The sequence below is a fragment of the Desmodus rotundus genome, chromosome 2 (assembly GCF_022682495.2).
Source record: "Desmodus rotundus isolate HL8 chromosome 2, HLdesRot8A.1, whole genome shotgun sequence".
NCBI lineage: Eukaryota > Metazoa > Chordata > Mammalia > Chiroptera > Phyllostomidae > Desmodus > Desmodus rotundus.
The window spans coordinates 18,640,681-18,712,769 of NC_071388.1; the positions used below are offsets into that span (position 1 = coordinate 18,640,681).

At 35.9% G+C, this 72,089-nt stretch overlaps 1 long non-coding RNA gene across 2 annotated transcripts; it reads right to left on the reverse strand.

Annotated features, from left to right (window-relative positions):
• Positions 1-7,813: 7,813 nt before the first annotated feature.
• On the reverse strand, positions 7,814-28,576 carry LOC123479932 (uncharacterized). Of its 2 annotated transcripts, XR_006655760.2 has the most exons (4): positions 28,468-28,576; positions 10,247-10,484; positions 8,859-8,943; positions 7,814-8,752 (listed from the first exon to the last, which is right to left on the reverse strand). It is a non-coding gene; the product is annotated as an uncharacterized lncRNA (long non-coding RNA). The 2 variants fall into 2 exon arrangements; XR_006655761.2 differs by lacking the exon at positions 10,247-10,484.
• Between the last annotated feature and the right edge of the window lie 43,513 nt (positions 28,577-72,089).

Below are 72,089 nucleotides of genomic sequence, written 5' to 3' on the forward strand. Positions count from 1 at the left end.
ATTGTTTTTCATACTTGGGATCTTCTGTAATTCCATATGAATTTTAGTATTTTTTTATTTTTGTGAAAAATGCCATTGGAATTTTGATAGGGATTTTACTGACTCTGTACATTGCTTTGGGTAGTATGGACAGTTAGACAATATTATTTCTTTCCATGCAGGAAAATGAAATATTTTTTTCATTTATTTGTGTCTTCTTCAGTTTCTTTCATCAATGTTTTTATAGTTTTCAGTGTACAGATCTTTAACTCCCTTGGCTAAATTTATGCCTAAGTATTTTATTTATTTATTTATTTTTAATTTCAGCACTTCATATAATCTTTTTCCTGGACTATAAGGATTCTGCTGAGAAATCCACTGACAGTCTTATGGGGATTCTGTTTAAGTTACAAGATCTTTTCTCTTTATGTTTTTAAAAAAAACATTTTAAAAATTATTTTTTAAGTACAGTTGTCTCCATTTGTCCCCCACCACTCCTCCCCATCCTAGCCATCTCCACTTCCCACCATTGATCCTACTCCCCTTTAATTTTGTCCATGTGTCCTTTATAGATGTTCCTGAAAACCCTTTCCTCTTTCCCCCTCCACCCCCACCATTATCCTGTCCCACCTCCTTTCTGGTTACTGTCAGTTTGTTCTTAATTTCACTGTCTCTGGTTATGTTTTACTTGCTTGTTTGTTTTGTTGATTAGGTTCCATTTATAGGTGAGATCGTATGGTATTTGTCTAACTACCTGGCTTATTTCACTTAGCATAATGCTCTCCACTATTTCATTGTTTTTGGTGTATTGTAAATGAGATTGTTTTTATTTCTTTTTCAGGTAGTTCACTGTTAGTGCATTAAAATGCAATTGATTTTTACATGTTAAATTTGTATTCTGTAACTTTACTCAAGTTGTTTATTAGTTTTAACATCTTTCCTTTTTTCTTTTTTCTGGTGGAGTTTTTAGCATTTTTTATATATAAGATCATGCCATCTACTGACAGAGAGACTTTTACTTCTTCATTTTCGATTTCAGTACCTTTTGCTTTTTGGAAACACAGTATATGAAAATTTATGGGATGCAGCAAAAGCAGCTCTAAGAGGAAAGTTTATAGAGATAAATGCCTACATTAAGATAAAAGAAAGATCTCAAATAAACAACCTAACTTTATACCTCAATGAACTAGAAAAAGAACAAACTAATCCCCAAGTTAGCAGAGGAAGGAAATCATAAAGATTAGAAGAAAAATAAGTAGCAGAGAAACTAAAAACAATAGAAAAGATCAGCAAAACTAGGAGCTGGATTTTCTTTTAGAAAGATTTAAAAAATTGAAAAAAATTATCTAGTCTAAGAAGAAATAAGATTGAAATAAATAAAATTAGAAATGAAACATGATACCTTACAACTGATACCACATAAATACTAAGGACTCTATGAGATCACTGTGAACAATAACATGCCAATAAATGCAATAACTTAAATGAGAATAAATTCCTAAAAAATTGTAACCTACCCAGACTGAATCATGAAGAAGCTGAAAATCTGAATAGACCAATTTTGAGTAAGGAGATTAAATAAGTAATCAGACAGAAAAAAATCCTAAGACCAGATGGCATCATTGGTGAATTCTATAAGACATTTAAAGAAGAATAAATCTAATGTTTCTCAAACTCTTCCAAAAAATTAAAGGAAAGGAAGCACTTCCAAATGCATTTTACAAAGCTACCATTACCCTGATACCAAAGCCAGACAAGGACATTACAAAAAATTAAATTACATACTTTCTATAAAAATCACTTTGAATGATGATAACCAACATATTGCCCTTGATCACATTTGATGCTTTATAGACCTTACATATAACCTTTGAAAACAGCCTGTGAAAAAATCCAATCATTATCTATTGGACTGATACTGTGGTTGAATATAATTTTTGAAATATCCTAAATGATCAAGTAGCATGAAATAACTAGTTTATTAGAAACCTAGAAAATTATGAGTAAACAATTTGGAAAGAGAGACTCTAGTAGTCCCGAAAGTCCAGGATTAAAAATAAAGTGTATTGACCAGGAGGAACTAGACCGAGATTTACAGGACAAATCTGCTGTTTTCTGGGCATGCAATGTTAAGTGACTAATTTCCTTCACCATTTCACACCCAAGTTTCCTTATCTGTAAAATGTGGATATTCATACAAATCCCCTTAATGCAGAAGTACTAGGGAAAAAATCATGTTAACTGTGTAAAATATTTTGTAACCTAAAAATTACCTCACTTTTAAGGTCATTCTGTTAAAGAAACACAGGCAGGGAGTTTCATCAAATTACTGCACGGAAGCTATTCTACCTCTGAACAGTTGAAAAGATAATGAAAATTTTCTAGTAGCAGGACCCTTTAAGGACAGATAATGATGTGGTATTCCAAACAAAACACAAACTATGGTTTAACACAATAGAAATGTATATATTGTTCATGCTGTGTATCTATCAAAGGTCCGCAGAGGCCTATGCCATGCATGATCCTCACGGACTGGGTTAATGGCCAGTATGGAATCTCAGAAAGGATCTTCTGGAGTATCAGCAGGAAACAGAAACTGGAGAATCGTAGATGGGCTTTTTACTGTCTGAGCTGTTCACAGATCCACTGGCCTTTAATTGCATTGGGGCTAGGAAGTGCAGTGGAGCAAATGGACTTTGTTAAGCATTACTGTTTCTACTGTGGTATTTAATTAGCTTGAGCGAGAGAGAAAGTGAGAACAAAAGAGAGAAGAAAGAGGAAAAGGAGGAGGATGGGAAAGAGGAGAAACAAGGAGGGAAGTTTCTAATAACAGTCAAAATTACATTATAATTTGGTCATTCTTTGATTTCTCCAACATCAACTGAGTGTCCAATAATTCAATTCAATTCTGACACTTCCTGTCTGGAGTAAGCACAGTCTCCACTAATGAAGAGCTTAGTGCCCTGAGACTGCCCCCACTTTGGACACTATTTGCAAGTTCTGAGGCCACTTGGACTTCTCACCAACCAGCTATAAACTTGAGGGTTGCCACAACACCCTCCTTAAGTTTGATAATTTACTAGAAAAACTCACAGAACTCAGGGAAACACTTTACTTATATTTACTGATTTATTATAATAAATTCAATTCAGGAACAACCAAGGGGAAGAGGTGCATAAGTCAATGCCTAGAGGGGTAGATTGGTGCATGAAGCTTCCTTGTCCTCTCAAGACACATGACCTTTCAAAGCACATCAGTGTGTTATCAGCCTAGAAGTTCTCTGAACCCCATCACTCAGAGGTTTTTATGGAAGTTTCAAAACACAGGCATGATGGAATAAATTATTGACAATTCATGGTTGAACTTAATCTCCATCCCCTCCTCCCTTCCTGGAGGTGGGGCTGAAATTTCTAACTCTCTAAGCATACCTAGGTCTTCATCATGACCAGCCTCAACCCTGACTATTCAGTGGACCACAGTCATGGTCATATTATTAGCATACAAAAGACACTGCTATCCCTCAGAAGATGTCAAGACTTTTAGGAACTATGGGACTGGGGCAATGAAGCAGCATATGTATATATTTTTTATTATACCAAATATTTTAAAACAAATAGACTCACACCACATGTGAAAACTAACTGAAAATGGACCAAAGACCTAACTTTTGGAGTTAAAACTATAAAACTCTTAGAAAACAACTGGGGCGTAGCTCTGTGTAAACTTGGATTGGACAACGGTTTCTTGAACATGATGCCAAAAGCACAAGCAGCAACAAAAAATTGAATATCATTAAAAATAAAAACTTTGGGGTGTCAAAAGACACGATCAAGGAAGTGAGATGACATGAAATATCCACATAATTGGAGAAATTTTGCAAACCATGTACTTGATAAGGGACAGATACCTATAATACATAAAGAACTCTTATGCTTCAATAATGAAAAGAAAAATGTCAATTAGAAATGGGCAAAATGTCTGAGTAGGCCTTCTCTAAAGATGACACACAGCGGGCAGTCCACACATGAATAGATGCTTAACACTATTAGCCATCAAGGAAATACAAATCAAAACTAAGATGATATGTCACTTCACACCCACTCAGATGACTTGTAATCAAAAAGAAAGTGGCGGTGAATATCTTAAGAATTTGGACCCTTTATACATTGCTGGTGGGAAAAATGTAAAAAAAAAAAAAAGTAAAGTGATACCATCTAACAGTTCCTCCAAAGGGACTATTAACATAGTTCCTTTAGTTTTAACATAGTTTCCTGTAGTAAACATAGTTTGCTTTAGTTAACAAAGTTCCATAGTCTTAAAATAGTTACTATGTGACCCAGTAATTCTGCTTGTAGGTATATACTCAAGAGAAATAAAAATATGTCTGTACAAACACTTGTCCATGAATAATCATAGATACTTATAATAGCTAAAAGAGGCAAGGGACACAAATGTCCATCAGCTGATTCACTATGTGGTATATCCGCACAAGAGAATACTATTATAAGGCTATGAAAAAGAAAGAACACAGGCTCCAAACAATGGTTGAAAAAGCGGGGAAAGGGCAGGATGAGCTGAGGGGTTTACTTTGTACAAATCACGGAGGTATAGAAGAGGATATTTGGTGGATACTTTCAGATTAGCCAGAACTCACAGTATTTGATGGACTAGCTAGTGATTTTGGGATGTTCCATATATTCTGGGTGAGAAAATACTTTGTATTTATCATGCATGGAAAGCCACGACACAAATAATCTATCCCCATTTAGTGAACTGCCCTACTCTACCAATTCCTTATGAGTAAAACTGCTCTTTGGCCCAGGAACATTCCACTGCAAGTGCTTTACACTTTACGTTGCCTACCTTTTTGCTTCTGAGTTCAATAAAACATTTTGATTTTAGCTGGTTTCTTCTAAAGTATTTTTATTTGCAAGTTTGTAAGTATCAACTTGCATTCCAAATATTTCACAGTAATTTAATTTTACTGCTTGGCTTGTTCAGCCTTAGTAGGAGACAGCCAGCTCTCTGAAAATGTGTTTTTGTAAAGAACTATCTATTTCTTAGACATATAACCACAACCTGTTTGTCTGCAATCATTTCCCTACAGATAAAGGGTCATTTCAGACAATGCAATAATAGCTATTTAAAGTAAATATCATCAGTATTAGGGGTTAAACTATTTACAAACCTAAAAATAAATGGAATGTTTAGAGCAGTTAGCAGCAGCAAAAACAATATACATATACACACACGCAGTAGACTTTTAGTACTCTAAACATTTCCAAATAAATTATTTAATTTACTTAAAAATTTTTCTTTTTTAGACCAAATATCCTGAATATTTATAGCCTGAGGATGTCAAGTAGGTGTCACAAATCATCACGATTATGAGCATCAATATGTCTTGGAGCAGGAATTTGTACAGGCCTCTGGCACCAAAGCGGATTTTGTAAGAAATATGTTGTCTGGATGTCATGACTTCTTATTCAACTTTCAAATAATTGCAGTAGAATGTACGCATTATAGAACGAACTCTGCCAGAGGCTGAGAAAATCTCTGCCCTCAGCTCGGTGCCTGTGCTCCCAGCTGTCCTGCAGGTTCCATTTAGCTCAGGTCAGGTTCCTAGGAACATCTGAGACATGCGTTGCTTGGCATTGAGGAATCTGTCATGCCTGGACAACTGATTTCTCTTCCATGTCAGAATTTAACACTAAGAATACTTGCATACTCCACAAAAAGCAGAGCAGATATTTTAAATAAATATTTAATCACTGTGCCAATTTTTGTCTTATTTGCATGCATATTTAAGACTGAATATTTGGATAATTTTTAAAGTATGTTAGACTATGAGTGGCTTTGCTGCCTCAGATGAATAGGCCTAAACTGTACCAAACTTCTGGTTGAAAACTTCAGAGAATATATTAAAGACTGTATTCTATATTTCTGAATTTGACTTAGAATATGTTACAATAACTTCTAAGAAAAAGAGAGGGTTTGAATAACCAAATTTTATTTTGTAAGGACCAAGAAGAAATGGAGAGGGTTTTTTTTTTTTAAATTTTATTGTTATTCAATTACAGTTGTGTGCCTTTTCTCCCCATCCCTCCACCCCACCCCAGCTGAACCCACCTCCCTCCCCCACCTCTACCCTCCCCCTTGATTTTGTCCATGTGTCCTTTATAGTAGTTAAATGGAGAGGTTTTATTTTAGTTTTTATATACAGAAGATTAAAAATAAAAGGATCTTTACTGTATGGAAATACAAAATATCTAAATTCACAACATGGAAGATTCCTATGATGAAGTCAGAGTTGAAAATATAGTTGCTAGGGAAAAAAATAAACATTTAAATCACTTTGTGATTGAAGATGGGCTAACTGCCATAAGAGTACTCTCTTAAGATGATTATATAGCAGTCCTATCTTCCTCTTTGGCCCTCAGAGGGAAATCAAGAATGAAAGATTTTATAATCTTCCAATTTTTATTGAGTATAACATGCCAAAATTATAATTATAGTGGAAGAAACATAAAAACAACAGCTAAGTATCAAATCAACAGTGTCCCTTTGAAAAGTACTGACCAGAGTCTGTGACTTCAACAGGGAAAAGCAGAGATGGGATAGCATTTGAGGGAAAATGAGATCATTTTTATTACCTCTGCCTCCCCAGAAGCTCCTCGTTAGAATTTCATTCAGAAGAGAATATATAAAAACCAGTAAGACTGCAATCTTACAGAAATGTTTTTAACACTACCCAATAAAATTTCTATAAGTCTAAAAAGCAATTTGTCTTATACAAAAACATGATAATATGGAAATGTTTAATGAAATCTATAGCATCAATCAATGTACCTGAGTTAGTCAGGGAGGAGGAAGAGCAGCATTCCTCCTGGCAAAAGGAATTAACAAAGATGTCTTAAATCAAATCCTGCAATCTGAGGAGATGGCTAATGTTTAAACAGGACTTTTCTCAAGAACTAAAAGCAGTAGGGTGTACCATACTATATGGTGGAATATTTAGTCCTTGTTATCTATAATCATCTTCATAATTTGTATATATCAATAGATGGTTAAACATAATCTATTCAACCAGAATACTGATAGTTTAACTGGGCTACAGTGATTTCTTAGTTTTGTCAATTTAGTACCAACTATGTAGATGGAGTGAAGTGCTCAATTGCATGCATCCCTGAAGCAGTAGGAAAGGAACAGAATGTAAGAGTAGACCCGGGCAGAGTAGGAACTGTTCTGGAGCGCAGTGGAGTATGGTAGAGCACAATACAGGCATTTACTCCGACAGAGGCAAAATCAGCCCTAATATTGGTGGAGTCTAAGGCAAGAGTACAAATGGGGCCACATATTCATTACATCTAAATATTTAAGAGTTATATTTTTCATAACCGTCAAAATGTTTTATCATTTACAACTAAATAATAAACTAAAAAAATGCTTAAATCTATGGTTTTTGCATGGCTAAATCAGCCAAATATCAGAGATAGCTAAATTTAAATATTAATGTATACAGTTGGATATTCTGTTGATTGGCTGACACTCTCTGGGTAAATGTAAAATAAACACATGTGACTCATTAATTATTTTATATGTATTGTATAAATTCACTTGGGTCTTTGTTTTAGAAAAATTGTGAATTGTGTGATTATAAGCAAGATTTTCATACAGTTTGTGTTCTAATGACATCTAAAGATATAAAGAACTAACATAATAACATTAATTATTTTCAGAGTTCATGATAATTAAATTATTTTTATCAGGAAGTATACTATACATTTAAGCAAATGGAAAGATTAAATTAAAACAAATTGTCTTTTGTTTGTGCTTCAAAAAAGTTTTTTTCTCTAAAATACTCAATATTATCTACCAAAATAATGGGCAGAATACAAATTATACTGAATGAGTATTATAATTTTAAGTCTAGGTTTCATATGCAGCTGAATTATTAAATTTAATTTTTTAAAAATTCACTTGAGTCTTACTAAATTATTTTACAAAGTTAAAACTATTCATAACTATAACACTCAGTGCTGGTCCACACAGCCACATAGAGAATAACCTTATATGTCATATAAAACTACTGCAAATATGTTTCCACACGAATACTCCCGATACTATGAATTGGGACCTGAGAAATCTTTTTGGATAAGAATTTGTTGTCACGCCATCTGAGAGAAGAATTTGGTAAGTTCCTTTGTGTTTTTCTGTTGTTGAGGTGCTTCAGATGATCACATCCTCCCCAAACTTTGAGTCAGTCTGTCCAACAGCCCTGAGTCATGGCTTCAGATAAAGCATGCAGAGGAAAATGTGTAGAGAAGCGTTTTCCTGGGGCCTAAGCAGCATGCAGATTGGATGTTCAGCTTGTAGGTTGTGTTGTGCCAGAAACAGAGGAATCCATGTGTTCTTTAACAATTTTATGTTTGTGGCTCTGTGATATATGTCCTGACAAAGTACTGGGCAAGGCCCACTGTTGCCCAGGCTGAATTCAGGGCGACACTGAAGATAGGACCTGAAGTCAGACTGCCTGCATTTGGATTAGGGTTTTACCATTCACTAGAGGGACATACCACTTTTCTTACGTGCTTCTGCAGATCCTTCCAGCCATACATTCTCCAGGGCCCTTGGCTGCCACCCCAGCCATTCCATCCTGAGCCGTTGCTTCTGCAACAGTCCATGCATGGGCTCCAAATGGCTTCAGAGGGAAGCAAATCAACTCCACCCTGAGCCGTTCCCCTGCAGTGTCTTCGGTGCCTCTGCTGTGTGTCTGTTGATTAAAGACCATAAAATGCCAGGGGATCATTTTGACAACCGTGCTTGCCCAATCCAGAAGTAAATGTCAGAAAAACATTTAACCGATGGAACGCACAAACCTGTGGATTATCCTCCCTTCGTCTCTTCTTCAATGGATAGACAGTCCTGAGAGGCATTCATTGTAAGGTCTGCCAGAAGATGACCCTGAGAGAGTTAGAATACTTGAACTTGACATGAAGGTTTGATCAACTCAGTAATGCTACCTTACTCTCTCCTTCCTGGTCTCAGTCCCTTTTCCGTAACTCCTGCTTCCTTGCTTTTGCATTCCTTAATCAAATTTGACCACATGTCCCGTTGTTTCCAATTCTGCTTTCCAGAAACCCAGTCTAAGAAAATATATGATCTTATGTAAATAAACTTCTGTGTCTCATTTTCCTGATGTGGAAATAGGTGATGATAGTATTAATCTCTTGGAATAATTGCACTGACCAAATGCATTCATACGTGAAAAATACGTAGAACATTCCCTGACACACTTTTGAAGAAAGAGGAACCTGAGACAAAATTTTATGTGTCAATTATTTTTACCTTTCCTTTTCCCAGTTCTGAATTGTTCACATAGAAGGCAATGTTTTGGGTTCCATGACTACATTTTTGTTCATCTAGGTGTGTTGAGCATAAACCTTGGACCAGTCACTGTACTATACCCCAGAGATTTAGATAAAGAACATAATTCTTCTGTAAAACAAGCTCAGAGCCTTGTGGGGAAGGCATAAAAATTTAAAACAAACAATAAATACATAGTAATAAATACTGACAGGGATATTCACTACACTGTGAAACAGGAAGCAGTTACCTGAAACAAGCAGCTTGAAAGCTCATTTTAGATGAAACTATAGCTTAGCCAAATTCTGAAGGGCTCAGTGTAGTTAACTGGGATAAATTAAGCATTGAGATCATTTTAGAGAAAAAGAAAGGAATGCACAAGCATTGACATAGAAGAGTACATTTAGATATTGTAAGCAGTTCTACAGTTTTATATTTAAATCTCAAAGTGTGAAGAAGGAAGATACCACTGAAAAGTAGCAAGGGCAACATCGTGACCAGTTGTACATAATATCTTAAGATGTTAGTCTTTATCCTGAAGGCATTCAGGAGCCATAGAAAAAGCTTGGGCAGAAATGATAGACTTACAGAAAAAAACACTCTAGGATGGTAGAATAATGGAGGAGGCATCAGAGAAGGTTGAACTCAGTAACTCATACTAAAAACATGACCTGAACCCAAGGTGTGGTAAAGAGGGTGTGGATGAGGAAGAAGGAGGGAAACAGACATACAGGTAAACAAATAAATATATGACTGAAGATAAGAAGATTGATAATTAAATATTTACAATAGGTACTATAGATAAGTTTATATGTTTGTATAAATATATATACAAATACCATATGATATTACCATATATGTATATATTTATTTATTCATATAGACATGTTTAGCGACTTACAGAGTGGTGGATTGAGAGAGATTTCCACAACATTCTCAGATCTTGGCTCAGAAGTGATGGAAGCTGGTATCAAAAACATGAGGAGGAAGCTCCTCAGAGGAGGAGTTCTTAGTGATGGAGATGAAGTGTGTATGACAAGTTCAGTTTTGAACATTTCAAATGTGAAAGGTCCGTGTGGAAATCAAAAGCAGATACCCAGTGTTCTGGAGCAGGGAAGGTGAGCAGTTGCATTGAGTTTCTGGTGGGAGATGGCAGAAAAGAAGAGAGTTTAAAAATATCAAGTGCTTTGAAGAAAATGTGTTCTTTTGAAAATCTTCTTATAAACTTTAATATTGATATATAACTAAATAGAAATACATACTAAATATTTAGTTTCTTTGACTATACATACAGGTAAGAAATTCAAGTTTGCTTTGTTTTCATTAAATTTTTCTAACATTTACCAAAGTCAGAAAAGGGAAATAATTATAAAATATCAATAAACAATGATCTGAATTACACATAGCAAAAATATAACAGTTGACAATTTCCATATATTTGGGGCACTGTAGAAAACAATATGAAATTTCCTAAAAAAAAACTAAAGATGGAACTGGCTTTCGATCCAGCAATCCCATTGCTGGGACTATACCCTAAGAATCCTGAAACACCAATTCAAAAGAACCTATGCACCTCAGTGTTCATAACAGCATTATTTAAAATAGCCAAGAGTTGGAAACACCTTAAATGCCCATCGGTAAATAAGTGCATCAAAAAACTGTGGTGCATTTACACAATGGAATACTACACAGAAGAAAGAAAGCAAAACTCCTACCCTTCACTGCAGCATGGATGGAAATGGAGAGCATTATGCTCATCAGGGGTGTCAAACTCATTTTCATTGGGGGCCACATCAGCCTCATGGTTGCCTTCAAAGGGTTGAGTGTAATTTTAGGACTGTATGACTGTAACTACTCCTTAACAGTTAAGCGAGAGCTCGGTGCTGCTGCCAGGTAGAAGCAAGGTGCTGGGCCGGATAAAAGAAGGTAGAGGGCCAGATTCGGCCCATGGGCCTTGTGTTTGCCACCTGTGTGCCAAGTGAAATAAGCCAGGTGGTGAAAGACAAATATCATATGATCTCACCTATAAATGGAACCTAATCAACAAAACAAACAAGCAAGCAAAATAGAACCAGAGACTTGGAAATAAAGAACAAATGGACAGTGACCTGAGGGGAGGGACAAAGAGGATAATGGGGGAAAGAAAGGGAAGGGGCAAGTAAGGGAACACGAATGGAGGACTCATGGGTATGGACAATGGGGGGATTGACTGTAGGAGTAGGGGGGTGCAGTAGGAGTGAACAATGGGGAAAAAGGTGGGACAACTGTAACTGAACAATAAATAAAGAATATGTTAATGTTAGATATCATATATAATAAATATATTAAAATAATTGGAGATAAATAATGTTCTGGTAGATTCTACTACATAGATCCTCCAGGAAAGGCCTCTTAGGAAGTGATATTTAGGCTGAAATCTGGGAAAGGAACCAGTTGTGAAAGGGCAAGGGAATGTCGTATAGAGAGAATAGTGTTGTACAGACTATTGAACTGAAAAATCTCTAAAAACCATACTATTCTATAAAAATCATCCCCCCACAAGTAATTGCTTAGCTATCAAATTATTTTAGTAGCGTGGCTTCTAGAAACGGAAGCATGGTGCTTGAAAATAAAATTCAGCTTCTTAGTCCCATTAAAGTATTGGATACTTGGGCAAAGACCAGCTTAGAACTGAATCCCATACTTCGGTTAATTATAAAAATGTCAGAGCTCCATAGACTGTGGCATGGAAGTCACCCATGACCTCACAGACTAACTTGTGGTATCTCTGGCTACTGAGCTGTCTCAACAGTACAGGGAAATACAAATTTAATATATTTAGGACATACAATTTTATGTCTGAGGGGATATGCCACAGATTTCATTTAATCTCTATCAAAACCAGAGCATTATTATCAAATCATAATAAAACTCTATGCCCTGTATAAATTCTGACTCATACATATGCAGTATAAAAATTAAATCTATTATAGCCACAAGTTTATGGCAGCCAAATGAACTGGCTATTTGAAAATGTGAATTTTCAGCGCTGCCATTTTCTTTGGCAGGGATGGGATTGCTTCTAAAATAAACCCCAGTGAACAGTCTTCCCCATTAATCACATGTGTAACCACCAGTTGTTGGTCCAAATTAAGGTCTATTTTCTATCAGTTTTCCATGTCCCGATCCCATAATCACCAAAATAACCAGAAATAATTAGAGAAGGATAATAGTAGGAAGATTCTCATATACAAAGACTATGAACATAACTCCAAATAGTGGTACAGTATAAGCCACACTTTTCTAACACCCACTCAATTTGGCAGCTGAGACATTAAAATGCACATAATACAATATCCAGCACATTGTGGGTTTTGTTGAACGGGCTAGTAACGTGAAAAGCACACAACAGTTTTCTAGTTTTAAGTATATTTTATTTTAAGTATATAAACGAAGAGCTTTTATTTTAAGTATATTTTATTGGTTATGCTATTACAATTGTCCCATTTTTTTCCCAGTTACTTCCCTCCACCCCACACCCCTCCTCCCTCCAGCATTCCCCTCCCACCTTAAGTCATGTCCATGGGTCTTACATATAAGTTCTTTGGCTTCTCCATTTCCTATTTAACTTCCTCCTGTCTATGTTATACCTACCATCTATGGTTCTCATTCCCTGTACCTTTCCCCCCACCCTTCCTCCACCCCTCCCCTCTATCAAGTGATTTCTCAAAAGAAACTTTACAGGAAAGACGGGGCTGGAAAGAAGTATTCAAAGTTATGAAAGACAAGGATCTACATCCAAGATTACTCTATCCAGCCAAGCTATCATTTAGAATAGAAGGGCAGACAAAGTGCTTCCTAGATAAGGTCTAGTTAAAGGAGTTCATCATCACCAAGCCCTTATTATATGAAATGTCAAAGGGATTTATCTAAGAAAAAGAAGATGATCAAAACTATGAACAGTAAAATGACAGCAAACTCACAACTAGCAACAACTGAACCTAAAAAAACAAAAACAAAAACAAACACAAACTAATCAAACAACTAAAACAGGAACGGAATCACAGAAAAGAGCTTTTAATCTAATGAACTTCATTTGAAATTCTTGGGAGCAATTCCTATAAACTTAACCAAAGATGGTCTAGTCTTTTAATGACTCAATAACCACAGACATGTTTAGAAGCAAAGTCAGTATATTTACTTAGATATTCACCATTACAAAGTTAGAGATAATGAAAATCAATTAATCTGTGTCTTAGATTTATTTTAGTGTGAGAACTAGCTGCAATATATATTATTATGTGTACTATAAAAAAAAATCTTGATCCCCAAACATATATCCATCCCCACTCACAAAACTAGTTTTGAGTTTTTATATATTTTGTTACTATTTTCTTTTGCTTAAAAATGACTTGTATGTCCTATAATAATTTTAGATCAGATTCTCATTCTCACTAATTCCCAGTTTTTTTGGAGTCCTCCTGGGTTAAGCCTTTCTTTCCAAATTCTTCCCAGCAACCTTCTCTCCTTTTCTCAACCTCCGATTTTTTTCTGGTTTTAGCTAATACATAATATCTTGTACACACCAGACACTTTTCTTTATATACCTTGACTTACATGTATGTAACCCATATTAATTCATTTAACCCTCATTTAGATTATAAAAAGCAAGTGCATTATTACTATCCCTATTTTATAGATGAGAAAATGAAGAAGTAAGGGTTACAAATTGGAAGTGGATGATAAAAAAAAAAGGTTTGAAAACATGCAAATGGCTCCTGAGGTCTGCTCTTGCCTTCAACATTCTACTAGTCTACTGTCTCTTTTGACCCTTATATTTGCATATGGTACTGCAATATTGTCTTTTATATCATGATTTCCTCTTTTATATGAGGGGTTAATAACAAAAAAATACATGTTTTAAGTCTTTGTCTTCAGAGGCAATTATGATATCTAGTACTGTATAGGTATATGAAAATATATGTTGAATAAATGAATTCATAACTGATGAATAGACACTCCTGTCAAAGATACCTAGTTCTAAGCTTTCTTTTTTAAAAAAGATTTTATTTGTTTATTTTTAGAGGGAGGGGAAGGGAGGGAAAAGAGAGGGAGAGAAACATCAATGTGTGGTTGTCACTCATGTGTCCCTTTCTGGGGACCTGGCCCACAACCCAGGCATGTGCCCTGCCTGGGAATCCAACCAGTGACCCTTTGGTTCACAGGCCTGTGTTCAATCCGCTGAGCCACACCAGCCAGGGCTAGTTCTAAGCTTTCAATAAAGAAATGAAATTTACCTACCTGATCCTACTGTCAAGATCAAGTATTGATTCTTGAAACTTTTCAAAATTTCTATCATATAGTGACTTACTAATGGTCAACATTCTATGAAAGTAATAAAATGAAACAGGAAAAAGTCCATTTGCTACATAGGCACTATTTTCTATTCCTTCAAATGTTAGAAAATAATTTTTTGAGTTATATTTTCAATCTGTCACAAACTCTAACCCTTCCCCCCTCCCCCTAAGCTCACCATCAGTCTAAGCACTGCTGAGGAGAAGTCACCCTACTTCTAGACACTACAAGCCCAATTAGTTTGTTTCTGCCATCGTCCTTTTCTCAGCAGGCTACAGCCAGCACTTGGTAGCTTTCAGCTGTGATGTAAGTTGTCTGCTTCCCAAACCAGTTGTTCTCACTCTCTTAACCACGGCTGATTTCCTTGTTTTTTTTACCATCTTTGATGCCATAAGTATAACCTGTTCAGATAAACTGAGCATGTTTTCAGCCCTCAGTTCCTTACCCTATGAGTACTTTGGAAAAAAGCAGAAACTGAACTGGAGAGGATATAATACCCTCCAGGAGAGTGTGGCCATGTAACATCAGGTTTTAGGCCAAATTAACTGACAATGGAGTGTCAATAACCGCGAAGTTTCTCTTGCAGTTTTGTAGTACAGGGTACCTCTTATTTCTCAGGACATAAATAATTCTGAAAGTGTTTTTCATGTAAAAGGGATTGAATGACTGCTTAATTTTTTTCAATTCACTTAAAAAAATTCTGGCTCTTCTGTTTCTATGAACTGCATCAAGGAGAAATGAAGTAAATGAATATGCTCTTATGTACTTGAAACTTCTGATGGTCTTCAAGCACACAGCCTTGCTTTGTAGAGCCACTCAGTGAAAGATGGGGAGGCAGGAACTGAAGCTACACAACCGAGTCAAAGAGAGTCAAATTTGTCATGGGCTTTTTGGATACGTTAAATGTTTGGTTGAGAAAAAGATTTTACAGTGAGTCCACAGTTTCCAAAACCTAGAGAGTGGGAATACAGAATGACTTCTATATAATGAAGCTTTTCTGCATTGACTTTTAGTTACTGAAATGCTACATGCCCTTGGTAAAACATTTAGGAAATGTGGAAAAACACAGGAGAGAAAAGGAAGGTAACCTATAATCTTACTACCTATTAACAGTCACTATTAACATGTTTATATATATTTTAAAATTATTTTGCGCATATATACAAATGATTAATGCCTGCAAAAATTTTTATTATCTCTTTGTTTACTTAATATGTGAACAATGTCCAAAAGAAATAAATATTCTTCTAAAACATATTTAAGTGGTTGTAAAATATTTTAGCATATAGGTTATTTATTAAAAGTAACCAAACCCCATTTTGTGTATATTTGGTTTATTTGGTCATTTCCCAATTTTTAAACCTTATTTAAAAGTAACCACCCTACTTATTGTCTCTAATGCCTCTGACATCCTGCTCCTATGCTCCAGATCTGCTATTGATTCCAGCAACAACTGTAGTAGACCGTTTTGTTTTGGTTTTAATTCACTTTGGGCTGATAGCATTTGTCCCAAAGCAGTCCTTGTTCTCTTGCTATGAAACCAAGAATGGCCAAGAATTGGCACTGATCCATGAAGTCTGTAAGAGGATGGAAAGGAGAGAGAATGCCAGCAGAGTGGTCCCCACCAAAGGGACCCTCATGGATGAATTCTTCTCTTAGTTGATCCTTGAGAGAAAAATTCCGAGAAGCATTCCACAGTCTTTTGAGGAGATCCCTAGTAGATTAAAGCCCTAGTTTTTGACCTTGACAATAGACACTTATTATACCTTTTTCTCCACCCATTAGTCTCTCCCATCCCTGATTCCTCCATCCTGGAATTACCACACTAGCACAAGTGTGTCTCTGGCTCCGCCTGGGGACATGGGGAGAGCCAGGCAGTTCTATCAATGCCCTTTCCATAATTTCTTCTGCATATTTCTAATTCTTTTCATTGGACTGATTGCTAGAGGTAAATTTCTGAGATGAAAGTCAGCAAATAAAACAAAAATTTTTGATATATATTACATGTTGATAACTTTTAACTAAACAGAAAAAATAACCATTGCCTAATTACCACATTTCTCCTAAATTAACTTCTTTATATTTTAACTTCAGAAACCTTTTTTCTCTTTTTATTCAGCAAACAGTTATTGAATTATCTTTGGGATAATCTTGATCTTGGAAAAGCCATCCAGGGAAGAGATATGTGCAGTCCAAACTCCATGACAGTGCCTCTGAATTCTATGAAATCTTTTTTCTTAACCAAGAATTTCATTGACCTTTCAGATATGAACATAACTACTCTTCTCAGAAGGAATAAAATGTCACAAAAGCTGTCAGCATTCCATTTCCAATCTTTTGGAAAATCAGTAGAATTCACCTTTGTTTAGAGACACCTATTGTTACAATTTTCCATTTGCCTATTCTTGATCATTTACTATTTAGTTTATAATCTCCCTGTAAAATGTATTCAAAGCAAGATATTTATTTGAGTAACTATGTAAGTGCTGTGCTTCCCTTGCCTACAGAAGCCTAACCATCCCCTAGATGCAGGAGTGTCCAACATTTTAGTGTCTCTGGGCCACACTGGAAGACGACTTGTATTGGACCACACATTAAATACATTACAACACATAATCACACACAAAAAAATCTCAATGTTTTAAGTAAATTTACGATTTTGGGTTGGGCCAAATTCACAGCCATCCTGGGCTGCGGGATGGACACCCTTTGCAAGAGTCAAGCAAGGTTCAATGCCATAATTTTTAATCCTCTTGCTCCCGCTCATATCCAAGGGTTCTGTGATTACATCCAGGGCCATAGTGGTAATTTGTGCCATGTATTCATGTTAGGAATATTTTGTAGCAGCTGCTACTAGATCTCAAGGTTAATGAGAACCTTTCCCTAAGAAAATGGACTTTTTTACATGAACGAATTCAGTGGTGTGTGGTCTCTGAGGCTTTTTTGAACCTGAATTTTGTTACCCTCATTTTCTCTAGTTTCTTATTTTATAAGAAATATGCGCATCTTTCTGTATTCTGTGTATAAATGCAAATGTTCTTTATCTGACACTGCTGACAGTGTGTATCTTTTTAGATAACATACCTCGACATACAACTATATTTAACTAGGTTCATGGTTTTGGGTATTTTGTTTTTAATTATAGTTAATGTTTAATATTATATTTGTTTCAGGTATATAACATAACAATTCTACACTTATATACTTTACAATGTGATAACCATTGTAAGTCTATTAACTATCTGTCACTGTACAAAGTTATTTCATTATTGACTGTATTACACTGGCATTTTTTAATGATAAGATAGCCAATACTGTCGATTGCCTAATTAATATTTTATCTTAACTATATACATTCTCTTTCCCAGAAGGATTTAAGGTATATCACAAATAAGGCATAGATATAAATGGAAATAGAAAAAGGAAATTCGAACCATGGTAAAGAGAAAGATGTAAATCTGTCACCCACAATGATTGATATGGGTGCTATGATCGGCGTGGTGTCAGTAAAGCCAAGAAGAGGGAGAGTTTCAGGAAGGAAGAAATGGCTAACTCTGTCAAATGCTGCCAGGAGGGCCAGTAAGATGAGGGAACATAGATGGATTTAGCATCCTGGGGATTGTGAGCGGCCTTGGCCAGAGTAGGTGAGATGACAAGCTGTGGGCCATGCTTGGGAGTAGAGCCACACTGATGTGGGTGGAAGAGGGAATCGTTGCTGAGAAAGAAAGAGCAAATACAGAGAACTCTTCCGAGGTTTTCTTTGAACACAGTTAAAAAGGGTGGGAATTACTGAAACATGGAACAAAGTTTATAGACACCTAGAACTCAGTTTTAACTCGGGAGATACAAAGTGTGCTCCTATGCACAGGGCTGTCATAAGGTGATTTCTGTTCGTGAACTTCCATAAACTCAAACACATACTTTAAAAAAATATTGAAGAAAATAAAAGTTATTATCTGATTCTTCTTTTAAGGAATTTAATATACACAATTTTAAAAGTAAGGCATTCTATTGAAGTTAATTGGAAGATACCCAGTAGGACATTTAGGGCACACTGGGGTAAGTGAAGGCACCACTGAGGAAGTATCTTGACCAGCAGCATACACAGGGTGGGGCGACATCCCGAAAGAAAATAGCCCTGACTTTTTTCCAACCATTCACATACTGCTCACCCACCATAATCTGTAGTTCTTCAAGGTGGAAGAAGTCATCAACCCAGTGGCTTTCTAGCTCTCAAACGTCTTGCTTAAATCCATCTTTCACTCTCTTTTCATCCATTGACCAGATAAGAAGGTGCTAGCCATCTACCACACCTGTGTTGTGGTGATTTTTCTGGGCATTCCTATGTAAAGAACCAAAGGTTTCTGTGCTTTAGAGGCTGAATTTTGGATGAAAATATCCACACTCTAGCCTGCGGTTGTCTCTCTAATGCTCTCCTCTCACGGTCTGGGCTTGAGATGTGCACACAGCAATGGGACACTCCTGCCCTGGTGCAGTCAGCATGACCTTACTTCAGATGACATTCAAATATGTATAAATAGATATTTTTACCCCTGAGTAATTTCCTCATTTGTCTAAGGATATATGACTCCTCTACCAAACTTTGCATTCTCAGCATACTCATTATGATTTCTATCATGGACATGCAATAAAAGAGAGAAAAAAATCCTTATATAAACTATCTTTCATTCCAAGATTGTAATCTTCTTCTTGGCAAGTGCCACATGCTATTTATCTCTGTCTTTTCTGAACTCACACATAGTAACATGCAAAATATTTTAGTTGAAGAAATAAAAAGAATTAATAAAAAACTATTTGAAGCGCTTTTACGTTTTTATAAAATAATAATTTTCTTATCTTGGTTATGGGTCCAATATCATCATGTTGTTTAATTTGTTAAATAGATTTAGCCATTCATTTAATTCCTCCCTAGGTTCTCCCCAAATCTTTTACTCCTTATTTTGTCCTTTCCAATACAAATTACTTGAAAAATTTTTTTTGCCTTTTCTGTCACTGTTATCTGCTCACTTTGAATTTTTGAAAACCTATTTTTATAATTTTTATTGAACTTATTGGAGTGACATTGATTAATAATATTAGGTAGGTCTCAGGGGTACGATTCTACAATACACCATCTGTATATTGTATTGTGTGCTCACCACCCCAAGTGAAGTCTCCCCCCATCACCATTTGTCCTCCCTATGCCCCCTACTACCTCTCTCTGCCCCCTTTCTCTCTGCTTGTCAGTGTCTATGAATTGTTTTGTTTTGTTTCTTTTTTTAATTTTTTGCTTAATCCCTTCACCTTTTCACCCAGGCCTTCAACCCTTCTCTTCTCTGACAGCTCTCAGTCTATTCTCTATCTATGAATCTGTTTCTATTTTATTAGCTTATTTTGCTCATTAGATTCCACATGTAAGTGAAATTATATGGTACTTATCTTTCTCTGGCTGGTTTATTTCACTTAACATAATACTCCCCAGGTCCATCTTTGATAATTTTATTTTCATAAAATTGCTCACTGTGAAAAGTGACATTTATACACTTTAATGACTCTTCTATGATAGACTTACAATCTCTCTATTATATTGCTATATTCTTTGTAAGGAAATTTTTGTACAAATGTGCCAATATGATCTGACGTGCCTTTTGAATTAATCAGGACTATCTGAAGGTCCCATCTCAGGGCCAGAGTTAAGATGTTATTAAAATAACTGACAACTAGTAGAATGGCACTAGGAACTGGCATAAGTAAGAAAGAACATTCCATAATTATTTATAAAATCAATGCCTTTATACATCCAGAATAATGGTGTAGTAATAGGATTATTTAGGAAGAATAATTGGATTAAAGTTAACATGGTAAGAGCACCTGAAACAATAATATTTGAAATATAAATCATGTAATCACTGAAGTGAGGAAGGTTGATAAGCTTTTTCTTAGCCAATTTAAAGCAATTTTAAATAAAGATATGGGTTGAGAGGCACATACCAACATAAGAATACGGATGATGGAATAGTTTGGAAAGAATGAGATCTCCTACATGGTCTTCTGTGGTAAAGGCTATGATAACATTCCCCAGGGCAGACATCCGATCTGATACTTGGTCATAAGGAAAACTTAGATGGGCCTCTAATAGTAGAAGGAAACCTGGAAGAAATAATTACAAATTGATGAAATTGAATTCCTCTCCTTAAAGGAAGGAAATATAAATGTTGGAATGATTACAGAAATAAACTTGAGAAAGCTAATTGTATCAAGCTTGAAAACTAGAACAATAATAAATCCTTGGGCTTCTTTTAGAAACTGGAGTTCAAGGAAGTTAGCTATCAAAAAGAATGTAGCTCTGCCCACTCCAACAAATTATACCAAGATATTTGAAAGCCAAGAAAGGAAATAAGCCGATATGACTAAACCCAGAACTTTGGATGAAGTTGAAGGACAAATGAGAATATTGCAAAAAAGGAATAGTAGAATCAAAGCAAATTAATTACCTAATAATCAGATCTAAAATATTTAGAGGAAATTCTTTTTTTTTGGTCAGAGAGAGAGAAACGTTACAACTAATGTGACATAAAAAATTTCCTCATTCATTCATTCCATAGATATTTATTGAAAGTTTACCATGTGGAAGGTATTGTTTTAGGCACTGGATGATCACCAGTAAACAAAACAAATAACTTTTCCTTCTTGTAAACTTCCATTCTTAAAATATTATAAATATATCATAAAATTTCATTAAAACATCTTCTAATATATTTCCTGATGTTGTATTTAGTTCAATTCTCTACATATTTCACATGGGTATTTTTTTAATGATGATTTATGCTATTCCAAAACAATAACCCTGGAGACAAAAATCCTTTATACATTTTATTCACTCAAGAAGAACTAGTACATTTTAGAATAATAAGCAATTTTAAGGATTGAAATGCAACTTTTATCGCTGTTGTTATTATGTATTCACTTCCCCAGATACTCATGATATAATGGACACTACATTTTTTTCTTCGCAATGTCTGCTTCTCTTTTTTCCAAGAGAATCCTGATTATATTCGGGTAACTACTCCGCTCTTCCTCCAGGAAGGGTATTATGATCCAAGGGGTAGTCCCCTTCCTTTTGCCACTGATCTGTTCAGGAGTGGAATGGACGTGTGCCCCAATTTTGCTTTATGAGGTATTTATTCATAGAGGTGCCAAATTGTTCTTTTTTGATATTAAAATGAAACTATTGGCTATGATGTGGTTGTCATAATTTAAACAAATCAATACATAAAAGGGAAAATAGAACTTCTGAAAAATGTAACGGTATATTTTAAAAACCTTACTCTTATGAGTCTTCTGATGTTTCTTTTTTTCTCATCTATTATTTAGTTAACTTTTAAAAAAATTGCAGCTAGTATGAGAAGGTCATAATTGTTCAGTGGTACTGCATTCCTAGGTGATTTAAAATTGATTGATGTTCTATTTGACAGTCCTTTTTAACTTATTTTACTCACACTTCCCAAATAGTTCCCAGGAGACCTATGACTCAAACCCTGGTCCCTCTTAAGTTTCAGACTTACAGCCTCAACTGTTTCTCTGAGTATAAAAGGCATGTCTTGCACATACAGTAAACCTAAAATGCTTCTAACTGAGCCTGTTACCTCCTTTCCCTCAGTCTGGCCCACTGCCTTTGTTTCCCACCATGGTTTAAACAGTACCACTATCCTTTAGGTTAATCAGTCAGAAACTACTCCCTCAATTTCTTCTCTCTCATTTATTTGGGAAAACAAAATGGCTCTTATTACCTTCTATTTCTAAATGTAAATTATTTCTCCAATTAATCCACTCATTTCCCCTTGGTAGCCAATGCCTGATTCAGGAATTTATCTACTCTTCCCTGGAATTCACAGCAGTGATCTAACCTATTTCTTTCCATCCTCTCTCTTCCTCCTGCTATCATCAGTTATTTTGTTACCAGGGATGTGTGTGTGTGTTTGTGTGTGTGTTTATGTACCAAAAGCTTGGCAGAACATCAAGGTCTTTCATGATCTGACCCTTATAATTTTTTCCAGACATGACCAGCTTCATTCCTCTTTGTGAAACTTGTATTATAGTCAACCCAGGACACTCGTCAGTTCTAGAACATATTTTTCTTCTATTCCTCCATTCACAGTATTTTCTGAAATGCCATTGCCTTTGGTCTTTACCTGTGGAAACACTATTACCAAAATCCCAGCCCAAACTTCAACTCCACGTAGAAATATCTTTTTCCAAGGACAATAATTCTTTCCCTCCTTGACATTGCCATCAGGTTCTGTTTGGGCTTCGTCAGGCACTTACCTGCTTCTCTGCAACTCATACAACTATAACTCATATGAATATAACTCATCAATGGATTACTATCAGGCAAAAAATCAGCTTGTTTCTGGAGCCATCATGTTCAAGAGCCAGATAATAATACTTGATCCATAGGCCACATTACTGTAATAGTAACTTTAATCTCATCTTGCCAGTGCCTTTTATTAAGGTGACCAATAAATCAAAAAAGGCACAAAACTAAAGCTAAAGGCATGAAAACAGTAAAAGCATAGAGAACACAATGAGAAGACAATTTTGGAGAGCTAAGGATCTAATAGGGTTTAAACTGGACTTCTTTTAAATTTGTAAAGTGACTGGACTCCTGGGAAATATTCTCTACACAGTCTATGCCTTGGCATGGGCCTACATCTGAGAGTTTGATGGTCTTAGTTAGGCCGAGCTTTTTCTATTCACCTTTTTAATAGTTGTGACCCTCTAAATATTTGGCATGACTTAAAAGAAGACAAAAGAAAGGTCTGACTCAAGAAACTTAGATCTTCATTAGATCTAAGATTGGCGTGATCTCAGATAGGTCACACCATGAGACTTATTATATACTTCCTTGTTTGTGCATTTTTCTCCCACTTCTTTAACCCAACAAGAATGAAATCTCCATGAACTAAAGGACCTTATCCAGCTACTGAGTACATATTCCCAGCACCTAAGACAAAGCCAACTCCATGGTGAATCCCATGACTAAGAATTTGTTGACTTATTTAATGAATTACAACATCCAAGTCCAAGCATGCTTTGGGGAAAGTAATTTTTAAAAATATCTTATAAATCCTGTTTGCTTACTAATGACCAAAACCTATAATCCCCTCACATCATCTCCCTCCTAGTGAGATGCGGCTCTGTAATTGAATTCTGGCTGATGAAAAGTCACGTGGGTCATTTGGGGGACAAAATTTGTCAAGGAGAAAAACCTCTTTCATTTTCACTTTCCCTCCTGCTGGATTGGAGGGTAAAAGAGCAGAGGCTCTTAGCCCTTGGGGGCCTGTGGACAGAATTCAGGGGGTTTGTAAACTTGGATGAAAAGAAGATACACTTTTTAACTAGCCTCTAGCTGTGAGTTAGCATTTCTTTTGCTCATGATGGCAGTCAAAAAAATCCCACTAGTATTATTAAAATACTTGTGATTTGGTTGCCAGTTGAAATCAGATATTTCATATCATATTTCTGTTGCTATAGATATTTCAAAATATTGTTTACCCTCATCACTACTTCAAAATTTTGGTGGTTATTGAATCTAGGCTGCTAGATTTAGTCATTTAATGCTAATTAAAAAACACATATAGGGTGGGCAAAAGTAGGTTTACAGTTGTTAATATGAAATAATACAATAATTAATAAATAATAACACAAAATCAACCAATACAAAAATAAACGTAACTTTTGCCCACCCCTGTATTTACTCCTGATTTACAGTCATAAATTCATTTTATACACATTGTGATAAATTTATGTCAATATACATTAATCTATAATATACAGTAATTGCTTTCCTTTATAATCCTATGGGTTTTATGTATTTAAAAATGTTTTACTTAAAAAGGGCCTTTAGACATGTGGACAAAGCCAAGGTGGGTAGGATCGAGGGTGGGAGGTGGGGATGGCTGGGGTGGCTGGGAGTGGTCAGGGGAAAATGGAGACACCTGTACTTGAACAACAATAAAAAAGAAAGAAAGAAAGAAAAATGGCCTTCAGGCTTTACCAGAATGAAAGATGGGTCCATGGAACAAAAGTAAAGAAAAAGAAGAAGAGGAGGAGGAACCGTGAGTCTGCACTGGCAGAGTCGTGAGGTGAAAAGAGGAGAGGCGCGTGGGGGTCTGAATTACCACAGGAGCTGTAGCTGAAAAGTAACCCCTTCCTTAAACTATTAAGGATGTGAAAAGTAAATCTCTATTTTCTGTTCCTTTGTTTGTGTCGGCAGTGTAGTTGTGGACACAGACTATCCTACCCAAACTAATATTACAGTATTTTCTTTAGTTATCAATTCCTGTGCAATAAAACACCATACAACAAAAAGAATCAGGAAATAACAAAGATGTCTAAAGAGCTATAAGAAATAAAAAGAATAAAAAAGGGAAAACACTCATGTAAGTATTCTAGCTCTTCAGGGCTATTTGAGTTGGCCTTGATTTACTATGATTCCATTTGTATAATAAGCTTCCTCGTAATTAATGACAGTTTTCCTCAGATCAGGCCTCTGAAGACTTTGCTTGCTAATTCTCATTCATAGTTAACATGAGGGATTTTTTTTTGTTATAACAGAGAAAGAATGGTTCTCTTTACTTCATGATTGAAACCACTTCACTGCTTGGTGACACGCATCCCAATTTCAGTTTTAGTACTGTTTGCTGCTATCAGAACTGCAGAAATAATGGGGTACTGTCCATAGAGTCAAAATTGTACATCCTTTTCTTCTGCACCATTAAGCCCGCGAAAGCATTTTTAGCTCTCACTTTGTATTGAATGTTTTAAATTGGCCACAGTTTCCAAGAAAACAGATGTGATTCATTTTGGACAAGACTTAAACATATAAATTTCACATGAGTTTAGAGGCCACTAAAGTCATGGAAGAAGCATCTCATAATTTATAAACACAACCCATTCTGGGCAAGTGACCAGTTAAGGTGATAAGGGCAAGAGAAATATCTGAGAGCACTTAAGGTGAACTATTTTTGAACAAACTGTAAACGAAATTCACGATTATTTCACATTGTTATAAAATTGCTGTTTAAAATTTAAAACAGCAAAATCTGATTTGTTATTATATTCTCTCCCTCTGCAGCCTCCTCTGCAGGCGCCACCCTATGTGTTTGAACAAAGTCCAAAAATCAATCACATTCCAGGCATTTCTTTTGGCTTTGTGTGTTGTTCTTCTTTCTCCACCCATCTGCCAAGCCTGCTTTACCCTACAAGAGTCAAACTTGTACTGTTTACAAATTAGAAGGCTGTTTAAGAACTTAATAATTAGCAATCCTTAATAATTTTAATATCAAAACAGGCTTCATTATGTATGGGCATGTGAAACTATTTGAGACTAAATATATTGTGTGCATGTGTGTCCTTGCTTTTTTTTTTTTTTAAAAGAACAACTTTATAAGTAAGCAATGTATTTTTACAAATATTATTGTTATAAAATTCCCTAAGTTGTATATTCAAAAAAATAATTGGCTTTCTTCAAAAATAATGGAAATGTGTATTTTAGATTTTTGATGAGGAATTAATACTTTTATTTCTTAGCTGCATTGGGGTATGTTAGTGGGTTAATTAGAAAACTTTTGTTGTGAGAGAAATTACTTGTAAATGGATTATTTCCCCCAGATATTTAGATAGTAAAATCATATATAAGTGTTAGGGAGACATTAAGTCTGTCATTTTGTTAATATTTTTGAGTCCAACAGTGCACTTATGAGTGCCAGGGTGCGACCCATGATAGTAGGAATTCTGTCACAACAATCATCTATATTGTGGAAAGCTGTATCCTCAGGGTGAAAATGTTCCTGTCAGGTTAGTCTGACGATTTAGACACCATTTGTTTTTGTGGAAGTTTTTCTTGATTCTGAGTTTTTCCTGTCATGGGACAACATACACGTGGGACCTAGTTGAGGAGTTAACTACCATCATTGTACTGGGACTCCAGTGGTCCTGTGGCTTGGGCCCCAAGACTGAGTCTTCAGTGTAAGCAAGGTAATTGCCATTCCTTTGTGTTATTAAAGCAAAATAAAGATCGGATGGGGCAATAAAATGAGAAATAGGACATAGTAGGGTGTTTCCAAGATTAAAGTCTCAATTAACATGAAGAAAATTTAAAACTGAAACACTGAAGAATTTCTTAATATTTTTAGAGCTAGATTTGTCACTTAGAATTATTTGGCTATTGTAGCTGCTACATATTTCAAAAACCTTCTTTATCAAGAATGTGGTTAGTCCACAGATTCATATGAACGCTATGTACATGCTGAGAAAGAATGAAAAGTCATTCATTATGATTTGAAAACTTCTGAAGTAAGGTTTATCCTTCCCCATTCATGCCTTTGCTGTAGTTCATTGCCAGAAACAAAAGCAAACATTTCAACAAACTGAAAGTTCATTACTCCAGGATGGCACCAAATGGCATGGATTTAAATGTGAATGAAAGGACAATCTAAGGTAATGGATTTAGGTCCAGACTACCATGTTAAAAATATTGGTTCTATTTCTCTTGCAGTGTTGGTAGGAATGTAGATTGGTACAGCCACTATGAAAAGCAGTATGGAGATACCTCAAAAAATTAAAAATGGATCTGCCTTTTGACTCAGCAATCCCACTTCTGGGAATATATCCAAAGGCACCCAAAACACTAATTTGAAAGAACAAAAGCACCCCATGCTCCTTGCAGCATTATTTACAATCACCAAGATATGGAAGCAGCCCGTCAGTAGATGAGTGGATAAAACAACTATAGGACATTTATACAATGGCATGCTACTCAGCCATAAAAAAGAAAATTTTACCTTTTGTAGCAGTATAGATGGACCTGCAGAATATTAGGCTAAGTGAAATAAGCCAGTCATAGAAAGACAAATAGCATATGATTTCACTAATCTATGGCATGTAATGAACAAACCGAACTAACAGGCAAAATAGAGTCAGACTCATAGATAGAGACCAGGCTGACAGCAAAGGCAGAGAGGGTAGAAGGTGGAGGGATTGAACAAAAAAGAAAAAGGACTCATGGACATGGACAACGGTATGGTGATTGTTGGGGGGTGTGCAACATAAGGAACTAAATAGTAATGAAAATATATAATAAAATAATAAAAATGTTGGCTTTAAAATATTTAAATGGTCTACATAAATAAATATGTAAATAAAATTAGCTTCACATAAAGATCCTATTGTATGACATGAAAATGGCTGGAAAACTTGTTCTGTTGATTTGAGAAAAATCGTGTTAAAGTCTCTAATTAATGATTTTTGATTTATTACTTTCTCCTTCTATTTCGTCAGTGTAACTTGTTTTACTACAAAAAAAATCTCTTCCCTTAGAATCTTTGGACCTTACATATTATTGTATCTCAGGTTTGATAGTTTGCCTTGTCTGTTGATTCTCATCCTTTTATTTTCAGTATTTTTATTGTATTCATCTCCCTTGTTTCTTTGCTATCATCTGGGTAACTTGGAAATTATGTATCTTATTTCATTGTTCACATTTTCCCTTTGTTTATAGTACACTACAGTCTTATACCAAAATCTAAAGTTCATCACTAACCGTAACCTCTTCCAAAATAAGGCAAGAATTTTATCGTGCTTTCATCTGCCTCCTATTACGCCCCACCCTTGCCTACACCTATGTTCAGATACTTTGGCTTTTTAGTTCCAGTTTAGTTAGTTAGTCAGTGTTAGATATCAACATTTAGTTAGTACTAAATATGTTGTACTTGTTTCTTTGCTTACCATTTTTCTTCGTATTCCAAGTCACCTCCTTTCCTAAATAGTTTCATTGCTTATTTTGGTTTTCTCTAGAAGTGGTTTTCGAGCGGCCTCCCAGTACTTTTCCCTCTGACATTCCTTTATCCTCTGATTCTAAACGTGGCCTGTCCAGGAGCCATTCCTATGTCTAATAATAGCCAACATTCTTAGGACTAAAAATATTTTTTCTGATTAAACCCAATGTCAAAACACACGAGTGTGCCTTAAGATTAGCTGGACGGGTTCAAATGTATGTAGCGTTTACAGAAGAGTCTTCCTAAAAGCTTGTTGGCTGTGTGAGCTAGAAGCCAGGACCCTGGGCCAAAAGGACGAAAAACCTCATTCCAGCGCTTAACCTACTCGTTAGTTCTGTGATGTTGAGAAAATCTCTAGATTTTTTATCAGACTAACTTTTTTCACTTGAAAAATGAGCTATTTCCAACCTAATATTCTTTATAAATATAAATTAGAATGTGGCACAATGCTACAATCCATTAAAATACTATTTTACCTAGGTATCTATGACATGCTCTGTTGTAGTTTAATGTTTTGATGATTTAACAGCTTAAATTCTGAAGAACACAATAATAAAGGATAAAGAAGATATTGTGGTATTTACTATATTTATATAATATGGATGTGTGATAAGTAGTTCAAAAGTTTATGAATATTTGTTCTAAACAAATTTTATTATCTATAAATATATCATAAAAGTCAATTGAAGAATATAGTAAATGTTTATTATTTTACATATCTTAAAACAAAAGGCTTTAACTTAAAGTGGAGCAAAATAAATCCTAGGTATTTAACAAAGAGTGAGCAAAAAATTGTTGCATTGCAAGTCTTTCATCTTAACGCTGAATTTGCAATACTTACTTTTTTCCCTTCAAAATGGCAAAAGGCATTGTGCTCAATGAAAAAACAAGACAAAAAACAGACAGGAAGGAACTTTATTTAGAGAGAGTACTTGTTGATCTGCAGATAGCGCTCAAGTAAAATCACTCATCATCAGGATTAGTTCTAACAGCATCTGCAGAAACCAAAGGAAAGGATGATGTGACAGCTCTTTTGAAAACATCCGTCAGTGTCATCTGATTCCTCTTATTATGTCTTTCCTTTTCAAATATTTCCTTCAGCCTGTACATCTGGAGGATCTCCTGTTCTGTGGCAAATTATCTTTGTTTCGTGAAATCCATGCAATTTTTACAGCACTCTCAATTGTCATTAAAACAGACAACACACTGTCCTGGTCACACAAATTGGGCCACTGAGTGAAACTTACCGTCCATTTCTAGCCTTTGTGCTAATGACTAATGCCGCTTCCAGAAGCCAAATATCATATAACTTCACATAGTTAATACATCATATAGTTCACAAATCAAAACGACTTTGAAATGACTTTTGTTCCTATTCCTCTCCACATCCACTTTGTTTCTCACTCATTCTTCTGACTCCCTACAACAAGTGTGTCAGTTCTGCATTCCCATAATTAATTCTTTAACTATTATAATACATTGGCTATTTTTAATAGATGGCCATTTAAAAATATTTGTAAAACAATACTTGAATAATTCTAATCCTTAGAATCCTAGAAATGAACTTCTACTGTCATTTGTTTGTAGGCTGAAGTAAAACAAAATCACTGTCCTTGACTCTCAAATGTCATAGAGAAGTATCACACATAAGATTGGCTTTGCTTATAATCCACAGTTTAAGGGAAAATGTACCAATGGAAGCTAAATGTATATGAGCATAAAACCTTTGTCACAATTGCCCAGGCCTTTTTAAAAGAAAATGGCAAACATTTGGGTCCATTTACACTGATTTGCTTTCACTAGCTTCAGAAGAATAAAGATAAAAGAATATGCGTTGGTAAGAGTAAGTTGTAAGAAAATATAACTAGTTCAGAAGTATTTGTTATGTGAAAGGAAGGTCTCGGGGCAGAAAATACAGTGGCGACAAGTGTGTGAGCTTCTAGAAAGCTAGTATAAAGGAGAAGGCAAAGTATCACTAAATCAAAACATAGGGTCTGACCACCGTGCTGTACAGCTCGCCATAACTTAGAACTACAGGGACAAAATGGTCCAAGATGAGCAATCTATTCTCCTTAGACCCCTTGAAGCAATACGACACCAGAAATATTTCAAGGTGAAATCCTAATACAGATAGTCAAAGTTGCCTCATCTAAATTAAACAAAATCCATTACCACATGTGTCTTAAAATACACTTAGTTACTTAACTTGAGTCTTTGAAAGCAAGTAAATTGAGAGTGAACATTTAAGTTCTTCAACTTAATCTTTAGCCTTTCCCTTGTGTCTGTGTATTTAATAATACAAATCTTTTTTCTTGAACCAGAGCATAATTTTTTTCAAGGCCTGTAATACCAGATTGCCAAATAACAGCAACAGAATCAACTCTGCTATGTTGACAGCCTTAATTGAATATGCTTAACAAAATTTAAAAAATTAAAAGTATAATTCCCTTCACTTTGAAGGGATGTTTTAAATTTTATTATATAAACTGATGGAGGAAAAACAATCATCCTCATCATACCTTAGGAATTGTTTTCATCACTGCGCATCATTCATTAGGAATCATGCCATATGACTTGTTACTTAGAACTGAGGAAATTTCTTTTTTATCAAAGTCCATTACTAAATAGACTCCAATGGTAAGATGTGTCTCCTTGCCATGGAGTTCAGTTTGCTATACATTTAAATTAGAAAAACCTGAAGAGGTCTATTTTACACTACACTATTGTGCAAGGGAAAGAGTACACACAGAATGAGGGAGAAAATATCCCTTCCATTGGTTAATCAGGTGACTAAGGTCCCACACCTTACACAGTGCTTTGCACTGCCCCATGGGGCCAGGACTGTAATTGTAGTTTGGATGTTCTTCTTTTCAAGACAGGAGAGACAATTTTTCTTTGTCATTGTTTTAAATATTTAAAAAATTCTATTAAACTAATTAATGTATACTTTTAAAAATTGTTGTTCAAGTACAGTTGTCTCCATTTTCCTGCCACCACTTTCTCTTGTCCCACCCACTCCCACCTCCCACGTCCCACTTCCCACCCTCAGTCCTACCCTCTTTGACTTTGTCTGTGGGTCCTGTATACATGTTCCTTGACTTGAAACTCCCCCTTCTTTCCCCCATTATCTCCCTCCCCCCTCCTCTCTGGGAACTGCCAGTTTGTTCTTTATTTCAATGTATATATTTTTTAAAGATATCAAAATGCTTATAATGAAATCTAGCAATCAATCTTCTACCCTTCCTACCCTTACTTTCTAGCCTTAATCATGAAAGGATATTGCCTTCAACAATATATTTGGTGAATAAAGTTGATGAATTCATTTTAGAGTTTATTGAATTTTTCTAAGTAGAAGTATTCAGATAATTGTTCGATGTAGGGATCTGAACTTTAGGAGAAAAATGGTGGGTGTACTTACCGCTTTGGGAACTCTCCATTTATAGGTGGTATTTGAAGCTATGAAAATAAGATCTATCCTAGAGTGTGCATTTTTGAATATGTGTAGGAGAGCCCTTCGCCAAATATGATATAAATATAGAATATTCTTAAAGAATAAATAGGTTTAATGCAGCAATAGGAAGCCTGACAGTGTGAAAGTTATAAACAGGAACCCCATTTAAAATGGGACGGGGAGGCTAGAAGAGAGAATCTCAGGCACATGTCACTCACTGGTACACTACCTACCTCAAAAAGAAGAGATGAATCTTTCTCATCTCTTCCTGGAAGTGATATTACGTTACTACCTTGGCAGAGGAAGAAAAGATTCCTTCTTGCTCAGCAACAGCTCAGCCAGTGGGGGACTGCCATAACTTAGCCATTAAAAAGTCACCATATGTTGAACTTTCAGTTTCCTCCAATGAATTTTTTTATTTACAATAGCTCTACAAAGTCCATTAAAGAGTGTTCCTATCTTTCTTTCTCTGGGCTTGCGCATAGTTCATCATTAAACCTACATGTGCCTAACTGCAATTCTTTGTTGTTCCTGAATAAATCATTTTGCTGGAGACATCTGGCTCCCTATTTGTTTAAGGTCAAGAGCAGTAACAAGCCTGTGGCAGTCTATGGTACATTTTAAATGCAAGGAGCTAGAGACAAGAACTAAGAGATGAGGCACCAAACTGGGTGGAAAACATAGCCCCCTCACAAAAGGGTAGCAGGAAAGGGATGGAGGAAAAAACTGGAACCCAATCTTATGTTTTCTTAAGGCCAAACCTAAAATCTCTGTCCTGCAGCAGTTCAGAAGTTGGAAGTTAGAATTTTGGGATCACGATTCCTTGCAGAGCTTTGCTGAAAGCTCCATAGAATTTTCCATGGAGATGTATGTAAACTAAAACAGATCATCTTACATGAAAAAATTGAGAAGTGAAAAATGTCTTTGCTTCTTTCATCCATAAGCACCATTTATTGCTATCACATGGTTTCTCAGTATTCTCTGCTTCAATCCTCTTCTCAGTTTTACTCCCAGGACCATGTTTCTTCCTGTAGAAGTCTTTTCCTTCACTTCCATCAAAAGTCCCATGAAATTCTACTACTATCCATGAAAGCTTAACTGCTATAAGAACTGTCTTTCTGCCAAAAATATTATAAAGTTGAACAAAGTACAAAAGAACAAATTTTACGCATTGGAAAAGAGACAGTGCACAGCCCCGATTTCTGAGATTAGGAAAAGAAGTGAGGTGAACCTAACATTTGTCCAACTTACACTTGGGGACAGTTCGCAGATCACAGGGACTCAAGGGAAACTCAGACAGAGCCCAGGGGTCTAGCTGGGTTGAAGAGAGAAATTAGAGCTAAGGAGGGATGTTGGCTAAATTTTGTGAGGCAGAATATCCAAAAAGATAGGGTTATGTACATGCACAGGCAGAGTTTTGGAGGTGTGCGAAAGTGACTCCCTGAGTCTTTAATTGAATAGAAATCTAGAATGTTTGAAGTAAAATTTAGTGAAATACCAACTAGGAAAACAAATAAAGCATAATAGGTTGGAAAGCCTGTGGAGTGTACCTGGATGATAAACTTTATAGTACATGAAACATTGGTTTAAGTACTCAGAAGAGTACTCCATACCCACGCAGTAGCTCTAGAGAAAAGGTTGTTTTAAAACTAGTATGGGAAAGGGAGAATCCAAAGAACTTATATCTATGACCCATGGACGTGAACTAAGGTGGGGAAGTGAAGGTGCGAGGTGGGGGGGTAAAGGGTGGAAGGGAATAATGGGGAAAAAAATGGGACAACTGTAATAGTATAATCAATAAAATATATTTAAAAAATAAAAATAAAATTTGAGAAAAAACTTCCAAAAAAGTGAGAAAAGCATAGCTTTGAAAGCATCAAACTTATTCTAGATAACTTCATGCCAAAAAGTGTTCAAAACTATGTGAAGAAATTTATCACCATTCAAAACCACACAATTTAGAATTTCTTGCATGTAATAAAAAATGACCAGCATGACAAAGAGCAGGATTCTATGACTTACAGCCCATAAAATATCAATAGAAACAGACCCATATATGACAGAAGTGAAATGACCAGAAAAAAAATGCCATAACTATCTAGTATAAATCTTATAAATAGATTTTAGGATGTTAAGAATACCTGATGAGAAAAGGAATATATAAAATGAAACCCTTAGAACTTCTAGAGATTAAAAATATAATATCTGAATGAAAAATTATTTGATGTAGATAGTTGCAGATTAGAAATTGCAGAGGAAATATTAAAGGCATACAAACAGACACAATTCAAAATGATACACAAAGAGAGAAAAGAATAAAAACACAGTTTGGTTCATCAGGGATCTGTGACATAATTTCAAGTCTCCCTTCCTTCCTTCCTTCCTTCCTTCCTTCCTTCCTTCCTTCCTTCCTTCCTTCCTTCCTTCCTTGTATAAATAAAATTGGAGCTGGGGGTGGGGGGCGGATATCTCACATTCTAAAAAATCACCTAGCCTGAATCTATACAAACAAAACCACACCACGATACATTGTAATCAAATTACTGAAAGCCAGTGATTAAAAATAAAACGAAGCCATTGGAATGGCTCACACATAAAGAATCCCACACAGACATAATTTTTAAGGTGAGGGAACAGTTCTGTATCTTGACTGCAGTGATGACTACATGATTATGCATTTTCCAAATGTCACCAAACTATAAAGTGAATAATGTTGTATAATTTTTCCATAAAGTTGATTATTTAAAACTTTTTGTTTGATTTACATTTTATTCTTTATCCACTTGACAAATTATAATTGTATTATGTACTAATAAAAGGTAATAAAGCCTATCTTCTGGGGTACTTTTTTTCAGAACAAAATTTTGGAGTGAAGTTTTTAACCTCAAAAACAGAAGTTTTCATGATGGTGATGTTAAGTGCCGTGATGAAACTATTGGGGAGCAGGATAGATTTTCTGGCACTCACCGAATCCCACCATAGGACTACTCAAATAGATGCATTCCTGTGAAAACAAACTGGCCTTAATTTAAAATGTCAGTTTAGGCAATCACAGGGAGGGAAACCTCAAGCTATTAGTTATGGCAATTCAGCCACTTCTCAATAATTTACTCTGGTGAAGAAGTACAGTGGCACTCGCATTCCTCAGCAGCCTCGAGTCATGAGAAAATCTCTGCTGGGCTTCATAATACATCCTACGATTTTTAACAAAAAATTCCCCAAAATTCAATTTTATATAGTAATGTAGTTATATCAAGCATAGAGCAACTAAACCTCACAGAAGAAAAGAAGACAATGTAACACCAAACATTTTAAACATCCTCCAATGATACGGTTCTGTGAAGGACTTTGGAAGTAAAAAGAAACACCACCTTAATTTTGGTGACTAGCACAATAACCTGCTATGTGTCTGTTGCTCCGTATCATCTGTGGAGTAAATATAATACAAACAACATGTCTCATTTTTCACGGAATCATACAGGTGTATTGGCTTGGGAGTATTGCGATGACAAGACACTTCGTGGACAGCCCATGACAGTAGGCTGCCCATTTGTCATTACAGATACACATGTATAAAGGACCCATGGACAAAGTCAACAGAGAGGGGAGGATTGAATATGGGAGGAGGGGGCAGGTAGGGCAGGGGAGAGTAATGGCAGGAAACAGGGACACCTGGAATTGAACAATAAAAAATAAACAATAAAAAATACATATTCCTCTATGTGAAAAGTTCTGCTTCCTTTTTATTGTCATCCAAATCAACCTGATATGAAACATGTAGTTTACAAAATCTGCAAAGTGGAAAATTTTGCATATCAGTTCTTGAGAATTGCCCAAACAGCAAAATAAATTTTGATTAAGTAATCTCAGGGTACATACATCATCACAATTGATCTATACATCTATTGAAGAGAAAATTGATTCTAAGATTTTCTCACCTTCTACTTGCATTTTATAACTCTAGGATTAATTTGCAAATAGTACCAATCTAACTAGAAAGACATGGCTCACTAAATTGAAACATAAACTCATAACAACCTTCAGAGATGGTTGTTTTACAGATTTTATGTGAAGTAAACTTAAGGTAAAAAGTTAGTACCATAGTTTTCGGACTATAAGATGCACCAGACCATAAGACACACCTAGGTTTTAGAGGAAGAAAATAGGAAAAAAAACTCGTTCCACTGCCACCCCTCCCCCGACCCCACGAGCCAGTTAAGCTACATTTGGATTATAACATGCACCCCCCTTTTCCTCCCAAATTTGGGGTGTGTGTGTCTTATAGTCTGGGACAATATTGTGAAAAACACAATATGGTACTTGTGTTTTTCAACCAGCTATATCTTCAAAAAAAAAAACGTATGAAAAAGAGAGTACATTGATATTCTTGGGAAGCAATGTACAAGAATAATTTTTTACAATAGATTAAGCCCAAGTAATGCTACAGAGAAAAAAATTCAGGCAGATTACCAGAGTCACTTGGTTGTGTAACATGTTTCAACGCAGTCAGCAACCTAAGTGTAAGGGTGAGAGCCTGAATCTCAACAATACTTATTAATAATTCTAATCATAAAATGAGAATTCTTGTGACAAAAATTTTATCAGAAACTTAGTAATGGCCTTTGAAGAACATTCTGTGTCTGCTAATATACCTAGGGACTTAAACCAATGACTTCTGACCTGAGTAATTTTCTTCCAAGATGAAACTGATTAGATGATACAGACTAGATAGATATCACTAAGGAATTTCAATTACATTCTTTGGTTTAATAAGTATTATGAAGCTAGCTTTTTTTCTACTGAGGGCATAGACAGCGGATAAATTATTCAGATAGGTTTTCAGAATAAATATTTTTGGTATAATGAAAGGCCTGTTTTTTTTTTTTAACAGTGTCACCAATGGCTTTATTTTTTTTTTAATTAAAAAGATTTTTATTGTTATTCAGTTACAGTTGTCTGTATTTTCTCCCCGTCCCTCCACCTGACCCCAGCCAAATTCACCCCCTCCCCCTCCTCCACCCTCTCCCTTGATTTTGTCCATGTGCCCTTTATAGTGGCTCCGCTAAACCCTTCTCCCCACAGTCCCCTCCCCACTCCCCTCTGGCTATTGTTAGATTGTTCTTAACTTCAATGTCTCTGGTTACATTTTGTTTCTTTTTTCTTTTGTTGATTATGTTCCAGTTAAAGGTGAGTTCGTATGGTATTTGTCCCTCACCATCTGGCTTATTTCACTTAGCATAAAGACCTGTTGTTTCTTTTAAATCTCTTCTTATTTGCACATTCAAATGGCCTGGCCACACCTCTTGATAATTTTAGATTACATTTAATCTAAGAAATTAATTCTTTAAAAATAATTGAAAATTAGGCTAATAACTGCTGAGGAGTTTTATGATGTTTCTGTATTTAGTTTGGTTAAGGCATTTAAATGTAGTGATTTTTGACTTAAGAGACTGTAGCTGGAATAGTTGTATGCCAATCTTTTAGTCCTAATGATAAGAATGTGAAGTTTAATGATTATGTGTTTGCTCTAAAACCAGAGAGGGTGAGTTGAGTGCTATGATATTGAGGCACAAAAGAACTATGTGATTTAAATGTGAAATGGCTTAATGATGAATGACTAAAAACAGAGTATCCACTTCCAATAAATGTTTCTTTCTCCAAAAAAAAATAGCTGGATTTCATTTGGACAAAGTAAACAAATTATAATTTAATCCACCTGCCATAGACCTTACTGTATTGCATACTTTTATATATTCATGAACATAATATATTTTCATTATATGCTTGCTTTATATACTTATTGATAAACACATTCACTTGAATGAAACAAAACTATTGATCCAAAGGGTATATACGATATGTATTGGTTTTGTAAAATGTGTACTCAAGTTTAAAACCAGTCTCAAGCCAAATGGTGATCTAAGTTCCCCTGATACCCACTTTCCTAAACCTTTGGCATCAATTTTTCTCCTTGTCACAGTCAATCAGAAGTTTGAACAATAGAAAAAGGCAATGTTTGCATGAAGGAAACCCTTCATGCAAAGTTATCTTTCAATGGCTCACAAATTGGCTTTTTTTTTGTTCTTAAGTCTTTTTGACATCAGAATTTCACTACTTACTTAGCAAATATTATTTTATCATCCTTATCTACTAGGTGCCAGGCACTGTTCTCTGATCTCAGAAGTATGGTGAGGATATAAATCTGATTTCAGTGGGTAAAAGATAAAGAAGGTAGTGTGGAAGTACAGAAGGTAAGAATAAATACATTTCTTTAAATATTTTGGTATTAAAAAAGCAAACAATTTGAGTTTCTGGAAAGGCAGGTTATATCAAGAAAATTTTCCTTTTTGCTCTTATTTTTACTTTATATTTTATTTCAAAATTTAAATTATATTTTAAAATTATATTTCAAAATTTAAATGTAAAAATCTTTGCCAGTGTTAAAAATTATAGGATTTATGATTCATCGATTATTCGATTGTGAATTTTTTTTTGTTGTTGTTCAAATACAGTTGTCTCCATTTTCCTCCCACCCTCAACCCCACTCCCCTGTGGCTTTGTCCATGTGTTTATACATGTTCCTTGATGACCCTTTGTCTTTTTTCCCCAGTTATCCCCCCTCCCCTCTCCTCTCTGGTCACTGTCAGTTTGTTCTTTATTTCCATGTCTCTGGTTCTATTTTGCTCGCTTGTTTGTTTTGTTAATTAGCTTCCACTTATAGGTGAGATCATATGGTATTTTCCTTTCACCACCTGACTTATTTCACTTAGCATAATGCTCTCCAGTTCCATCCGTGCTGTCACGAAAGGTACGAGTTCTTTCTTTCTGCTGTGTAATATTCCATTGTGTAAATGTACCACAGGTTTTGATTCATTCATTTACTGATAAGCACTTAGGTTGATTTCAGCACTTGACTATTATACATTGTGCTGCTATGAACATTGAGGTACATAGGTTCTTCTGAATAGTTGTTTCAGGATTCTTGGTGTTTTAGGGTACAATCCCAGCAGTGGAATTGCCAGGTCAAAATGCAGTTCCATTTTTAGTTTTCTGAGGAAATTCCATACTGTTTTCCACAGTGGCTGCACCAGTCTGCATTCCCACCAACAGTGCACTAGGGTTCCCTTTTCTTCACAGCTTGGCCAGCACTTGTTTGTTGATTTGCTTACAATGACCATTCTGATAGGTGTTAAGTGGTATCTCATTGTGGTTTTAATTTGCATTTATCTCATGGCTAGTGATGCTGAATATTCTTTCAAAAACCCAATAAAAAATGGGCAAAAAACCTGAACAGATACTTCTCCAAGGAGGACATACAGAGGGACCTTTTTGCTTTTGTTTTTAGAGAGATACTGACATTTCTTGGCTGCTTACTATTGTATATGTCAGGCATTCCTGTAAGAGTTGCAGGAATCAAATAATCTTATTAGGAAGGTATGCAAAACTACTGTCTTTATTTAAAGACTAAGGAACTTAAGGGAGAAGAAATAATTTCACAGTTAATAAACAGCCCAGTTAGGAACATAACCCAACCTGTTCTATGTGGTTCTAATGCTCATCATCACTGCAGTGTGATACTATCTTTAATATATATATATATTAAATACATGTAAAATGCATACAATTTTTGAAATGATTGTAGCATACAGAGAAAAACATATTTAGGAAAGGTAAGTGATGATTAAGATCAAAGTCTCTACATAGAAGTGGGGTGGAGTCAGGGTCCCTGGGAGGGACTGACCTCAGATAGGAACAGGACAGGTCTACAGAGACAAGAGTGTGCACAAGTACAAGAGTTCACCAGGTTTGATGATAGAGAAGTAAAAATGTTTTCTCCTCATTGTTTCTGTATTCAAAGAAAAAAGAATTAAAGTTACCCACTGAAATAAAAGCAAGTGTTTGCAATTTAAAGAGGAAACAAAGAGTTTGAAAGAATCATTTAAGAGAGGGGAAAAGTAAGAATAACATGATTTTAGGCTTTAAAGGAAAACTGCCTAAGAGTAGTTGGATATACATTAAAAGAGAACTATCAGTGCAGTTGTGTGATTTTCTCTACTTTTGAGTGCAGGTATATTATAGGAGAAAGTTGAATATAACCTTGGTTTGGATTTTTTCAACAAGTATCGTGGAGAATAGTATGTGTAAGGGAGTTGAGGGTGGGAACTAGGGAGTGATTGTAAGTGCTTGACCATTGACTTAGCTTGGGTAGTAGTGACATGAGGTGATCGGTGCGCAATGAAAAAGTGATGGAATGTTGGATAGACTGGCAGTTCTAATGAGCTCAAAAATTGTTCGTATGGAATGCAAGAGTCAGAGATATGGAATGATGAAAATGCATGGTCAGAGAGTGGTGGCTGAAACTGCAAATATGCTTATAGTAAATGTCGAGCTTCAGGCTATGAGTGCAAAACTGTGTGGCTGAGATGGACTTGGGAAAAATATTATCGAAAGGGAGGTCAAGAAACTAAGCAGCCTAGATGTTAGATTAATTTTATATGTGGAATTTGATATTTCGGAGAATTATAACAGAAGTCGTTTTGGAAAGAAAGGCCATGAATTAGTTGATAAAATGTTCAAGAAGTAAGGGGGAGTAACTGGGAATCTGAAAAATGCCTACCCAAAGAGGGGTAGCAGCTGGTGGAGCACGATGGCATGTGCTTCAAAGCAGCTGGGTTGACAGAGGGACAAAGATAGATATTCTGGAATCAACAGCGGGAAGCAGGGAGGACGCTACTTCCAGGTGATCTCATCTGTGGGATGCTGGAAGCAAACCATTCTCTGCCTGAGAGATTTTCACGGAATGCGGTGACCTCAGGAAAACAAAATTTCAATTACAGCAAGAAAGTGAAGTGAATGCTTGGGAAGATGTTGTGTTAATGGGCAATTTTTCTGATGGTTAGAAACTTAATGGAAGTGTTTGCAACATTTGAGAGCAGTGAGATCAGTGAGATTGGGTCAGATTATTGAGGGAATATGGAGAGACGCTAGGTATATGTGTTCAGATGATGATGATGGATTGAGTTTTTTGGTGGTCAGTGGTAGATATAATCATAATGGGATTAATTCCAATGCCTTCTTATGGGAAGATGGATAATCAATATTGATCATAACCTGTTGCTTAGGCCTCATCCTCTAGGCAATTTTAGAGCAGTTGATGGAAAACAACATGATAGAATAATCCTTGCCTGATCCATCTTTCTCTAGATTATAGTTCCCATTGTTGAGTGCGCCCTCCCTACAGAATCCTTGCATTACAGTCAACTCCTGCTCTTCAAGGTTTATTAACTTAAGTGTATGTGAGTTGTAAAGATGGATAAAAGTGATATTTTTAATAAAGTACTTCACAAATCTAAAAACTGTGGTATAAAAATTAAGTCTAACCTAATGGGATTCATCATCATTTACTATGCATAATACCAGTCATAAAATCAGATCAGAAAAAGCAGAAACAGAAAAAATAAGATTTCTACCTCATGGGTTAAATATATTTTTCATTTATAATCATGTTTCTCTCAACTCTCTCTTCTAAAGACCAGGTTTCATTTAAATGCAAGATACTTTAAAGAGAAGATTATGTTTGGATATTTAGCTCATAGGAAGAAGACAGAATCAGTAAGCATGTGCTTCTTTTCTCTAGTTTATCTTTAGCAAGACTTGTGACTCCTACCCCTCCCTTTTAGGATTGAGCCAAACCGTCTTCTTGGGAATATTGTGCACACTTTTATTGTAATACTTATCACAAGGTAATCACATTTTTAATGTATACTTCTCTTTCCCCTGGACCATAAACTCCCCAAAGGCACGGAACAGTGTTCTTTATCTTTGATTCTATGATACTTGGCATAACTTGGCATCATGGTATATAAAGTATATGTTATAATTGAGGCTCTTAACTCACTTCCATTTAATCCATCTACCTGATTAATTAGTAGTCTCTAATCTCTCTGTAAAGTATGTTGAATAATGCCAACAACTTATTGAACTTGCTGCTCTACTCACACTTTCTGCTTCCTAAACTACCTAGTGGTAGTTGATCCATTCATTTATTTGTGTTTAGACAGTGTTCCAGTGGGGGTACAGCAGTGAACAAAAAAAGACAAAAATCCTTGCCTCAGAATATTCATCAGTTTTTATAAATATTGCATAAACCAATACCATATGATTGCAAAAAAGGGAGTTGTCTATATTAAAACATGAAAACTGTAAATAAATAAGTGGGGATATAAAAATAGAAGAATTCCACATTGCTCTTGTGATATGTGATTTGGGCAAGGAAGGTGACTTGGGACTCCATTTAGAATACCTGTACTCAAAGACACAGCCTTGGCCTTGCATCAAAACTTTGATGAATGAATATGTATTTACAAGCTTAAGTTAAAACAAACATTTAAGGTATGTGTATATGTGCAAGGTCTGTCCACAAGGTATTCAGCCATTTAATATGAAAAAAAGAGACATTTATTGAAGAAGATACGAGATACAAGAAACATTGTACATAGGACAATGACATCTCAGTCCCCTTCAAAGTAGGCACCTTGGGACCTCACACAGTTCTCTCAATCACCATCAGCTACCCTGCAGCATTTTTCTGGATCTCATCGATAGTCTGAAATCTCTTCCTTTTCAAAGGTGATTTTAGTTTTGGAAAAAGGCAGAAGTCACAAGACACCAAATCTAGGCTGTAGGGGGGCTGAGTCACCTGGGTGATTTGATGTTTCACCAGAATCTCTGCATGAGATATGATGCATAAGCAGGCACGTTGGCGTGATGAAGCTGCCAATTACCAGTTACCCATAGCTGCGGCCTTCTGAATCATCTGAATAGTTGCTGCAGAGGAATGTTCGAGCTTAACACAAAATTTGATGCAGATTTGTTGCTCTACTCTCTCAGTCATTTTGAATCAACAGCCACACAATATGCATGCTCATTCAACGACGTCTACCACCCCCACTGACTAGTACAGGGAAGTCATCATTGTTCTTGCACGCCCATTCCAGTCCACCCTCCTTGGCTGCCAGGTTACACTGATGTCACACAAACTGTTGTTATATTAATGGTTAAACTTTTTCTGCACAGACCTCATATATATGAAATTCATATGTGTATATGAAATTCTATAAGGTATTCTACTTTAAGTATTTTTTATAATGACTATGGATCTTGATTGTATCAGATTAGAGCATTTCTGCTTGGTTAATAATAGTTAATATTGACTTCATACCACAGTGTGCCATCTCCTGGGAATGGAATTTTATGTGCATATTTCTATACGGTCATGTAATCCTATTATTCTCTCCATTTTTTTATGTGAAGAATTTGCATCAAAAACTGTTGAGTAATTTGTTAAAAGTCATACAAGTATTACAGATGAAGCCAGGTGAACTTTAAAGCCACTACTATATAAGGTTACACCTCCGAGATAGAGGTCAAGCATTTTCTACCTGGGAATGGGAAGCTTTCCTGATTGTTTTCCGACTGAGTCTAAGTTAATTAATCATGTAATAGTTCAATGCCATTTTTACTGTAGACAAGCTTATGATTTGATCTGAGAGAGGGATAGCCCAAGATTGGGTAAAAAGCTAATGCAGTATCCTACGAGGGTAGGGACTGGGTCTCTAATTCCGTATAATTCCTCCACGGTCATAGAAGCTTGTGGACTAAATGTAGGCTGAAAAAGTAGTTGTCACAGCAGATATATCTGCCTTCATGTGGACCATACAGGTCTAGACAGCTGACCCTGGGAATAGCAGACATAATGGGATGATAATGGAAATAGTAAATACTTATCTTCACTTTCCTCGGTAAGTTCTCAGATGACCCCACAGTATTCAAGAAAGCCCTGAAGAATAATTAAGATTTGACTTTTCATTAGTCTTGGCAAGGAGATGCTAAGATTGATTAAACATTAAACAGAAAAACAATTAAAGAAATATGGTATCCTAATACCATAGAATAATTCGTACCTATAACTTGTATTCAATGTGGGCAAACATATATTTGAAAATGTACGTGTGAAATTTCATGTATGTTTTCAGCTGCAAGTAACAGAAATTGGATGTCAAATGACAAGATAAAAGAGGACTTGTTTTAAAATAGAGGCAGCTGAGAGGATTAAAAGGACATATGTGGGAAAATCAGCAATTTTTAGAACCTGCATCTGGAATGCTTTCACTTCTGCTTTTGTCTCTTCCCTCCATCTCTTCTCCTCTACAAGTAAGTATCTTTCTCTTAGTCTTCTTTGCAACAAGACACATGGTCGGCAGCCACCCCAGGAGTCTCCCCTTCCAAGTCCCAGGCAAAATGTGAAAAGAGCTTGACCTTCTGCTCCAACGCAGAATGTCCTAGGTGAGGACTCCAATTGGCCCCCTAGCTGCCACTTGAAATGGCTTTAGTGGCAGGGTACCCAGGACTAGGATTGGCTCAGAAGAGGCATACTGGGTGCAAGCAATGTAGAGGCTGAGAGGATGAGACTTCTTCATGAACAGATTAGTTTTAAAAAGGATGCCAACTGACCTGGGACATAAAGGGTGAGAAGCATTCAAATAGAAGATGTGAGTGAGGAGGGAACATGCTGGGAGCAAAATCATGAAAGTGCACATGCAAGAGATACGAGGGAGGTGCGGTCATTTACTGAGCACCTGGAATCTTCTGGATGATGACTCGTACTTCATGTGTACTTCTCGGGTACTTTTGGGTGATTTTGGCTACATTAGCAGAAATCCCAACTAAAATTTGGTTACATAGTAAATGACTTGGTTCAAATAAGAAGTACAAAGTTTGGACAGGAGTCAGGCTTGTTTCATCCCATATCTTAAAAATCTATCACTGTTTCAGAAGTGTAGTTAGTGTCTTTCACTTAACCATACTGTATTCTTGCGCTGAAATGGAATATCTGCTCAACTTTTACTTTGGCTTTTGTGTTCAGCTCTTGTGCTAACTCTGCACTGACTATTTTAAATAGAATAAAATAAAACATTCAGTTCTTCAATCACATAAACTACACTTCAAGTTCTTGACAGCCACATCTGGTTTGTGGCTACATATTATAGAGTGCACAGAATTACTTCCATCATCACAGAAAGTTCTGTTGGACATTGCTGCTATACCTCCCTGAAATACTTTTTGAGACTATGTGCTTTTTTTGGGTGCAATTTTATCTCTCAATGCTTAAAGGGTTTTTTTTGTTTATCTCTTAATTTTATTCTTAACTGTACATTGCATGTGGATTGTTCTTTTCAATATTTCATATACATATATAATTTGTACAAGATAGTTCATTTCAAGGTCAAGGATATTTCTCTGTGTTGAATGATGATTAATCACTTGTTGCTGTGAATGTGAAATATATTAAAATTTTTTAAATTGACATAAAATACCCAATATGATTTGCAGAAAGGAAGCATTTTTTAATTGAATTCTTATTTTAGAGTAGTTTTAGATTTACAGAAAAATTGCAATGGTAGTACAGAGTATTTTCATATACCCCCACATCCACTTTCCCCTGTTGGTAATATCTTAGCATGGTAGATTTGTTACAATCAATGAGATGATATTGATACATTATTACCAGCTAAAATCCATATTTATGTTGTTTTTTACATACTTTTTTTGCTCCAGGATCCCATACATAACACCATAGTCCATTAAGAAGCCATGCTGACTTGACTGTGCAATTTTTAGACTTTCTTGTTTCTGATGACTTTCATCATTTTGAAGAATACTAGTCAGGTATCTTATTGAATGTCTTTAATTGACCTTTCTGATGTTTTTCTTATATTTAGAATTAAGCATTTTCAAATGACCATTTAAAGGCTGATATTCAATATTTTTCAAAATAAAATTAAAGTGAATTAAAATAACAGATATGTAATGATTGAGACCACAATTAAAGCATTACAATCACTTTTGGTATATAGAACATAGTGTCACATAACTATTTGTACAGTTAGGTAGTACTAATTGAAATCCTTAAAGGCTTGGGAAAAAGAGTTCCCAGAAGTTTGTACAGGGAACATTGTAAACATGAAGCAGGGCCAAAAGGTGCCCAAATCTTCAATTTTAACAAACTTTCATTTAAAGTAGCCATTTTCAAGTTATTCTGAGCAAAAGTTTCCAGGAGAGTGAATGAGTTCATCCCAATATCTATAATAAAAGCAGAATAAATCTAATAACATTCTTGAGTCAAATTTTTCTAAGAGAAAAATGCATATTAGTTTCTATTAATCAAATAAATATAATAGTGGGTATATTAAAGTGTCCCTAATAGAGTTTCCTAATAAGGACACCAATACTCACTTAACATGTTCACTCCTTCTAGGCTGTCACGGCAGTCCCACGTTCACTTTGGAACAGTGTGGTGATGTATTTATGTCCACTCCTCAGAGATATGAATATACCTGCTTTTAGATAAGTCAATAATGTGAGGGTCCTTCCCAATTTTTTTGATTCATCACATTTTTATCATTACTACTGGGTGTAAAATATACTTTTCAAACTCTAAAATACCTACAAACAAGTTTGAGTATATTTTTACCTAAGCCTCATATATTTGCTTTAAAATATTTCCAGATATGATAGCCAAATGATTAGACTGAATAGGAGAGCATGCAGCCCTCCAGAGGAGTGAGAGGGATAAGAAGCAAGTGGGTCCAGGAAGGGAGGTAAAGCTATTACACAGGAGAGTTGAAAAACAGTTTGGTTTTATATAGTTTTTATTTTGCTACTTTCATGTTGTTATTTATTTCGTCATTCTTCGAGTCAGCCTATTGTCAGGACTCAGACTTCTTTTCTCTTGCACTTCTAAAGGAAGAGGGCTGGTATTACTTTGGTGCCTCGTATGTGCAACTTGCTGTGTTAGGCAGTTATAAGCTTTGTCCCATTTTAATTGCATCTACAGACTCTTGGGTAGTTGTATCATTTCCACTTTGTGAGGAAGAACCAATATTTTAAGAAATTACATAATTTGCCCAATTGTCAGACAGCTGGTAAGTGAAGAAACTCATTCTTTTGTCCGTGTAATCTTACATAAAACTCATGTTCTATCTACTGATAAAACATCTCCAGAATGATTGGATTGACTCAGGCTATATTCCTAAAGTATACCCTCACTGAATATATAAATAGTTTCGTCTCCGATAGTTATTCTCTTTTCCAAGATCAGGGAAGAGACAAGTTAAATTTAGGGCTGGTTGATCCAGTAGCTCAAAAATCTACTCAGTGTTCCACAAACACGGTGTTTCAAGGGTTTATATTTAGTATGCCTCACAGCTGAGACAACAGTTCAGCTGGGGCTCCTCAAGGAATGAAACAGAAGGTTTCAAGGTCATAGCAAAAGTTTCCATTGTCATGAAAGACTAGGTTTTTCTACCAGGGAGAACTCCTTTCAATTCATCGAGTCACATCTTAACAGGCCTTTAGGAACTGTTCTGGTGCAGACATTTATCTCCAGAACACGAATCCGACCTACACTGGGGAGTGTGTGAATGAATCACCTTAAGGAATCAATCACACGAGTTGTTTGGGGCTGATCATGTTGAATCCTGGTTAAATGCTTTGCCACAGTTATTTTATTCTCTTCGATTGTTTTCAAACTGAGTTCATACATTCGCCCTTGATGCAAATGATAGCCCCGACAGGGAAAATGATCATGATTAAAACATGGATATGTTTTAATCCTGTTTGTACAATGTTTGATCATTGAAATATGGTTAAAATCAGGAGGTAGGAATGTAAGAATATAATTGCCTCCATAATTTCAAAAGCCAGTGGAGAAATGATTGTTAAGAGATATTTATGTGGTGTGCACATGTGTGTGTGTGTGTGTACGGCAGAGCCCTGCAGAGGGTATCAGCACCTATGCACTTGTGACGCCCTTGAGGGCTAGATGGTGATTTTGATGACGCATGTATAAATTGGTGTTTAAGAACATAAAGGATCTATTTAGTAAAACTGTTACTTTGGTTCTAAATTTCAATATATAATTTTCATATAGCCCTTCTCACTAAGGAGTAAGAAAGTTTGTTCAAAATTTAATTTGTTCCCTATTTTCGAATTGCATCTTTTACAGGGCACTGAACTGGCAGTTTACTTGCTACAGAAAGAATAATACAAAGAAAATAGTGGGCATGTCTACCTATATTATTATGGTTGATTGTTAACTACATCAAATATTATTTGGATATTTACAGGAACAAGGATAATGATTATGGGGGAAAGTTCATGATTACTAAAGCATTTTGTTCTAGCGCATTTTAAGAAATTGACCTGACTGTAACTTTTCTTTGGAATGTTAAGGTTTAAAACTTGGATTGAAATTTAATCTATCTGGCAATAGAATATGAAAGAATCCAAACTCAATTCAGACTAAAATGTCAGAACAGTTTTAATAGTATACTTTATATAACCTACGGATATAAATAAATAAACCATCTATTGCTTAACAGTTTTTCAACAAAGGGCACAATGTGTGAAGAAACAAAATTAACATGTTTGTCTTTTTATGGTATATTTCACCTGTGAAAACTAAAATTTGGATTACATAATGGTTCATAGTCTTCTTTATGATTCTGAGGGAAAACCTCCCAGATCTTCAGTAAACACTTTTACTTTATTTTATGCAAAGGTCTCTGTTACACCTATTTCACCTTTAATACAAGTTGTAATTAAATTGATCTTAAATACATACAATCTGCAAAATAGCATTTGCTATAATCGCAATGGCATTCTATCTTCCCCGCCTCCTCCCTAACGCAAAATCAAAGCAACATGTTAACAAAGAGTGCCAATATATCGAACCTGATTTTCAATCTAAAGTACTGGCTCTGGAAAACAGCTACACATTGGAATTGTCTATAACATTAAAAAATGCTAATGTTTGGTCCTAGTCTACATGATTTGATTCATACAGAATGTGGTTTTGGATTTTTTATGAGAAGTTTTAAAAGCTCCATCAATAACTCTAATGTGTGACAAAGTGAGAACCATTCTCAGTCTTGTTTGCACAATGGAAACTTCTCAAAATTCTTTAAAACACTGATGCCAAGTTCTCACACTTTAATTTGAAGTAATTGGTCCAAAGTACAGCCAGACATGAGAAGTATCACCCCACTCTGAGGTGTTGCTAGTAAATTGCCAAGGCTAACCACTACCCAATAGCATTTCGCTTTTTGTTGGATCAGAAGATCAATACAATTTTCACATTTATAAAGTTTCTCGTGTTGAATTTTTAAATACATAATGTGGAAATATTGAGTTTTAAAATAGATGTATTTGAATGTAGTTGGATAAATTAAGGTGAAGAATAACTGATAATAACATGAAGATCTCCCAGGAGAAAAATCTTGTCCTCAGTGTGAAAGTGTAAGATTTCAGGGCAAAGTTATTACTATTTGAAGAAAGAAAATTATAAAAATATAATCCAAAGGAGTTATTTTTAATGCAAGTACAATTAAGTTCATCCTTGGAAGAAATTTCTTACTTGTAAGAAAAAACGAGATGGGGAAAAGACACTTTTTGTCAGATTCACCACTTTTAAAAGGAGCGTGATCAATTCTCAAATAAATATTTTCAGATGTGTAAAAGTCACCTACAAATGTTTATTCTACTTAGAATTTTCTTAAGAAAACAAGTTCTTGACAGCAAATGTAAACTGTCAATTGCTTAAAAGTGGAAAAGAAATACCTATTTAAAGACTACTAGCATGCTTCTGAATGAAAGGCACAGTGTTGTTTTTTTCTTTTAATTAAAGACTTGATAACACATTCAGAGAGAAGTCAGGTGTAAGTAGTTAAAGATTTTTCTACCAGTGTGGAATAGTTTTATTTGATTCTGTTTCTGTAGTTTGCTAAAGTGTTGTGTAAATACTGGATGAGTTATTTCTTATAACTTAATTTATACATGCTAATGCTTAAAATATTTTCCCCTCCAAAAACATATCCAACCTCTTACACTCAAAATGATACCATGTGAAGGGTCTTGTTCTCATTCTTCAGTGTCAGCAGGAAAATTCTCTGTAAATTTATTTTTATTTTTTTAACATTTGGGTGATTATGTGTGTATGTTTTGAATGATGATGGAAACTTAATTTCTTAAGTAGATTATTTTCCTTAATAGTTATTTCTATAATTCTGCCATTTGTACTGTAGAATAGATATTTTGCTAGCAAAAATAATGCTAAGGCCTTGGTGTCTACTGATGCTTGATAAAATGGCAATAAAATGATATAATCAGTATATAATGTACAGGGAAATTTAGAATTTCTTTATTCGCCCTTAACTAAAATGAAAGAAAAGTTAAAGTTGAGAATAGATAAGCAGAGGTGTCCAACCTTTTGGCATCTCTGGGCCACACTGGAAGAAGAGTTGTCTTGGGCCACACATTAAATACACAAACACTAATGAAAACTGATGAGCAAAAAAAAAGGGTTTTAAGTAAATTTATGATTTTGTGTGGGGCCTCATTTATAGCCATCCTGGTATGCAAGCAGCCCTGGGCCATGGGGTTGGATGGAAGGTCATTGGCAGTAAAGTGGCCATTTAATCAATGTTAATAAAATAAACTATAGAAATGATTATGTATGCCTGGGGGACCTAGGAGAATCTATTCTTAAAGGAATTATCTAAACCTGGAAATTTTCTTAAAGTAATGGATTAAAATTAAAAACTACCAATTAGTTAGTATATAAACTGCAGCCAATATAACCCCAATATTTTAAAGCAAAAATAACATACCTATTGCACTTTTTATATTTATTAAAAGTCTGTCTTTTTACCTCATTAATTGTCTCATTTATGAGGTCGTCTGGTTGATCTGCCTTTTGATCCGTGTTCCAGCATCATGCATTCTGCTAACGGGGCAAAATAAAAGTACAGTTAATACCCTGTTTCTTATTTTACATACATAATAAACATTTACCTAGCTAACTATTGAATTAGTTGTGCGGAAGTCAAATTTTTACCTAAATATAAAAGTCAATATACTGTTGTTCTTGTCTAATCCATAAAGTAACTGAAATAACCTGAATAAAGTTTAGACTACTTATTTGTATCCTATAAAGATGGTTTAAATAATTGGAAAATGTCAAAATTTCATGACCTCAATAACAGTTTTGGTCACAGGCACTGTGTTTCAGACCAGGAGTACAACAAATGAGATATGGTATGAAGTTCAGCCAGGTTCTTCCTCAATGGTGTCACAATCCCGGCCAGTGGAAAAAGCAATAGGCAACTAAGATGCAGAATGACAGGAGGAGACTGACTTACCCCAGTCACGTGGGATCACAGAGAAGAGGCATCTGTCCCAGACTGAAGGTGATGGGGTTGGGCCAAAGTATAGGAAAGGTTCTCGAGGAGCATGAGGCCAAGTTGGAATTGTAATAAACATAAAAAATACACTCATATAGGGAGGAGGTAGCCAGTAGATTTGGAGAAATACTCAAAGTATGAGGGAAACAGGAAGTAAAAAAGGTCAAAAAATATATACTGAAATTAGGTAAATGCAACTGGAGAACTGGCGATGAAGATTTGAAAGGCAGAAAATATTTGCAGAAACAATAGCCAAGTGTGCTATCATAGGATAAACAAATGAAATCTAATAAAATATTTTGAGCATTTATGGGAGAGACAAAGTTGGTGATGGTGTCGATCAACTTGATCACATTTGCGTTTAGAAAAAAAAAAAAAAAAAAAACCCAACCATCTGGCAGCAGACGAGAGCCTGGCAGAAGTGTCGAGCTCAGTCAGGACGGCTGTGGTAGGCAGCATTCCTAAAGGATTCCCAGTGACCCTCACCCTGGTGTAATATCCAGCCTTATTTGGGGGTGGAACTTGTGAATTTGGTGAAATATTTGTGATGATGTTTTATACAGGAGGAATTTTTCAGATTTAATTAGGTTTCCAAAGATTTGGCCTTAATATAGGGATATTATCCTGAGTGGGCTGAACCTAATCAAGGGAATCCTTAAAAGGACAGAGTTCTTGGCAAAAGTGATTCAAAGAGATTTAATGAGAAAGAAATTCTTTGCTGCTGGCTTTGAAGACGGAGAGAGCCACGGGGCAAGGAATGTGGGTGGGGTCTAGTGGCCTCTAGAGGACTGCCAGCAAAGAAACAGAGACCTTAGCACCACAACAGCAAGGAGCTGAACCCTGACCAAACCATGTGTGTTTAGAAGACGATTCCAACCTCCATGGGAGAATGGAGCCAAGATGGCACTCTGAATTAGTGTTGTAAAATTTTCAGCCTCAAACCCAGTGATGCCATATCCGTATTTCTGACATACAGAATTGTAAACTGGTAAGAGGATGTTGTTTTACATCACTAAATGTGTGTGATTTGTGACACAGCAGCAGAGAACTAATATAAGGGAGATACATCATTCAAAGAAGAAAATCAATTTATGTTATAACTTAAAGTACTTTACAGAGCCATTTAGAATTATACTCAGCTGCAGTTTGTCATAAAAAATTAGTTACATTAAAAACAAAATAAAACAAGACAAAAATTTACTCAGGTGGCTCAATAATGTTCCATATTTTGGGCTATTTCTATAAGTGAATTACCTTCAATATAGAGGATTATCAAAGTTTTTAATAATCATTTTATGTGCATCTGCCATTTTTTCCCCCAAAACTCCTCTCCCTCCAAAAATATTTCTCACTGTATCAGAACTTGGATGATCTTTTTTGCCCATGGACTTGAGGACTTGAATTACTTATCATCATTCTAATTTTGATTGTTAAAAGATTATTTTTCCCTTGCATAAAAAGATTTTTCCAGAAAATCATCCTCTCATTACAAAATACTTTGAAAGGTAACACTCATTTAAAATTTTACTGTGTAATGATGAAAACTGAGTCTTTATTTAAATGGGTGGACATTTTTCACTTTCACAGTGTTACCAAATAAGCTAATTTTCACTGCAATATGGGCAAAACAAGATCAAAAAGAGAAAAGCACAGAATTTGACCCTTAGAGAAAGGTTATCTTTACTAATCTCTGCTTACTTTTTTTACTATTTATACATGTTAATATTTATTATTATTATACAAACATTATGTATGGGATACTCACCATAACAATTTATATAGATTGAAAAGTAATATCAAGTATTTCTGTCTTAACAAGTCAAGCTATTTACTGAAAATTTATAAAACATCCATTAAATAATAGCCTCTAAAATATATTCTAATATTTATATTATAGTGATTAATGTTAAACTATTTACTGCCACATACTTTTCCTGAGTATCTCTAATTTTTTTATTATCATACTATTCTAAGATAGCAGGAGATGTAAAAATAAACTAATGTTTGTTACCCTTCATAAGAAAACCTTTTTTCCCCATTTTTGTTGTTGTTATTCTTGAATGGTTTCTATTCTGTGCCAAATACTTTCTTCCATTTGGTCATTACCAGAAATGAAAATTTTAAAACGTGTAGTATACACTTTAGTTTCATGCCAAATAAGTTTTCTTCTCTGAGAATATCAGGCAGATATATTCATGCATGGAAAGTAATATCATTGTTAGAGTTTATTGTCTAAAGGGGATATATTAGGGAAGAGATCTGGAATTAAGTAATAAAAATATTTTAAAAAAAACTTGAAGGGTGATATCTTAAATATGTGATTAAGTATCAAATTTATTATTCCTCTTTTGAAAAGAATGTGCTTTTAGTTTGTTATTTTGGTCATATAATTCATTTTATCAATGAGCTGTCACTGTATTTAAACATCTGGAACCCATCACACTGAACAGTTGCCAACGTTCATAACCAATCAGTGAGCGTTTACTGTAAAGGATAAACATTAAGAATATGATCCTAGTTTTGTTATAGTAATTATGTGATGGAAAATCTTTCGTCTCAGATCCTCATATCTTGCTGCCTGAAGAATTGTTATTGCCACTCTCTCGAAACTTTAAACATCATCAATCATTTTATTCAAAAACTCCATTTGTGTAGGTTTTTAAAAATTCTAAGTGATTGTCTCAATGACGCCCTCCCATCCTGCAAAATAAGAATATTATGGTAAGAATATTATGACTTTAACCAGAAGTCTTCAGTTAGAGACTCTATGTAATTAACTTCTGAAATTTTGGCCTCAATACTTCAAGAAACCACTTAAAAGAACAGAGTCTTTTAACTGCTCTCAACGGAATTCCATTCTACTTTTATCTCTGGAGAGGATTTCCCTGTAATTCCAGCACTTCAGCCAGATTGTTTGCACACGGCTGAGCAGAAATAACATATATTTTTACATCAGCATATTTAATATCACAGGTTCTTCAATGTACTGACACAATGTTGGCAGTATTAACAATACAGACATCATTAGCTTTCCAAAAGATCCATAATTGAAAACTCAGACTGCTGAAAAACGTCACCTTGTATGTGCTATGCTAAGGGAGTAAAGCTTTGCCTAAGTGTCTGAAAGGGCAAATAAAAACTCACTTATGGTCTATGTTGAATCCATAGGCACTAAGTTTCATTAGCCTTAGCGTGCTGTTTGGAATTTTCATCTCTGATGAATCATTTCTCTTAAATTTACAAGAACAGTTCGATCTCTGTCCCACCTCCTCTTTATGTTCTTGTCAAGTTAGAAAACTACAAAGACTTCCACAGCAGGTTTGAAAATAGTGTGTTTCAACATATTCAGGAACCAAGCATAACATATTTGTGAGTCAGGGAAGAAAAGTAACATTTTATAGATGTCTTTGTTTTCTAGAAGTAGAATTGTTGGCAGAATTTATCTAATTATTTTGCCAACTCAAGTTACAGATGATGTTTAAAATTTAATTTAATTTTACATTTAATTAACATGGTAAATTTTAAAAATATTCTAAAGGTGCAAATTGCTTTCAAATAAAAAATTTCCAGTCCTACTTCTTTTTTTTCAGTCTTTCTCCCTCTACATTTCCCTTTGCTCCCCTTCTTTCACCTATGCTCCCCACTCTCGAAGATGGGGGTGGAATGGGAGTGGGGTGGGAACAGGAACACAAATCTTTGAAGTTTAGAAATATAGACTGAAACACAAAAGATTCATGTAAGTTCTTCTTACATAAAATGTGTAGGTGCTCCAATTTTGCGAGCTTTAAGCCTAAACCTGAGTTGTTACTTTTTGGTTCTACCAGGCAGTCGTGGTCTTAAACATGAAGTAGGTCTGTACTGGGATGGGACTGAGTCCACTCATAGTTTGCATCTATAATGCATGTAGAGCAGATGGTTGAAATTATCTGTGTGCTATTAATTTCACTTTAGAATATATCAATGTTGACTTAAAGGTCATATCTCCATATCTTTTTCCCACCAAGGCTTTTTAAAAATGTATTTATGTCCAGGAATAATGCAGCTTAGGTATTGTGAATCATTTCATGGCACTGAATACCTAAGGGAATTTCTGCAAATGAACCATCAAAATATATTGGTAGAATGTATACTTTTTTGTATTGTACATATATGAACCCAGCAAACCATTTTGTATACATCTGATTAATGTGAGCCAAAATTCTGGAGTCAAGCTGCCTAAGTTTGAAAGCCAGCTCTTGGCTTTTTGTTTGGTGGACTACAAAATATTGGTGCTTTCTTTTCCTCATCTGTAAAAAGACAGTGATGATAATTTCTACCTCATGGGTTTGTTCATGAGTAATTCGTCGATAGCAATGGTTCTCAGCCAGGGGTGATTCCCCTGCCTGCTACCCAGGTAACATTGAGTATGTCTAGGGACACTTACACTCCACAAATAGGGGCAGGAGTACAACCAACACTAGTGGGCTGAGTCCAAGGATGCTGCTACACATCCTACAAGTCTCAGTACAGCTGCTCACAACAAAGGAGCGTCCCACCCAACATGTCCACAGAGCAAAGATGAAGTAACATTGATCTGAGTCACCAGAAACAATGCCTGATGCAGAATGAACACTAAACATAATGTTAAATTCTGACTTGAAAAATATTAAAGTTTATTTACTCCTGATTGTATACAACTTCTTTCTTCATTTTCCCCTTGTTTCTGTCCTTCATCTTTTCCTTTGGGAGTTAAATCTGACAGAGCCTACAATTTCTTTTCCTTTTTAAAAGATTTATTTACGTATTCACTTTTAGACAGAGTGGAAGGGAAGGAGAAAGAGAGGGAGAGAAACGTGTGTGGTTGTCTCTCACGTACCCCTACTGGGGACCTGGACCACAACTCAGACACATGCCCTGACTGGGAATCAAACCAGTGTCCCTTTGTTTTGCAGGCTGGTGCTCAATCTACTGAGCCACACCAGCCAGGGCCAGAGCCTGCAATTTCTTAAGCACCTGACTTCAGAGTGAAATAATTCAAATATTTTTTTAATTTTGTGCCTGAGAAATGCATTCACAAGATAGTTGTAATGGATTTAAGCCTAATAATGAGGATTCTGTCCTGATCCCTTCCTTGTATTACACATGTTTTGACACAATGAAAAAGAGAAGCTAAGTATATGTTAGAAAAATTTAATTTTCATTCTCTGTATTGATATACTAGTTCTGAAATAAGAAAACTTGTAGAAATGAGGATAGAGGGAAACAATACCTACATACATTAAATTTATCTGAATTACATGGAAAAAATGGCTGAAAACATACACATCCTTCCTAACTGATAGTTTACATTTTACATGTGCTATTATATCAGTTAGGTCTCTTGCCTGCAGGTGATGGAAATGGATTCCAGTCTGAGCAGGAAGAAACACATTGAAGGCTGTCCGATGACTTGCACTATAGATGTGGGGGCCGGATAAAGGCAGAAGGAAGGAGAGGCAGCGGGAAGACTGTATTTCATGCAGTGTTTATTGACTCCTTACCATAAACAATGATGTAATTACACATTGATTTGTTCTCTTCTCTTCCCTTTGCTACCACTTTGGTTGATTTATTATATTTACCTTTGATTCTGTAAGTTTATTATTTAATCAAAAAGGAGATGATCTCTTTGAATTCTCAACCTTAAAATGAGAAAATTTGTATAATTTATACTATATTTTTCTCAGTCCTTTTTTTTACTAAATACTATTATTCATATCATTTTAGCTTTGCCAGGCTTATAATATTGATATTCTTTTCTGTAAGCATAATTGCTTAATTTATTTGTGTTTAATACTGTGCATAATCCATGTATTATTGTTTCTTAATGCACATCTTGGCTGACCAAAATTAATTCTCAAGTACTTTCTACAGGAAAGCTTCATATTCCCTGAGTTCCTGTATATTCCCAGTGTTCTTCTTTGCTTTTATATGTGCACATACTTTGGCTTTGCATACGTATTCCCCCATAAGGTACCTAAGGCATCATTCCATTTTCTAGTCTTGAGTATTGAAGAAACGTGAGGTCAACCTGATTTTTTCCTCTTGTATTAGCTTGACTACAAGTAACTTTCTTCGTGAATTCTCTATTTATTTATTTTGGATCAATAGGTACATCTATTCTTTTTATCCAAAAAGAATAATTTGGATAATTCAGAAGGCCACAGCTATGGGCAACTGGTGACTGGCAGCTTCATTAGGACAATGCACCCACTCATGCATCACGCCTCCTGCAGAGTTTTTGGTGAAGCATCAAATCAACCAGGTGATTCAGCCCCCCTACAGCTCAGATTTGGCACCTTGAGACTTCTGGCTTTTCCCCAAACTAAAATCACCTTTGAAAGGGAGGGGATTTCAAACCATCAATGAGATTCAGTAAAATACAATGGGGCAGCTAATGGCAATTGGGAGAACTGTGTGAGGTCCCAAGCTGCCTGCTTTGAAGGGGACTGAGGCTGCATTGTCCCATGTACAATGTTTCTTGTATCTTGTATCTTCATCAATAAACATCTCTATTTTTCATAGTAAATGGCTGGATACCTTCTGGACAGACCTCATATGTTTCACACAATGTAAGTACAAATGTAAATTTTTCAGGAAAAGAAAGGCCATACTTCTTATCTATTAATATATCTTTGCATTCACAAAACAATGAAAACATAAACTCTACATGTAATTTTCATGTAGAAAGCAAACTACAAGACATTGTTACTATGACTAAAGAAATCTATTGGCTAATTTCTCGGTTTGTCATGAGACTCGAGAGACAATGCATGTGAAAATGCCATAAGAAGTGCAGGATACTGTTACTAAAAATGTCATCATCAGCAGGAGGCATAGTGTGTTCTTGTTCCACCTTCAAAAAGAGATGTGTTCTTCAATATTATCTAATAGATAAAGTCAGTCAAAAATTGTTACAAATAAGGCTTAACTTAGTTTAGCCTACGTTAAGATTGGGTGTTACTCAGTAGTAAATAGTAATGGTTTCCAATAAAGAAATGTTTGAATGAATACTTTTCAAGAAAACATAATGCTTTTTTAAAAAAAGCAAATAAATTTTTACTTGAACATTCTCTCAAATCATGTTGTATAAAATGTCACTTAGTACATACAATTTTAATACACAAACAAAACTCAGCTTAAATTTGAATTGTGCCTGCTGCCTAAACTTGGTGATCAAGGTTAATGTCAAGAGTGATATGTCATGTTGGTAGCATCTGATCATGATATGATTTGCTAAGAATATTAACACATTATCTTTGTGGTCTTCCTCTCCAACTCACAACCCCAGTCTAATGATGAGAAAAATATCAGAAAAATCCCAGTTGAAGAACATTCTACAAAATATCTGACCAGTCCTTCTCAAAACCATCAAAACAAGGACTATCTGAGGAATGTACCTGCCTAAGAAGCTATGATAACTAAAAGGAATATAGAATCCTAGAATGGAAGAAAGACACTAGGAAAAAACTAAGGAAATCTGAATAAAGTATAGACTTTGGTTAATGATAATATATTAACATTGGTTCATAAATTGTGATAATATGCTATATTAGCATAAGGTATTAATAATGTAATGTATGATATTAATAATAGGAGAAGCTGCCTGTGGCAGATATTGGAACTCTGTACTATCTCTCCAATTTTTCTGTAAACCTAAAGCCATTCAAAAGTAAAATGTTTTTAAAATTTACTTATTTAGTGGTAGGATTTTTTTAATGCTGCAAAAAACCAGTTTGGTTGATTAATTTTTGTTCAGAAGAGAAGGTCACTGCTTCCTTACTCTGTAGTCATTGAATAATTTAGATGTGCACATGTCCAAATTTGGGTAAGTTTCAATAGCTCCTGAATATTTGATAAGTTTCAGTAACTCCTGACTATTTGGGGTAACTTGGAATAACATACCTAAGTAAATTTAGCTACTGGAGGAGAATCCATGTGTATGCTGGAGTGTTTTCCTTTCCCCAGACTCAGAGTTATATAGGTTTAGCTCCAACCGCGGAGCTCCATATTAAGACACATCAAAATGAAGCAGAACACTTTGACCTGATTCTGTCATCCCAGTCTCAACTGCCTCTTAGCTCCTGCATTCCTGGCGGAGAAACATACAGTTCCCTGGCAGTTCCAAGTCCCCACTAATCTCTTTCCAATGCTACAAAAGCATTACTACCATCTAATCATGTACTTTAAACCCTCTCTCTTCCCAAGTTCCAATCCTCAACCTCAACCAGGTAATTTATTGTTCAAGCTCGATATAATTCCAGACTATATCTTGCACATCCTAGAAAACCTTAAAATATCTGTATTTTATAGCCAGCCTCTGGACTAGTAAATTAAAGACACTGAATTGAAAGCAAGATGGTTTCAAATCATATTCTGAAAGACACTGTATTCATATCCAAAAATATGAATTTTTTTTACTTCTTGCATTAATTTGAAAGAGCACAATATTTTCAGAGTTTCCTCTGTAAACTACAGAAAGCCTTTTGCTCTGAGAACTGTTTTATGTTCTGTTGGCTCTCAATAGGTTTCCGGAAAATGTATTTTGTGTTGTAATTATGTTCAATAAAGGAAAAACTTATTAAAGCATTGGCACAGGGTTTTGCCACCTTGACACAGTGAATATTTTGAGCCAGATAATTCTTTGTTGTGGGAAGCCCTCTTGTGCCGTATAGAATATTTAGGAGAATCCCTGGCCTGTAGCCACAAGATGCTGGTAGCCACCACTTTCCAGTTATGACAACCAAAAGTGTCTCCAGACATTGTCAAATCATACCGCAGATGAAAGCCACTTATCTAGTGTAACCATCAGAATTCAATTTTATTTAAACTAATGAAATAGTGAATTAAGTTGACTGGGGGAAACAATATATTGCATTCCCAATATGCAGGTAGGACACCTAACTCATCCCCTGTTCTAGGTGAACACTCTGTTACCTTCCTGTGTCATGCAGGTTGCAACATTGCTATGGAGTGGAGCTAAGGGCAGCAGTCTGGTTGGAAGGAGGCCTATGACATTTCAGTTGATGCTTCCTTTGCATTGCCAGCACGATTCTTTTCCTTAAAGAGATGTTTATTAGCAGAATCTATGGGAGTTGGAGGTCAACCTTCACCTTTGACAGTAAAACTCAGCATCAACCACTTTATTTCCACTTCCCAAGAGCCATCCTTTGGCTCCATTCTGGTAACTGATGTTAATACTTTAGAACAGGACTTGGCAACCTGTGGCCTTTCGGAACACAGCCACGCCCATGGCATTACACACGGTCTATTGGTGCCTTCCTTCTCCAACAACAGATTTCGGTAGTTGTGATAGAGTGTGGCTTGGACTCACAAAGCCAACAATATTTACTATGTCTCCCTTTAAAAAACAAATTAAAACTCCAAGTTTAAATCCTAAAATAAGCAAAGCTTTCAAGCTGCCTAACCTCAACCCTTTGTCTCATACTTTGCATCAGTTAAATCAAAACAGCAACAGCCACATTTGCAAAAGTCTCTGAATCTCTACAATTCATGCCAGAGGCGGGATTGACTTAAACACATTTCTCACCCTCATGGGAAAAAGCAGTTTTCCACTTCACATTCAAAGACCATTTTTACACCTTAGCTTGCTGCCTTCCGTAGGCTCAGCAAATCCAATACCTTTTACCTTCTGTTGTAGGCTTTTTTTCCCTCAGGCCTATGGTATCTTGCCTGTCATTTGTGGGAGTGGAATGGAAAATTGAGGCCACGTAGGGGCCTGTTTACAGCCACTGGATGTACTGGTATTCATTTTCTGTCTAGTTAGCATTGGGTAATGAGGAGAAACAGATGACCTTTGGTGTAGGAAAGCGTAGATAAAACGTTCTTCTTTCTTCTTCAGAATTAGTGGTCACTCTGCAACTTGTCTGCACTGTTTTGCTTTTGTTTTGGAAAAGAAGAGGAGATACTGCTGAAAGAGTTTATCCAGCAAGTCTACATAATTTTTATTTTGCTAAAAAATTCGACAGAATAAGTTTGAAGATCTCATTGGCTTTATTAAATGATTCATGAACTGGTCAGCCTCTCATGTGGCAAAGAAAGGAGCACTCCAAGGGATTGTACAAAATGGAAGATTTTTTATAGGAAAAAGGGTGGACCAACAGAAAAGAAAGGATTATTTTTATATCAGGATGTGATGTTGTGTGGTGGGGGGAGGGAAACTCACGAAGAGGCAGATTGCTTCTTCTATCTATGGGGATGGAGAGGACTAACTTGACATATTACCTTATTGGTGTTGAGCAGAAAATTCTGGACTGGTTGAGTAATATAATGTTTCTCTGAGAATTTGAAACCACAGTTACATCAGGGATTATATCCAGCTTTGTATCATGGGCTTTATTTAGCACAGGTGGTATCATTTTGGGCCTGTTTTCTCTTTAACGGTTTCTTTTCTCCAATAATCATGGCTGGAATGGTTTTGACCAGTTAGTACTGTGCTATTTTGCCTGACTGAGGCTTATGCTATGCTTTTACAATGTGGGACTTCTTAAAATGGATAAGGCTTGGGAAACAAAGTATGTATACGCTATTTGATAACTTGAGGTCACATGATGTGTGGAGGAAGAAACTCAGGAAGGAAAAGGGAGATATACAACCTACCTCAGTTTACTCCATGGATTATGCCATCAAGCTCTTTTCATTGTATTATTAAAATATCATTGTAAAGATATTGTGACAAGATTTTAATCTTTATTTTTCTTCATTTCCAGAAAATACTAAATTAAAGATATCTTTATATGCAATGCTCATTTGTACATGTATTATATTTGTATTTTTCTTGTGAAAAATAATAAAAAAATAATAATCTGCTTAGAATAATATTCTGGTGCTGGAGTGTAGAGAACATTCATAGGGCAAAGCAGTGTGTTTAAACTGTGCCCCTTCATCGGCTGTCCCCTTCATCGCTTGTTTGTCCCTGTCCCACTTAGCATGCTAGAGGGGACCACAGCATTGCTAGTGAATGCAGAGAAGTCCTCACTCACACTGACAGGCCTTCATTCACTATTTGAACAGATCCCTGCTAAATATAGACTTAAATCTGCTCTGTATTTTGTTACAGTAGAGTTGAATCTGTATAAAACACAGAAACTTTACTTATTAATCAAAGGAATCCTGAAGTACAATCAACATATTAATAGGTTCTAGGTTTGCCATGAAGGAAAATGCCTAGTAGGTGGTACTACTTCTGTGTATGACCCACTTGCAAACATGCACGTCTAAGTGATAGTAGAAACCCTAGGATAGTTTTAGAAAATGATTGAGAAGAAGGAGAAGAGAGATTGTAAATTTGGCAGAGGTGCTAAAGAAATGCAAACGATTGGTATACCCTAAGAAAACAAGCAGAATCAGACAACCATTCGACCTTTGCTTCACTCCCACCTTCTAAATGTTATTCAGGGACACCTGATTGTAGCTTCACCCAGAAACCAAACTGCAAAGGAGTCTAGCCAATGTAACTTTAGCTTTAGGTTCCATCTTTGCAGTAAAAGATTGGACAATAGAAAATAGATGGTACAGGTGTTGATCTAAGCCAGGTTGTTCACTTCGAGGTATTTCTCCTTATTCTTGCAGGATACTTAGTAGGTCAGAACTAATGAATATGTTCACTTGCATATACACATATATGCACACATTTCCCATGAACAAGCTCAGCAATTCCTACAGAGAAATAATGTAGGTAATGATAGCTACCCATTATGAATAGTTTTTGAAGTGGATATATAGAGTTTTAATCCTCTATTGTCCCACAAGTTAAGAGTAGCAAGCCTGATTTCTTGTCCTGAACTTCAATAACAAGAAATATTATATTACCCCATGGATAAATAAATGCTACTACAAAAGGTTATCACTTTTTATTTTAAAACTCTGTTCTAGTTTTGATACTTTGGAATGGAACCTATTCTATGATCATATGATTAATGGGAGAAAAAACTGAGTTATACACAGACCCTGCAGAAATCTTTCAAATAAAGTAATTCCACTTTTCTTTTATAGATGAGCTAAATGTACAGGGCAGGGTTTGCCTCAATAATATCTGTTTGTAATAGGGGTGGAGTGGACAGTGCATGAATCAGTTATTCTCAAAGTCAAATAATCCCTTGGATTTAATAGAAGGGTGTTTTCTCTTCCAGTCATAAGCATATGTACTTACTTATCAAGAATAAAATATAAAAATTAGTGAAATATTTTCAGCATAACTCAGAAGGATTTTCAGAGGATGAGCTACGGGAACATGCCACTTGAGAATCACTGACACAATATTTATATAAATAGGACAAAGAGCAACATTTATGAAAATTATCAATGTCATCGATTATGCTTCTGCAATATATATCACACCCAGAGGGAAACAAAACTTAATTCAAACAATATTGTGGGGAAAATGTTACTGATTTGATTTTTGCCAAATCTAAGCACACATACAGTTTGTTCAATTTATCAATTGATGTCCACAGAAATTATATTTTTACCTCTAAGACAACTTTCATGAGTTCTTTAAACTTAGGCTTTAGGAAAACTAACAAAAAACAAATAAAATGATCAGACATCATATGTCATTCAGGACAATTCCCTTGTACCCTGGGCAGAGATGGAATTGTTTCAGTAGAGTAGTTTTGGCTACATATAAGTCTCACTAGACTTTGAAAGTCATGTCTTTCCCTTTTGCTTGGAAGAGCATATATATCATACTGTGTTTGGTTTCAAGAAAACTCAATAGTGCGTTAAATAAAGGGTTTATTTGTCTCATGCAGGAAGCCCGTGGGTAGGAAGATGGGATGAGTAGTGTGGATCAATGTCATCAAGGATCCAGATTTCTTCTGCACTTCTCTGAAACCAACCATAAAATGTGAATTTAATTCTCATAATTAAAAGACGATTGCTCTCCAGGCATCCATTTGGGAGGAAGGCAAAGGGAATAAAGGACCATCCATTCAGATTATGTCCTTATAGAACTTTCCTGGAAGCATCAACCAGAGACTTCCACTCATTTTGTCTCTGGCGAGAATTGGCTCAACACTATCTGCACCAGAAGCTGCCAAAACAAGGCTTTTTTAGTGGGACACACTTCTGCTTATGTTGAATGGCTGGTAGGTAAGAAAGGACAAGTGTATCATGAGTAGGCATTGGGCAGTGGCAGTCACTAGTAGTGACTATCCCACACAAGATTCACTATCTTTACACAACCTTTCCCCACCTAACCTTTACATTACACACCCACACACACCCATACATACCCGCACACTAACACTTGCAGTATTTTTCTAGAGTTAACCAAAGATTAATACTCATTTCAATTGTATTGAGTCAAGAAACATTTCTTGAGCATAGACAGTGTGCTGGGTCTTATGCTAAAGTTACCAAGAAGAAAAAGAAAAAAAATGTTTCTCATCAGTTTGATACAAAAGAATAGGCATTTGAACACATTAACTACAATAGAGAAGATAAGAGCACAAACTAGAGGGCAGTACAGTTCAAGAATGCTTAACTCTGTTGAGAGAGGGGTGCAGGGAAGCGTTCTCCAACACATGGTATCGTACTAGGTGAGTCAATGTCAGGACCAGTTCTCATGTTTGCTGATTTTCAGTCTAATGCGTTTTCCACAATCTAAAAATGGAAATCATAAAGTGGCTATAAAAAACGCACCTTCAGTAATAGTGGGTCCGGCAGAAGTGCGGCTTGTTTGCATGTAGTTGGGAGGGCGTGTGAGTGTCTTGCACAAGATGGACAGCAGTTTGAACATTTCGCCTAAAACGTCATATGGTGTGCTTGGGTGTGATATCGTTATGTAACAGAACTACATGCTTATGATTTTGTAATAAAAATGGGGTTATTTCTGCCTGACCCTGCATTTTAAAATCTATCTATGAATGTACAAGCCAGAATATTGGTTTGAATTTTAATAAAATATTTGGACTATTGTTTTAGCTCACCCAAGATGCATCATGTTATCTCCACTGCTAGTTATAAGTTTCATAAATGTAGAACATCTGACAATGTGCTTGCACCTTCTGAAAAACAAATAACAAAGCAACTAATAATCCAAGAAATGGTTGACCACAAATATGCTAGACATTTTCATGAGCTTGAGAAATCCTTAAATTCTCATTTGCTTCCTGTCCTAAATATTTGAGAATAAGAGGGATTAAGTATTTTTCAGCTGACTCTACCATACAATGGTAGTCTAAACTCTAAGTGTGCTCTGGTTAAATCTCTTGATGATCAACTTACATATTCTTAAAGGTGTATATACCCATTTTGGGCTTCTGAGGGGTGGAATTTCATGGCAGTTCTTAAGAACTGGGAACTCATAAATGTTTCCCCTTCTCCCAATGACTGCCCATTTTATCTCTCTCTTTCCACTCAAGACACCTTCCCCCAAATCCAATCCTGTCTGCCTAGAAAAATAATTCATATTTATAAAATGTATCACAGTGTTTTCAAATATTCTATACCTTTCATTCTTACAACATTCCTGAAAGGTTGAACGGGTCATTTTTTTGTAGGTTTTGTGAATTTGGGAGTCTGGTCTAAAGTGACAAAGCCAGCCCAGGATTTCTCACCAGATCTAAGTGTGCTTGCCAGTACTTCCCAAAAGTCCCCACTTAAAAACTAAGCATTTGCACAAGGTATCCTAAGTAACTTCCTACTCTGAAGTCCTCCTTCAACCAAGCTCCTCAGAGTTCCTAATACTTTAAATATGATATTTATTTTAATTATTCAGGAGTTTTTATTGAGTATCTATTTATGTTCCCAACACTCAACTAAGAATAAGACAGATATAATAAGCTTCAGCTTCTGTCTTCTATAAAATTACAGTTTGTCTCCCTAAGTTAATATAAGCATTACAATGGCCATAACACTAATAATCACTGTATCCTAATGCTTAAGAACAGTGTCTAGCATTGAATATATTTCAATAAGTATATACATTCAGGAAATGAATTTTTAAGAGAAGAAAGCATCTGATGGGGGCAACTGCGAAGGAACAAATGTAGCCAATATGCATAGAGTGTAAAATAGAAAAAACAGTAAAATGCTAAGAAGCCCAGACACCCGAAGAGCATACATACAGAGGTCAGGAACATTCTGAAGTAATTAATAATTGCTGGCAGGCTTTTGTAGTCAAAGTGGAGAGAAGCAAAACCACTTTGGGGCATGTTTATATCAAGAATCTTATCTTAACATAAACTATGACCTATTTACAAATTTTAGAACATTTTCCACAAACAATCGTATGTGCTTACAGGAAAGAAAGCAACAACACAGCAACCCAATCCATTTATAAACACAAATGTAACATGCTCTAAAGAGGGGGATGCTAGAAGAGAATGAAACACCGAAAAAATGAATAATACGCAATCGGCTGAAGAGGGAGCAGTTTAGAGATAACCGAACTATTATTTGAGTTAAAATTGGTGCACGTTTCTGGGCTTGGGTAAATTGGAAACTACCCTAAATTGTATTGTGTACCAGGTAAAATGACATTTGGTTTGAGTACATACTGCAGGTTTTATAAGAACCAGCCATTGCTTTCCTCTCTCAATATGTTTTTTAAATTTAACCTTCACTGTATTTTATTCACATTCTCAACCAATTCTCTGTCACCAAACATTAGTCTCTCTGTGATTTCCAGAGATTGGTGCTTAGTTTGTACAGCCCTTACCTGACTATTTGAATGAGTCAGCATCCTTTGCAGGATGTCTCTTCGACAGATGTAGCGTTAGCTAAACTTTACCGAACACATTCTCTGTGACAGGAAGATAAAGAAAGTGAGGCACCGAGAAAGAGCACCGGCTTCCGTAACCAGGAAGTGGTGGGTGAGCATCTGAGCTTGGCAGTCTGCTCGCTCCAGGGCAGGTGCTCTAAAGCTCCAAACGGGGTTGGTCTGTATCTACTACTGATGATGCAAGTATAGTCAGAGTTCAGTTTCTGCAAATGTACTTTGCCTTGTCGGTGGACTTTGAATGGCACAGGTGTGAGTCTAAAATGATGTCCCTTTGCCACCCAGTATGAATTGTTTTGTATGTCACAGTGTCATCTGTTTTTGTATGCCTAGTAAATACGATTTTAACATTAACCTGAAAGCATCAAGAAGGCTAAATGTGATAATTTCAAAAGGCTACCTTGAAGGAGACATGATGGCAGGTGATTAATAAAAATGTAGTTCGTTTAATGTTCTAATCTTTTAGAAAAATTTGATAGAACCTAATAATAGCCACCCACCCAAGTAGGCATGAAATTGTTAAACTACAAACCCAGTTGATTAGGGGATATTCAGCTCTGGGGTGGATGCATTTCTTCTGGAAGACAAAATGCCAATGAACTAGAAATTTGAAAGGCGTAAGGGAAGTGTGTGGGAATAATGAGAGAAAGAGTTTGGGAAGTCCAAGATATCCCTCAATCGTGACTCTCCCTGACAAGGGTTCACCAGCCTTATAGTGCAAGAGAATCATCTCGTTAAAACAGATTTCTAAGCTCCACCCCGAGATTTTCTGACTTGGTGGCTCTGAAGTTGGACCCAAGAATAGACATTGCTAACAGTTTCCCAGGTGAGGTTGACACTACTAGTATAACATTCTAACTGAAACCAAGGTCCAGCTGCTTGCCACAGCCACAGCGAAACTCGTGAGCAAGGTGTTGGTGAAAAGGAAAGAGGTTTTATTCGGGTGCCAGCAAGCTGGAAGACGGAGGACTCTCATCTCAAAGCCCATCTTAACATCTCAGTGCAGGCAGAGGTTTTTATAAGCAGGGAGAGGGACAAGGAGGGCAAACAGATCAAGGGTAGAGACTGCAGGCTTGCAGGCTGGGGCCTTGCTGGTACCAATATGGATCTTTAACGTCAGAATCCTGGAACTGGTCAGTGCCAGCCAAATCCCTACGACTGCGCGGTCTGTGTCCACCGAAGTTGTGGTGAAGGCCATTTCTTGTACAAGCAGGAACTGGAACTGCTGGTGCCTGCAACATGCTTATAAAGAAACTGTCAGTAGGTGAGCTCTTTTGTAAGTCCGTTAGTGCACTTTATTCTAATTCTATTTCACAGTAAGTCACAGTAGTAGAGTTTTTATTCTCTGTCACATCACTTTGAGAACCACTGCTCTACAGTAATTACTTTCAATACAGTATTTACAATCACCAGAAGGTGTATTCTTTAATATATCTACATTGTAACATTATGCCTTTATGATTGGAATCAGAATACATGCTAAATATAAAGGCTAGAATGACTAAATCCTAAGTGATAGCAGAAAAAAGAGAAAGAAAATCTACTGAAAAGTATACCAGATCCAGGAACTATGCAACCTGTGTATTGAGGGCTGCTTGGCTAAGATAAGAACAAGGATGCTAACCAGACCAGAGACAATGACACAGGGGGAGAAACAATGAAACAGGGGGAGAGAATGCCACCCCCATATTGATTGCATTGTAGTCATACCTACACACTCATTACACTTCGATAAGGATTTGGGCTCTATCCTGTGTGAAATAGTGAGTCCAAAAGTTTTTTAAACTGGAACATGGACTATTAGATCCAAATTTTAGGTAATGAAATATATATTAATCAGCACTCCCCCCCCCAACTCACACACTTGAAAAGAAAGCTCAATTCAGACTAGCTTTAGCAAAATAGGAAGAATTTTGTCTCATAGACCAGGGGTACGTTGGAAAAATATATCCATGATTGTATCTACATACTCAAATAATATTCTGAAATCTTGACAACTTTCCTAATTGCTCCTGAGAGTGTCCCTTGCCAGACTTTAGTCTAATGGCCAACCATAAACTAATGACTGTGGCCTCAGGTGACTGGAGGGTTGGCTTGGTCAGAATCCCAGGTTACTCTGGAACATGTGTAGCCTTGTCAAAGTCCCCACTGTCCCAACTATCTAGTGTTCCATAGAAATATGATCATTTTTTTCATGTGCCTGGACATGGGAGCTTGGAAAACATTGCTCTAGAAAACAAAGTAACATTGAATAGGAAATAGGCCATATATTTTCCAATTATTCCTGTAATGGTTCCAGGGAAAAGAATCTCTAGGTGTCTTAGAGTGAAAATGGGTATATCAAACCAGCATCCCTGACTGTTTTGCTGTTACCTGAGTTAGGTGGATAATAAATACCTCACGGAAGTGGCTTCTACCTTCTCAGAAGGTGGAAGACAAAGGGAGAGTAGCTAGAGAGGCCTGAGATAGGCCCCAAGGCCTTTGCCCAGCTGCCCCCCTGTCTGTGTGATTTGGGGTCTGTTGTTTCTATTTTACATGTTAATCTTTGCTTGAGGTCAGCATTCAGTGGTTAAAAGAAGCTTGAAAAATGCTACCTTCAGAACAGCTCTAGACAGAGCCTCCTCCATTGCAGTCAGTCAGCCTTCCTTATAGAAACTCAGAAATATTCTTTCTTTGAAAAACCTAAGCTAAGTATTATATGACCCCTCTGCCTTACAGCCCCTATTATGAATAGTCAGGGAGTAAAGTCTCTGGGACTGAATTTTTGATGTAGTTAAGGTGAAAGAGCTTAGTTTTTTTAAAATTTTTTTTAAAGGATGTAGACTTAACTAAAGCTCAGAAATCAACTTGTCATTTTCCACAGGCTCAGGAGCCCGAGCAGGACATGTCATACGCTGATTTGGGACAATTCTGGCAGTAGTCCAGTGAGAAAATATTGCATGCCAGGTTCACACTCAGTCACTCACAGTTTGAAAAAAAATTTCCCTGAATAAACAAAAAGGAGATACTCATAAAAAGATAACCACCCCAGCCTTCGAGAGAACTTTTAGCTTTTAAGCGCCTCATTGCAGAATTACACAAAGATGATTTTAAAAGCCAAGTTTTGAAGTGAGATGTACAGTTCTGGGTCTTCAACAAATTCTGACAAGATTTCACACACTGTCAGAGAGGTTCTTTTCTCTTGCCCAGCTTCCCTGTGGTGGGAGAGGGGACTGAGCCAATGCCCCAACCTTCTTACACTTGGGGAGCCACTTTGACCCAGTTCCAAAAGCCCAAGGGCTGTCCTTAATTAGCATTGTAATTTATATTGCACAATTATGCAAATTGGGTACATAAACAAAATTATCCTTTCAGCTTGGCTTTGCTACTGGAGAAATGCAAAGACAGTTAAAGATAAGAATAAAGAAACAGAATACATTTACTTGAATGCAGTGCGCATTTCTTAATATACCCTTTGTTTTGTTTTACTCTTTCACTCCACACTTGGGTTTTTAAAATTTTTCTTTTCTCTTATTTTTTTTCCTTCTTTTTACACTGTTTTTTTCTTCCTTTATCTATGCTTGGCTCTTTTCCTTGAGAAATTTTCCATCTCATTAATTCTGCTGCAGCGATTCATAACTCTTTAGGCCATGTCTTTGTTTTCTGATGTGACTACTATCTCCACTGTCGACCGTTTGTCCCCATTTTTTGTTTGCTCCCAGATTCTCTCCTTTCTCCTGGCATCCCTTTCCCTTTTACTCCCTCTTCCTGTTAGTTTGACTGCTTTTATATCTGTGTGATGCTCCTTGACCAATATCCAGTAAACATCCTCAGGATCCCATCACCTTTACTAAGCATGGCAGACAACTGAGGTTGGAAGATAGGAAATTTAAGACACAAAGCCCAATGAAATGGAAATGGAAGCCAATGTGCAGAGTCAATAAACACCATTCAAATAGATATTAACCACTAGGTGATCAGGCAACAAATAAGCATAACAAAGATAATTTTCAACACCTGACGATATGGAGCCAACCCCTTTAAAAAGACTGAACATTGTATGGGAGATCAGAAAATATTTAAACATATTTAAAACTAGTGGAAAATATACACTTCTTGGTGAAACTGGCTAAGCAAGAACAGTAGCTACTGGTGCTTGACAATACGAGATATGAAGATTAACTGTTAAGGGGATTTGTAATAGAGGTGCTTGAACAGAATTGTGAAAAGAACAGAATTGTTCATTTCTTTATCTGCCCAGAACCATGGGCCCCCTGGGCAAATACACCTCCTCCTTCTACAGCCCTCTGGCTGTAGCAACAGCAGCCAAATTAAAATATAACCCAAGGGATACCAGATTCAACTTGGGCAAATCAAAGCACCCTCCCTCTGGCTATAACTTTTTTCTTCTTTGAATAATAATTAAATGCTTTCCATGCAGATTTTTTTGTCTCTCCCTCTCTCTCTCTCTCTCTCTGACCCCCACATCATCTACATTTCTCTAAGTTATAGTCACCCTCACTGACCAATATTCTCAGGTCATTGCTTTTGTATCTTTCATGCTCTCCTACGTGAATGGTCTTAATTATTCAATGGATGGTTTCTTCTTGTCGTCTGACTCTCTACCCAAATGTCACCTCAGAAAAATATTCTTGTATGTCTCTATCTAATGTTAACCTCCATTCAATCACATTCTGTATACATTATTTTCCTCTAATTTATCACTATTAAAAATTGTCCTATTTATGTTGTATATGTACTTGCCTCTCAGATATCTATATTTTAACCCATTTATTGCCTGCTTCTCCCTACTAGAATGTAATATCTTGTCTGTATGGTTCACCACTATTCCCAGTACTTGGGATGGTGTTCGACACATCCAGCATTCCAAAATAATTTTGATTTATGTAAGTGCATTAATGTCTGTTATAGAATGGGCAATAACTTAAACCTGGCTGAAGTTTTCCATCCCTATGATTTGTGGGCTTAGGCAGAAGAGTCAAACTTAGGTTTTGGGGTATTGAGTGCTTGAACTGGGAGACATAAAGCCTGCAGAAACAGATTTTTCCACATTGTAA